At 36.0% G+C, this 72,089-nt stretch overlaps 1 pseudogene; it reads left to right on the top strand.

The window, feature by feature from the left end:
- The first annotated feature begins 25,036 nt into the window (after positions 1 to 25,036).
- Positions 25,037 to 68,390, top strand: LOC111544497 (annotated as a pseudogene).
- Positions 68,391 to 72,089: the final 3,699 nt, after the last annotated feature.

The following is a 72,089-nucleotide window of genomic DNA, read 5'->3' as shown; positions in this document are numbered from 1 at the left end:
AAATTTTGCCTCTAACACTTACTGTTTGTGAGACCATGGGTAAATCATTCACCTTGTCTGACTTTACAGTTTTTTCCCTTTGCGTCAGTGATATTAGAATATTAACTACTTCAGAAAGTGTTGGAAGTATTAATGAAGGATACTTTATCTTGATTAAACTAAGAACTTTCTTCTCTACCTTCTCTGTTGAAAATAACAACCCTAAATACTCTGTGTAACCCAGCTCATTCAATCACTCAACACTGTAAAATAAAGATGTACACAGTGTTAAAAAAGTGGCTATATAAAAACATATTCAATACATTTAGTTATAAAATTATGTAAATATAATCTTAATATTATGTATTCTATTATTTGTTTGTATTTTACAAGCAAAATGAAATGTTCAATTTAATATTAACTGTGAGGGTACAGTATTTCAAGCCTCCAACTACCATGACATTGTGTTTTCACAAATGAATTTTAAAGTCTATCCAAAGCAGCTAAACAAAGGTATTTGTATCGATACCCATTTCAACACAGTTGTTGACTGAGTATGGACTGTTTGATTTTATTGGGAAGTGGGATTGAGGTTGTAAGAAACAACCAGCTCATCAATACTACATAACATTGTTTTTAAGTGAACTGCAAATTGTGCTGAGCTCAAATACTATTTAGCCTAGTAAATGCTGTATAAAGTAAAGCTTTTTTATCATGCTTTCAAATATCTGGAAGAAACATGCTATAAATAATAAAAATATTTTAAATGGAAAACATTGCAAATGTCTACCTCAGGCCATACCTAAAGAGTGAGCACTAGAAATAAGAGTGTTTCAAATAGACTTTATTGTTTTGCTTTATGGATAGTACAGCGATTTTTTTTAAAGGTAAAACTATAGAAAATGGCAGTTAGTATTCTAGTGATCTCTTTTTGTTTTTGGAAGTACCAAAAGTTTTTATAGAACTACTGATGTCAGTATAGTTTTAGGCATAGGAAATGATTAGATTTGATTACAAAAACTTGAACCTTACTTTAGTTAAATAAAAAACTTCAGTAATATGTTGTAATGGGGATAAAAACATTTTCTGCTTGTTATTCCAAGTCTCTCTAATGAAACTTCTATTTCTAATTGATAACACATTTTTAAGCAGTCAGCAAAGTATCACAGAAAACCTTTTCTATATTAACAAGACACATTCCAGTTCTACAGAAATCATTTTTGAACATTTAAAACAAATATTCTAGTTTAAGCCGGCATCATTTGAGGGGGAATTAGCAGTGTTTGTTTAGATCAGCTGACATTAAAAATAGGGAGATCTGAAAATAAGTCATAAATATTTTACAATAAATGTAATTAACTTTTCCCAATTATTTTTAGTTATATTGATAATTTAGTAGGAAAGTGGTGCATGATAATTATAAATATGACCCAAGTGTTCATGAGATTTCTGGTAGCCATTACAAACCAAAGCTTTTTAAAACGTCAGTTTGATCACCAGTGTCCAAACATGTATCATGGCCAAATGTGGTGACTGGAATTCTTCAACTTAAAATTTTCCCACATCTCAAGAGAGACTGCTATGGTTTTACGTCTCTGTTCTCTTACATTATGTGTTTTATTAAAAGCGCCAAAAGCTTTCCCCTATAGTCCATCTCCCAAATTCTCTTACATTTTGGTTGCTTTAGGGACCTTAATCTGATACAGTTAGTCTATAAAGATGATGCATTTTAGTATAAAGAGTTGATATCCCTGTTCCTGATGGGACACTAAAGAGAGGACAATCCCTACCTTGAATGTTCACAGATATCTTCAGACTATCTGTGGCTTCCATAGTGTCATGATGGTTACCTTTCTCTAACTCTATCTAGATAGTTTTAAAGTCCTCTACCCTGAATTTTGACCTTTAGTGAAGAGCCTGGCTTTTAGTCCTGATCTCATTCTTTCTTCTCTCTCTAGAATGAAAGTAATTTTCTCTTTTGTCTTCCCATTAAGTGGGAACTTGTCTCTGCCGTGTTAGTTTTTCTCCCATCACTTTCTTTGAAACCCTCTCCTTTAAGCATCCTGGCTTGCTGTTAGTAAGAGAAAAAGTACTCATTTAATGTTTTCAAAATCTTATCCCCAAAACATTATAAATGTGTCTGATATTGGGATGGGTTCTAGAAAACCAAGAAGGAAGGGCACATCCCCTGACTTCAAAGAAGTCACTGCTTACCGACCAGACAAGATTGAGTGGGGGCACATGAGCAGGCTTATAGTAGAGAGCAGTGGCACAAAAGGCTTTTCAGGGGCAGCATTTTAATTGAGATCTGAGGAGTTTTCTCCTAAATTTGCATTCTAGGCAAAAGAAACCGAATTTCAAAAGTGCAGAAGGCATAAGAGAGCATGGGATATGTAGGAAATGAGTTCGGTACGTCTGGAGCTTAATGCATGAAGGGGAAATGATTAGAAATGAATTTGGATAGTTAAACAGGGCCTCTTCATAAGGTTTCTAGAATGTCATGGAGCCTGTTGTCATTAGAAGCCTCTGAAGCGTTTGAGGGAGATCAAATCTGCACACTAGGAAGAACTGCCTAATGGTAGAGTGAAAGGTAAGTTGAAGGTAAGGGTTGGAATTGGGTGGGGGAAAATTAGACTTTGAGAGACCGGGAAAGAAGTCTGATCTGAGTAACCCTGTTGTGTGCTGATAACTGTCGAGACAGGGTAGATGTGAACTTTTTGGCAAGGTGGAATTGATAGATTCAGGGATTAACTGTGAAAGTTAAGAATGAGGAAACATTAATGATAAGGTATTGTATATTTAAAAATTGCGAATAGATTTTAAATGTTTTGACTACAAAAATGATAAATATGTGAAGTGATGAACATGTTAATTGGCTTAATAGAATAATTTCACATTCTATTGAAATTTGTATACCTATTTCAAAACATCATATTGTACCCCATAAATATGTGCAACTATTATTATAAATTAAAAATAAAACAAAAATAAATGAATAAATAAGAAGTTTTTAAAAACACCGTTTTACTTTTCAACAAATAAAAAAAAACGAGAAATGAGACTGACTTCTGGGATTCTGGCTCAAATACTGAGTAGATATGTTTATTTCCTTTAAGATTCAGAATAAGTGAGGGGTTGTTGGGGCAGATGTGGTGGGGGAGGGGAGGGACTGAGATGAGTTTGGCACTGGACGTCTAGAATTCCATGTACATATAAAAGGACCCAGTGGCAGATAGAAGACTGATAGCTACCATGATACATATACTTATTTTTAATACCTATTGGCTCAGTTTTATAATTTAATGGTTAAGATAAAGCTAGGACAAAAATCTCATCCCTGATTAGAATTTGTTAGAGTTGTAATTTTATACAAGCTACATAATCTCTCTGAACCTTAGTTTGCTCTAATGGATGCAATTCTAACTTTGTAGAATTGCCACAGGCTTGTTATTGTATAAAGCCTAGCAGAAACTGTATACATAGTAGGTACATAAAATATTATAGCTATTACTATTAATAAAAAGGAAATTAGGGCAGGAAGAAAAAAGCACATCTTTGTTATTTCAATCTGATGATTTCAGTATTTAAGGGTTAAATTTTTTCCTATATGCTGGTTTATTGCAACAATACATTCCTAGGATATTATTCTGGAGTTTTCGTTTGTATGTGATAGAAACCAATGCAAAGTAGTTTTGGGAAAAATAAAATCCACTGGTTCATGTAACCAGTGAACTCAGCATGGGATTGCATTTGGCTTCTGCGGACCTAGAGACTCAAACAATGCTGTCAGGTTGCTCCAGCTCTCTTGCTCTGGCTCTAGCTCCCCCTCTCTCACTTGTTCTTCTCTGCTCCTTGTAAAGTGGTCTCCTTCCCTCCTGTGCAGACAGACATCCTCCCTATGGGTAAGAAACACACTCACCACTGGTTCCAGGTTTACATCATTCCAACCTGACACAGTGGAAAGAAAGTTGCTGTCTCCTGACATTTGTGATTAAATCTGCTGGGATTCCCCCCACTTCACCCCCAGTCACAGTCCAGCTGGCTTTCCTCAGGAGCACTAAACCCTAAAGCATCCATTGCATGTAATAAATGAACTCGTCTCTTTTGCTTCTAAAATGGTGCAGTTTTGTCACCTGAATTATTTTTTCTGAGTTCTGTGGCCCAGGTGAGGAACTCTGAGAAAGACTGGGCGCACATGTTGTGAAGGCACAGGCCAAGGTCAGAGAGATAATCAGAAATACGAGTTTGAGAAATCTTCTTGGATATCCAAAAAAACAATAAATACCACCTATGCTTAGATGACGACATTTTAGCGAACATTGCCTGTGTGCCTCGAAGAACATTGATGTGTTGGTTTCTCCTGTGAAGATTCCCTGCCACCCCCACCCCCCACCCCACCCCTAAGTGAAGCTGTTATCATCCCGACCTCCCCAGGCACGGAGGAAGCAGGGATATGCCAAGTATATTCTTCTGGCTGGCTTCCCAGGTCCTCTTCTTGAGCTCTTTATTGAAGTGCCTCAAAAAGTGGGGGGAGAATTTTGAGGTGAGAAAGTAGTAATATTCTGTTGGTTGCTAGAGTAACATTCATGCTCTGCCACAAAATGTCCCTTGGTGCCACTGTCAGAGCTGTAATAAGGCTCATTTGTCAGTTCCGATGTGACATTTCTTATGTTTCTATATAATGCTTCTTAGATTACGATCCTTAGACAATAATCATTGTCAGCGTGATCATTTTTGAAAACAAAGGAAAACATGAGCATCCAACGCCCCAAATCTGAACTGTTCCATTTGCTCTAAGCAGTGTGCGCCTGCTGAGGTGTGAGCCTGCTGTCTTCAGCGTCCGTTCAGTGAGTAACATGATTGACTATTCTGCAATGGAAGAGGCTCAGATTTTACTTCACTTCTAGCGCTGTTGGACTGGCCTTCCTTTTTTCTTCTGTGTATATGTGTGTGTGGCAGGTTTTTGCTAAGAAAGCTGTTACCCCTTTGAGTTTGTTCTAAAATTTACAAGGCCCATTAGGCAAGAACTGAAGATTTTGCCAGATCCTTGGTAAAAGGCAATCATTGCTGGTCAGTTTCCTTCATTGATATTTACATACATTTTAACAAAAGGGATGCTTTAGCCCAAATTATGTTGTCTTGTTTGCTCCTTCATCTTATGCTAAAAATCCCAATTTTAGATATAAAAAAATCCAAATCAAGGTAAGGTCCCAGAGGTCAGTTAGCATGTAGTTATTTCTAGTTTATTTTATTTTTAAATAGCCTCTTTTAAAGAAGGTAACTCACTTGTAGCCAGTCTGTGTCAGTCAACTGAGAAAAGCTGACAAAATGAATCCAATAATAGACTTTTCATATATAATAGAGCCTCTTTTTGTATAAAAGATCTGACTAATTTATACTAAAGCTTTTGTGTGGATATTTAATTATTCAGATAATTACCTTAATTTGACAATGGAAATTCAGCTACGCCTAAATGGTGTTAAGTTTGGGAATATAGGCCAGTGCTTTTGATTTTATTTTATTACCTTACTCAGAACATTGGTTTGTTCACTCTTCTATTGTTCTTTTTACACTTTTTATTCCAGGTTAATTTATTTTTACAGCTCCAAATTGCCCCTTTGTGTGAATAAAGTCTAAACTATGGATAATTTCAATTTTTTTTTTTTCTCAGACAACATCAATTCCCATCTTTCTGGATGTCTACTGGATATTTCCTTTTAAATAACTCATCACAATCTCAAGGTCCATGTGCCTAAAATCAAGCCAGTAATCTAAAAATCGCATTTCATTTTTTGACCCCAAACCAGCTAGCCTTGCTGTGGTACCAACCTTCACTTTTCCTTTAAGCTATAATCCCTCTCTCTTCCATTCCTTTAAGCAAAATTCCTCAGAGTTGTTCATCCTTTTCGTTTTCAAATTTTCTTCCCTCTTTCTCTCTTTAATCCAACCTAATGAGGCTTTTGCCTCCACTCCTCCAAGCAAACAGCCGTCACGTATGACCTCCATGTTGTTAATTCAGCGTTCAAATCCTGCCTCATTTTACTCTCATCCGAATCTTCATATGTTTTCTTTCTTTAGAATGTCCTGGTATCTTTCTGGCTGATCCTGTACAGTCACCTAAGCTGGCGTGTGTCACCTGACACCTATAGTTTGGAGGTAGGCTCAGTGTTTAGACTTCTCTTTGGTAATTTACACGTCATATGTGGATTTTTCTTTCAGTTTTATGGCTCCAATTACCATTTAAATGTTGAATACTCCAGACTTACATCTCCAACCTGACATGCTCCTTCAAACTCCGGACATCTCTATTTGGTGCTCTAGACATCCCACACTTTATAGATCCAAAATCAAATTCTGATTCTTCTTCTATAATTTTGTGTCTTCCATTCTTTTCCATCTTAGTAAACCTATTCTTCCAAGTGCTCAGGGCAAACATCTTGGAGCAATCATTGACTCTTTTCTTTTCTCTCACATCATCCCAACTCCAATATATCAGCAAATCCTGTCATATCTACATTCACAATCAAAACTGCCTGCATAATTTGTGGGGTCTCATGCAAAATAAAAATGTAGGATTATCTATTCAAAAATTACTAAGAATTTCAAGACTGTGACAGCAGAGCATTAAACTAAGTGCAGAGCCCTCTGCAACTGCCTAGGACACCTTTCTATAAAAGCCTGTATACAGTACACTCATTCCAACTACTTTTTACCTTTTCCAATCTCATGGGTCCCAAAGCCACCATCATTTCTCTTTGAACTATTTAAATAATATCCTACCAGGTATTCCTGGTCCCCCGTTGACTCTCTGCATTTATTCTCAACTGAGCAGTCAGAGTGATCTATTAAAAGAGAAGTCAGATCCTGTAACTTGTCTGCTCAAAATTCTCTGGTGACTCCTGTTTAACTCACAGTGAAGCCTCCATTTCTCTTTTGCATCCTAAGTCAGTACATCATAATTTCACATCTAGATAGCTGTAATATCTTCCAAGTCTACTTATTCTACGCTCTTCTGATTTTGATCTGCCTGGATGCCTTAATAAGGTCAATCTTTATAAAACACTGTTTACGTCACCTCATTTAATAATACACAATCCTTATCTCATAGTATTTCAAGCAAAAACTCCTCTGGCTCATAAGACTTCCACTGCCTACCCCAACTCTACACAAGAATACCATTGTCTGTTTTTTTCTCCAAAAGACATCAATCACAGGTTTTTGTTCTTGTACTTTCTACCTTGTAATAAGACAACAAGAAGGCATTTCTACCATGTCATGAGACAAGATTAAGATGCCAGCATCTTAATCTTGGACTTCACAGATTCAGAACTACATGCATTACTGTGCTGGGGTGAGCAAGTTGGGAGCTAAGGGAATATTGCTTTCAATGTATCTTATTATAGCAGCCCTTATTATAAGAAAAGGGGCTCAAGATGGCTGACTGGAGGGGAGGCATCTGATACTTAACTCCTCCCCAAAGAATAACCAGAATTGTAAGTAAGTAGATAATCACACTTAGAATAGATTATCTAAGAGAACACTGAAATCCAACACTTAAGTGACAGAAAACACCTAAAGTGTGGATGGAAGGGAAAGTGAGGCAGCCTGCTTGTCAGGGATTAGTTGAAACCTGGAAAGACTCCTCAATGTGGGGAGAGGATAAGTGAGAGGTCCTTTGTAGTGGTCCAAATTCCCACCATAAACTGCTGCAATCCTAGCCACAGGAGAGCCCCTAAACCTCACAGGTCTTGAGACTAACATGGGAATCTGCCGGAATAGTGTGTGAAGACACTGCTCCAGTGAGGAAGTTCACACCATGTCCCACACACCTCACAGCCCCCTGAGTCCTAATCAGCTACAGTAAGATACTACATTGAGATCCCAGTCCCTACCGGAACACATTCTTTCCAGAGACCTAACAGCACTTTCATCTCCACAACCCTGAAGCCTTATTGACATTTCCCCTGCCCATGGCCACCACTATGACTGACTGCTGATGCCAGGGCTGAAGTATGAGCCACTGGTAAGCACACTGCTCCCTTCAGCAGCAAAGCCACCATGCATTTTTATGTGCCCCAAGAACAAACTTCCCCACCCACAGCCATCATGCTGCTGGCTGCCACCACCAGGGCCAAAGCATGAGAGAAGCATGAGCTCCCCAGCCACCTAAATGTGTTGCTGCCGCTAAAAGCAACATCACCCTCCCTAGGAGCAGGGCTTCCGTGTAGCCTCTTCCACTCCCACTGGATTATTCTGCTGGTGGTGTGGAGATCACTGTGTCCCTGCCTTCCGTAGCCAGTACCTCCATGTACAACTAGGGGGCCTAAGGACAGGTCCATCTAATGTGACTTTGTCTCCCCAGTGCCCGAGCATGCCATCTGGGTACATGGGAACCACCTAGGCCACTCCACTATCACTAGTGCTTACGTACATCTCCTGGGGGCCTGAGGTTGGCCCCACTCAACCTACCTCTACTACCACAGCTGGCATCCATCTGCATTTGTGCCACCTGCAGGCCAGGGGATTAGCCCACTCAGCTCATTGCAGCCACCATCAACATCAGTGCAGACTGCTTGGGAACCAGAGAATTCACTCACCTGCCTGGCCCACTGTTGCTACTACTACCACCTAAGCTCAAGAATCAGGTCACCTAGTCCTGCTAACACTGGTTACAGCATATGCTATAGTAGGGCCCAAGGACAAGTATGCTTGGCCTGCCCCTGCCTTGACTGGGGCACAAGGACAAGTCCACCTGATATCCACATGCTCAGATAAACTTCACATAGCCTCACTAACAACCACACCCTACGCCACTGAGGACATCACTGACACTGTTTATGGCTGAAGAAATCATATGGACACTACGCTACTGCATGCGCTTAGAATCAAAGCAAATATACCCTGCTGAAACAACACCATAGATATATCTTCAGAGAAAACTTCTCTCTTACCAAAGCAAATTAAAAAAACTGGAAGAGACAACTGTTATACTGGATGCACAAATATTGATTTAAAGACACAAGAAACATTAAAGAGCAAGAAAATATGGCACCTTCAAAGGAACACAATAATTTAATAGCAGACTACAATCAAAAAGACATTTATAAAACCTGGGGAAAATAATTCAAAATAACACTAAAGAATCTCAGTCAGATACAAGAGAATAGAGAAAAAAATAAAATAAAAAATCAGAAAAACAATTCAGGATATGAATGAAAAATTTACCAAAGAGATGCCACACAAAAGAACCAAACAGAAATTCTGGAACTGAAGAATTCATTTTGTGAAACACAAAATACATTAGAAGGCTTCAATAATAGACTAGATCAAATGGAAGAAAGAATTTCATAACTTGAGAAAAGGCATTTTGAAATAAGCCAGTCAAACACAGATAAATAAAATAGAATTCAAAAGAATGAGCCAGGCCTACATAATTATGGAACACAAAAAAGTGACCCAATATTCAAATGTTCAGGTGTCCTAGAACATACAGAGAAAAGAAAAAAGATAGAAATCCTATTTAATAAAATGATAGCTAAAAATTCCCAAGTCTAGCAACAGATTTAGACATCCAGATACAGAAAGATCAAAGATACCTAGAAACATGCAATTCATGGCACATTATGGTAAAGCTGTCAAATGTCAAATAAAAGAAGAGAATTCTAAAAACAGCAAGAGAAAAGTATATAGTGACTTATAAGGGAATCCCCATTAGACTAGTAGCAACTTTCTCAGTAGAAACGTTACAGGCCAAGAGAGAATAGGGTGATATATTTAAAGTGTGGAAAGAAAAAAGTTGATAGCCAAAGATACTATACCCAGCAAAGTTGCCATTCATAAATGAGAGAGAAATAGTTTTTCCCAGACGAGCAAAAGCTGAGAGAATTCATTACCACTAGACCAACCCTATAGGAAATACTTAAGGGAGTACTACACCTGGAATCAAAATGTTGGCATCTACCATCATCAAAATTCATGAAAGTATAAAACCCACTAGTAGAGCAAACACACAAATAAGGATGAGAAAGGACTAAAGTGTTACCACTACAGAAAACCACCAAACCACAATGATAAAAATAAGATAGGAAGAAAAGAACAAAGGATATACGAAACAACCAGAAATTAATTAATAAAATAATAGGAGGAAGCCCTCATATATCAATAATAACCCTGAATGTAAATGGATTAAACTTTCCACTTAAAAGATATAGACTGGCTGAATGGATTAAAAAATAAAAACCATAACCCCACTGTATGTTGTCTGCAAGAAGCTCATCTTATCTGTACAGACACACACAGACTGAAAGTAAAGAGATGGAAAAAATTATTCAATGCAAGCAGAAAACAAAAGGGGGCAGGAGTAGCTATACTCAGATAAAACAGACTTGAAGTCAAAAACATTAGAAAAAAAGACAAAAAGTCATTGTATAATGATAAAGGAGGGAAGTGCCACACAATGATAAAGGAATAAATTCAATAAAGTGATATAACAATCTAAATATATATGCACCTAACACTGGAGCAGCCCAATATATAAGCAAATATTATTGACCTAAAGGGAGAGAGAGACTCCAATACAATAATATTTGGGGAATTTAACACTCCACTCTCAACATTAGACAGACCATCTAGACAGAAAATTAACAAGGAAACGTTGGATGTAAACTGCACTTTATAACAAATGGACTCACAGACATTTACAGAACATTTCACCCAATAGCTTCAAAATATACATTCTTCTCATTAGTACTGATATGGTTTGGCTCTGTGTCCCCACTTAAATCTCATATTGAATTGTAATTCACATTGTTGTGGGAGGAATCAGGTTATTGGATCATGAGGGATGACTTCCCCCATGCTGTTCTTATAATAGGGTTAGTTCTCATGAGATCTGTTGGTTTGAAAGTGTGTGGCACTTCCCTTCTTGGTGTCTCTCTTTCTCTCTCCTGCCAACATGTGAAGAAGGCGCTTGCTTCCCCTTCACCTCCTGCCACAATTGTAAGTTAACTGAGGCCTCCAGTCATGCTTCCTGTTAAGCCTGCAGAACTGTGAATCAATTAAACCTATTTTCTTCATAAATTAGCCAGTCTCAGGTACTTCTTTATAGAAGTAGGAAAATGAACTAATACAAGCACATTGAACATTATCACATATAGACCCACATGTTAGACATGAAACAAATCTTAAAATTTTTTAAAAAGTTGAAATCACATCAAGTGTCTTCTCAGACGACAGTAGAATAAAACAAGAAATCAATAACAAGAAGAATTTGAGAAACCGTACAAAATACATGGAAATTAAACAATATGCTCCTGAATGACCTTTGGGTCAAGGAGGGAATTAAGGAGGAAATTAGAACATTTCTTGAAACAAATAAGAATTGAAACACAACATTCTAAAGCCTATGAGATATAGCAAAAGTAGTGTTAAGAGGGAAGTTTACAGCAATAAATGCCTACATCAAAGAAGAAAGATTCCAAATAGACAACCTAACAATGTATCTCAAGGAATCAGAAGAGCAAAAATGAACCAAATTCAAAATTTGTAGAAGGAAAAAAAGAAAGATAGGAGCAGAACTAAATGAAATAGAGACTAAAACAAAAAATACAAAGGATCAATTAAATGAAAGGTTGGTTTCTTGAAAATATAAACAAAATCAGTAAACCGGTAGCTAGACTAATCAAGACATAAAGACAGATGATTAAAAGAAATAAAATCGAAAATGAAAAAGGTGACATTTCAACCAATACTACAAAAAGACAAAAGATCATCAGAGACTATTACATACTGGGAAACCTAGATAAAATGGATACATTGCTGGATACATACAGTCTACCAAGATTGGGTCAGGAAAAAATAGAAAACATGAACAGACCGTAACAAGCAATGAGATTGATTCACTAATAAAAAGTCTCTTAATAAAGAAAAGTCTAAGACTGATGGTTTCATTACTGTATTCTACCAAACATTTAAAGTAGAACTAACAACAATTCTAAAATCATTCTGAAAATTTGGAGGGAATGCCCTCTAGCTGGGTCTATGAGGCCAGCGTTACCCTGATACCATGATCAGACAAGGACACGACAACAAAAAAAGAGAACTATGGGTCAATATTCCTAATTAACAAAGATGCAAAAATTCTCAATAAAACATAAAACTGAATCCAACAGCAAATCAAACAGATAATACATCATGACCAAATGAAATTTATCCCAGGAATGCAAGAGTAGTTCCACACACTCAAATAAATAAATGTGATACATCATGTCAACAGAATGAGGGACAAAAGTCAGATAATCGTCTAAATAGACACAGGAAAAGCATTTGCTAAAATTTAATATTCTTTCACTTTAAAACTCCCTAGAAATTAAGTATAGTAGGTATGTACTTCAACACAATAAAGAACATATATAACAAACCCCAGCTAAAATTATATTAAATGGGGGAAAAGCTGAAAACCTACCTCTAAGAACTGGAATAAGGCAAGGATTGTGACTTTCATCAGTCCCATTGAACATAGTCCTGGAAGTCCTAGCCAGAGCAATTAGGAAAGAGAAAGAAATAAAAGGCATCCAAATTGGAAAGGAAGAAGTCAAATTGTTTCTCTTTGTACATGACATGTGTTTATATCTAGAAAAACCTGAAGACTCCAGCAAAAGTTTTTTTAGATCTGATAAGTAAATTCAGTAAAGTTGCAAGATAAAAAATTAGCATACAAAAACTAATAGCATTTTGATACACCAATAATGAACTAGCTGAAAAAGAACTCTAGAAGGCAATCCCATTTTCAATAGCTACAAAAAATTTAAAATACCTAGAAATAAATTTGACGAAGAAAGTGAGTGACTTCTATAAGAAAACTATAAAACACTGATGAAGGAAGTCAAAGGGGACATAAACAAATATAAAAATATCTCTTGCTCATGGATTGGAAAAATGAATATTGTTAAAATGACCACACTGCCCATAGCAATCTACAGACTCAATGCAATCTTTACCTAAACACCAATCCTAAAATTTGTGTAGAACAAAACTGAGCTTGAATATCTAAAGCAATCCTGAGCAAAAAGAAAAAAAGCTGGAGGCATCACACTATCTGACTTGAAAATATATTACAAAGCTATAGTAACCAAAACAGCATAGTACTGGTATAAAAACAGACACAAAAACCAGTGGAATATAATAGAGAACCCAGAAATAAATTCACGTATTTACAGCCAATTGATTTTAACAAAGGCACCAAGAACGTACATTGGGAAAATGACAATAAATAAATACTGGTTGGGAAAATTGGATATCCATATGCAGAATAAGGAAACTAGAGCCCTATTTCTCACCATACACAAAAATCAATGTAAGATGGATTAAAGACTTAAATGTCAGACCAGAAACTATAAAACTACTAGAATAAAACTTAGGGGAAACACTTCAGGACATTGGATTTTATGGTTATGATCTTGAAAGTACAGGCAAAAAAAACAAAAATAGATGAATAGTATAATATTAAAATAAAGAGGTTCTCCCAGCACAGAAAACAATCAACAGGGTAAAGAGACAACCTATTGAATGGGAGAAAATATTTGCAAACTGTTCATCTGACAGGGGACTAATATTTAAAATATACGAGGAATTCAAACAATGAAACAGTGAAAATTTCCCATTAGAAAGTGGACAAAGGACACGAATAGACATTTCTCCAAAGAAGACATACAAATGGCCCACAGGTATATGGCAAAACACTCAACGTCACTAATCGTTAGGGAAATGCAAATCAAAACCACAATGAGATATCATTTCACCTCAGTTGAAATGGCTACTATTAAAAAGAAAAAAAAACCAGATGATGGCAAGAATGTGGAAAACAGGTAACTCATGCACTGTCAGTGGGAAAGCAAACTAGTTTAGCCAATATAGAAAACAATATGAAAATTTCTCATAAAACTAAAAGAACTACCACATAGTGCCGCAATCTCACTGCTGGGTATTTATCCCAAGAAAATCAGTAAATCAAAGGAATATCTGCATTTGTGTGTTTATCACACCACTATTCACAATAAGAAAGATGTGAAATCCAACTGAACGTCTATCAGCAGACATCAGGATACAGAAAATGTGATTTACACACACACAAGAATACTATTCAAGTGTAAAGAAAAATGGGATTATGTCATTTGCAGCAACATGGATGGAAATGGACGTCATTATGTTCAGTGAAATAAGCCAGGCACAGAAAAACAAATATTGCATGTTCTCACTCATATGTGGGAGCTTAAAAAGTTAACCTCATAAATGAAGAGAGTAGAATGATAGATACCAGAGGCTGGGAAGAGTGTTTGTGTGTGTGTGTGTGTGTGTGTGTGATGGGGGTGGGAGGAGGATAAAGAGAGTTTACTTAATGAGTAAAAACACACAGTTAGATAGAAGAAATAAGCTCTAATGTTCCATAGCAAAATAGGGTGACTGTAGTTAACAACAATGTATTGTAAATATCAACATAGCTAGGTGAGTGGACTTGAAATGTTCCCAACACAGGAATGATAAATACTTGAGGTGATGGACACCCTAACACCCTGTCTTGATCATTACACAGCTTACGAATGTAACAGAATACCACACGTACCCAATAATTATGTATAAATATAATGTACCAATGAAAATATTTTTAAAACTCCATTCATGTTAGTCAAGTCAATCTCAAATATACTCCATATTCACCCATAATCCTGCTAACATCATTTCATTTAATAGAAAGTATGTCTCGTTGCTTGACATCTGTTTTAATCATACACATCCTCCAAGGTGTTCTTTATTTTCTACCTCCTCCCTTAAGCCTTCTCTGAATTATCTCATTCTCACTGATTTACCCTGCACTTTAATAGGTTTATTTTATTTTATTTTATTTTATTTTATTTTGAGACAGGATCTTACTCTGTCACACAGGTGCGATCTCGGCTTACTGCAACTTTCACCTCCCCTGTTCAAGTAATTCGCCTACCTCAGCCTCCTGAGTAGCTGGGACTAAAGGCGCCTGGCACCAGGCCTGGCTAATTTTTGTATTTTTAGTAGAGGCAGGGTTTCATCATGTTAGCCAGCCTGGTCTCAAACACTTGACCTCAGGTGATCCACCCACCTTGGCCTCTCAAAGTGCTAGGATTATAGGCGTAAGCCACCGCACAGGGCCTCTAATAGATTTTTGTACTACCTACTTTAACATAAAGTTTTACTCTCTGAAATTGGTCACAAATTAACTCACTTAAGCACTTTTTGGGTAGGGTTCACATCTTTTCTGTTCAATTTGCATTGCACTCTTAGCCCAAGGAAAGTATTCAACATATATTTATTTATTGACTGATTGTAGACATGATCTTAGCTTTTCTAATAGTTATTGATTTATTAAACACATTATATGTATTATTAACAAAGCACTAAATATTAAACAGACTGAAGTAGATCTTTCTGGAATAGTGCCAGAGAGGATATTCAATATACACAAAATAAGAAGAGCTATCGTTTACTGGTCACTTGGCAAGCACTTTACTAAGGATTTTACATAGGTGAGCTCATTTAATCTTTGCAATAATCCTGAGTTAGATATCATTATGGTTCTCATTTTATTTACGAGTAATCTGAAATTCAAAGGGACCCTCTCAAGGCACAAAGCTAGGAAGTGTCAGAATGGGTTTTAAATATAAGTGGTGTCACAGCTGAGCCCATACACTGAGCGGAATTTTCTCTCATAGCGTACATTTGTTTACCGTAAAATTTTTAGACCTAGGTCACTATCATAATTTCAATACAAAGTTCCCCTATATGCTTTGCTAAATGCAAATAATAAATTTCCCTTTTTGCTGTATCAGAGGAGTATCAAGGCTTTGTACTTTGTTTTTGTCAGATATCAGAGAGAACCAGTAGTCAAATATTCACCCATTTTTCAGTTAAGTCCACTTTATAAACAGCTCTTGGCAGCACAGAGGGCCAACATGGTGAGTGCATAGTGCAGTCTTTCAGTCATTCCACTACTGGGACAAGAATTTCAAGGATCTGCCAGTCTTACAAATTAGTTTCAGAAAGACTTGTTTTCAATAGTTGAGTTTAAAAACATTCTAAATTACATTTACTACAGTTTGTTTAAAGCTTTTTTTTCTGGCCTATCTTTCTGAGTTGCAGCTTAATTTTTCACTGTCTCATTATAATTTCTCTTTTTTCTGGATTTCATCCTCTCATTCATTATTCTTTGTCTCCTCTCTTGTTTCTGGCTTTTCTTCCTGCAGCTGGGCTTTGGTTAGAAGGGGTGGACGCAGCTGCCCAACCGTTTTCACATTCTTTACTGATATGATTTTCTTGAGGTAAAACATCATTTAAGAAGTATTACTCAACAATTAAATGTTTCTGTCCTCCTCAAATTCTGTGTCTGAAAGTCTGCCAAGAAGACCCTTTGCAGTTGTTTGTATTGGTTTGGATCCCTTCCTGTTACGCATTATTTCATTTGTTCTGTGCTTGTTTGCCTTTTATGTAATTTTTTGTCATAGTTCTAATTTCCTGTTTCTATTTAATCTTCACCACTGACTTGGTTCAACCGTTATCTTTCCTTTTTTTTCAGGGGGATGGGGTTGAATGGCTACTTTTCACTACAAGTATTGACACTTATTAAATTACATGTTTCTTCAATGTAATGGTGTAAATTTTTACAGAGTTCAGGGGCAATTGTGAAGCTAGGAGTTGCACTCCTGCTTAGTTTTGAAGACTCTAACTTGTCCACTGTGCTCTTGATTTGAAGCAGTAACAATTTTTGTTGATACTACTATGTAAGGGTACAAAATTGTTTCCATGAGAAAGTGATCTGCTGTGGAAACCTTACACTAGCTGGACTTGAGTGTTATTTCGAACTGCAAGTGTCTTAATCTTTCAAAAATTGCCGTAGGCTTTCTCAGTGTAGCATCTTAGATGACTTTTCAATGGAACACTGAATAATGAAATATCACGTTCTTCTTAGCTAAGTAATTGAACAAACCTTATTCATCATGCCTAGCTTATCTTTAGATAAATAGGGATGGATGTATCAGGGTACTTAAATCAAATGTTGCTCTTCAACATTTACAGAAGGGAAAGGGATGGAATGGGTCCAGGGATAATATTAACATATTTAACAATTATAAGCACTGACAATCAGAATGGAAGCCAGTCTCAGAGAAGGAGTTGGAAACCTTTGTCATACTTCCCACCTTGGTCGCTGAATTATTGGGAGACTGGGGTCTTAGCAGTGGGGAACAGAGGGTGCATATAAGGGCCTTGAGCTGGTGTGGAATTATCAATACTTTAATATGTGGCTACATGTTAGTCTTGAGTGAGAATGTGCTCATTGTTGATCTGTGTTCAATTCAAATGCAGTAATCCCTTCCAATTTATACACTGTGTTAGATTGGCCCACAGACACTATTGGGATGACATGTGATTTTCTACAGTGGTTCCTAGTGAAATCCTGTGTGCAGGTCAAGTTTAGAGTTTTGTTAATTGAGCTTCTCAACTCTATGGGAATCAGAGCCTACCATTGTCTATAGAAAGAACATAAAAATATATATATATTTCAAAATGCATTGAACTTGGGGTTGAGTTTTGGCCATACCAGTTATTTACTGTAATTTTGGGCAATTGCTTAATAACTTCGTTTGCACCCTCCTTTATCAGTAAGAGTGAAGGGATTGGATCAGATGAGTTCTAAGTTCCCTTCAAGATCTAGCATTCTCTAATTCTATTTAAATACCAATAAGAAGACTTATTTTGCCTGATATTTAATAGATAATTAAATAAAAGTCAACTTACATTTTAGGACATGCAGGAAAAGATACAGTATGACAAATTTCTGGGCATATAAACCATTCCTGACAACTACTTATTGATTTCTTTCCACAGGTTTCCAACAGTGTTTAAAGACTATCAGGGTAAACTCTTTGGTTTTATTTGTATACAAAGGCAAATAATAGCTATACAAAAAGATGACTTTTCTCTATATGCTTAGCATCCAATTATTTTCTGAAGCATAACTATAGTCTTTTGGCAATGAAGGTGTAGTTATCCTGAACTCTTCCCTCTGTCTTACATGGAAGGCAGAATTGTCAATGTTTATTTTATTTTAAGAATGGGTTGAACTCTTTGAAAGTGCATTGCTAAGATAACATTTGCCATTTTTGGAACAGTGGCAGAATTAGTTATTTTTCACATTCATAAATATCTATGTACTAAGTCAGAAATTTTTTTTTTTACTTTTTTTTTACTTTTATAAAATTTCATTTTTCTGTTAGTCATTAGACTACCAGTGACAGAACTATTAATATATAGTATACACCATCCTTACTCAAACTAAATAAATAAACAAATAAGAAAGAGTAATTTTTTCTTAAACCTTAAAAATTGCTCTGAAAATATCTGAATCACACACTAGATTTCTTTCAGCCTTTCGCATTTACACAGGTCTCTGATGTGCAACAGCTAAATTGTTTAGGTCATATGGTTCTACCTTCCTACTGACACCTGTTTTACAAGACAGTCGCGTTAGTGCCTAATTATCACATTTTGATAATGCCCTTATTCAAAAGATAAATCATGCTCTTTCACACAAAACAAAAAATATTCCCCTTAAGTTGAAGACCAATTTTACCTTTCCTAGTTAAAGTATTAGTTATCATGCTATAGGTCCTCTGTGACAAATATGCCTTCTATGAGGGAAACAGCTCAAAGACAATGAGTGTCTTGTTTATGGTTGCCATTCAATATATTTCTATTGACTTTAGGTGTAAGCTTTGTTGGTTTTAATTTAACTGGAGTGTATATGTTTATTAAAGACTGTCCAAACCAATCTGAGAGGGAAAATAGGCTAGAAGCTAGAAAGAAGAACTGGAGCTAAAAATGAGAAAGAAGAACCAGGCCAGGAAGTGATTCAGCCTGCTGGTTTGGTTAAAAACGTATTCGTTTTTCCAACTATTCATCCATACGGCATCAAAGAAATATTTATTCAGGGCTTAATATTTCCTAGGAAAACAAATGTTGGTCCCATGAAATCCATCTTCTGAGGATACATGAAAGATATAAATTATTATGTAATGTATACAATTTATGAAGATATAAATTAGATAGATTTGTGAAACTAGAATAATATAAAGTACAGTGGTGATAATAGTAACAAAGATTTGTATAGGTCTTATCTATGCTAGGCAATCTTCTAATCAGTTTACATTTCCTCTTTACAATAAGAAGCATGAGGCAAATAATTACAACTGTCATTCCCATTTTATGGATGGAAAACTGAAGCACAGGAGGGTACCTGTCCAATGTCAGCAGATTGTGGGTCTGTTGAGAGAAATCACTTTTCACAGAGTGGAGACAGAGTTATCTCAGAGAAGAGATTTCAGTTACAAAGGATCTTGTGTGTGGCAACCACTGAGCCAAGCACGTCTTTCCAAAATCATGCCTCATGGAAGGGCATTGTTATCGGGAAAGTCCAGAATATTACTTGTACTCCTGAGGAAGGCGGCCATGGAAACTAGTCCTACCATCGGATTTCTCTTCCCAGTTATTAGTATGCCCCAGTTAGTAATTTTTAAAGATTATTTCTTGAAAAGAGCTCAATTACTGACAAATTCCCTCTGTATCCCATCTGGATCAATCCTGATGCAAGAAGCATCTGATCAGAGCACCTTTTATCAGGGACCTAAAGAGGGAGAGGCCCAGAGCTGCCACCAGGCGTCCAGGTATTCGCCTGCCATGCCACAGCCATCTTTGGATGGTTCCCATTGCTTCCTGTTAGTTTCTGACTCTGATGCATTGCTAGAGAAACGTGTCCTGCCAGTCAGTCTAGAAAAAAACATCACGAAAAATTACTATTCAGGCCAGGCGCAGTGGCTCAAGCCTGGAAACCCAACACTCTTGGAGGCCGAGGCGGTGGATAACGTGAGGTCAAGTGTTTGAGACGAGCCTAGACAACATGGTGAAACCCTGTTTCTTCTAAAAATGCATAAAACTAGCCGAGTGCGGTGGTGGATGTCTGTAGTCCCAGCTACTTGGGAGACTGAGGCAGGAGAATCGCTTGAGCCCAGGAGGTGGAGGTTGCAGCAGTGAGCAAGACTCTGTCTCAAAAAAAAAAAAAAAAAACAAAAACAAAAACAAAAAACAACAACAGAAAAGACCAGTTCATATGCATGAAAGTTTACCTGGTATATATGAAAGCAAGACTTATTTTATGAAGTTTAAATTATTAGACAATCTATTTTTTCACCTAAAATAGAGAGAATGATTATGTCCAATTTTTTTGAGAATGCAGGGAAATGAATTCACTTGTCACAGTTATAAAGCTATAAATTGGCACAACCTTTTGGGGGAAAAATGGGGATATATTTTGATATAATAAGATATGATAGATGTGCACAAAGATCAACGAACAGTTGTTAATTATAGATGCTTTATTGTAAAGAAAAAATTGGCAAAATTTACCTAGTAATAAGGAACTGGTCAGTTAAACTACGTTATCTCCAAACAATGAGATACCATGTAGGCATTGAAATTCACATTGTGACAGATTATTGATGGGAAACAGTTAATTATGTATTTAGTATTGAGCTAAAAAATTGACTATCAAATAATATATGCAGTATATCATTTTTATAAAGAATGGTAAATATATATATAATGCAAATGCATAGGCCTATAAAATTGTACTTATAGATAAATATGTGTGTATGTGTAAATAGATAAAGTTCAGAAAATTATTGACTAGCATTTTACTAGTAATGGAATTATGAGAATTTTTAAAAATCTGCATTTAGCAATTAGAACAAAGTAATTACTATAAAAGATTGTTATTAGGTAAAGAGTAAGAAATTCAGATAAAATAAAATGCCTCACTCTCTTCATAACATCACTTATTATTATTTTTAAATAAACCTGGCCCTTCTCACTCACATTTGATCTACAATTTGTCCACATCAGTTACCCATCCTTTGGTTATACCCTTCCCTAAGGTCTTTATTAAGGGATATTATAGGTTTTTTAAATTGACTAGTGTACATTATTGCCATCCTGTTCACCTATGAGAAAACAGCTTAGATTTCACAATTAATGAAGGGTAGTGACTCAGTAATGGTATTTGTTTTACTTGAATATTATTCTAGATCAGAGGTCGTTATGTGGCAGTGCTTAGGCTGAGGCTGGGCCACAGGTGTTGGGCTTAGCTCCCGTAGTATTCTCCAATATTTAAAAGGCACAAGATTATTTCATATAAAAATCCAGATATGAGGATTCTTTTGAAAAACAGATGGGCCTTACAATGCAGAACTTAAATTCTCACCAGACAGTGATTAGCTGGAGACTAGTAGACATTTTCCTTTATAAATGGGCACACATGCTCCAGTTAGCCATGGCTGCGGCCACTCCTTACCTTACCTTACCTTATTTTTGGCTGAAATTCCTTGCCTAAGTTTATAGGCATTTTTGTTGCTGTCTCTTTTTTGGATCACCCCTATTTTCATCATATTTAAAGATTAAGATGAAATTAATGAATTGATAATTTGATGAGTATTTTCTCTATGATCTTAAGTAACATCATCTAGATGACAACTGACCCTCTAATTTCAGAGTATGTTTCTATTTTATTTCCCTAAAAATAATAAGAGTGAGAGATACAGAAAGCAGGGGGTAGATAGAGAGAGAACATAACAAAAGCATTTATCAGAGGAACACATGTAATGTCAAGAAAACTGGTAATTGAAAGATTTTGGTTGTCTGGTTTACAATTTTCTCAGCCATAAAAAATTATTAGTATTTGAACAACTCAACATTCAGTTTGTGTTTTAAAGTAAATTACTGAGCCTTTTTTTTTTCAACTGCCTCTGAGAATAGGAGAAGGAAATTAATGAAACATTAAAAAGAGACTAGCTTCACAAATTTATAGAAATTAAAAAAATAAAACAGAAAAACAGATTTGCTGGGAATATTACAAGGGTGCAATGATCCCCTAGCCTGTTAGGACATGAGGTATCAACTAATGTGCAATTAAAAAATAAAACCTGTGAGAAGGCAGTGCGGGAGAATAAAAGCCTATTAATGCACTCCTAAGAGTTGAGGTTCTTGCCAGCAGAGCCATCTGTCAAGAGATTACAGAGAAGGAAATTTCTGCAGGAATCTTCCCCTGGGACCAGATAAAGTGCCAAGAAAAGGTGTGTGGCATCAGGAGTGAGGACAAACTCTGAGAGTCCTCTGCAGTGCTTATCACAGACAGAGAGGCAACCATCCATCCACTGGTACTCAAGGAAGAGGAAGAGAAGAGAGGGAAGTCTCTGCATTGCTTTTGACCAGAGAAGTGAGGTCGGATTGAAAAGAGCTGACAAGAACAAATTCCTTATAAGGTAAGTTAAACTTTGTTGTACTAAACTCTTCAAATTTTCCATAATACAAAGGCAATAAAGTAATTTATTCAATGTCTTATACTAAGGGCACTAATGAGAAAATGAATGTTAATTTTATGAGTCATATTACAGAAGATCAGAAATAGCTGAGGAAAAGTAAAATGTCATTTTTCTTGAAATCTTGAATCTTTGAAGTTTGTGAAAATGCCCAAGATATTATTTAGATAAAATGTTGTACTAATATCCTATTTTCACTTATTTCTTCAAAATAAATGCTGTTTAAAAAGTAATCAAGATAAACTCATGATTATTTGCCTCTTGAGAATTAAGAACATGCCATGCTGTGAAATAATTAAAAACCATATGACCATGAAAGTTACAAGACTCAATAATAGAGAAACATATTTTTTTAAAGTTTCTAGAATCATGGCAGGAAATGATACTTTGATTTTAAGATTCTAAATAGATCTTAGTTCATTTCCTGATCTATGTTTCTATACGGTAGTATTCTGTATTTTTTAATAATTATTATTCCTATTTCCTTTAGTGATTGATTTTATTTTTTTTCTAAGATGAGAAAAAAATGTTGATTATAAAGGAGGAAAACTATATCACAAATTTATTATCTTGACAATTAGATAAGCATTATGAATTTTTTCTTTCAGAATTTTGTCAGAAAGACAGCTGTCTCTTTAAATGCAATAAATTAAACATGTTAGAAGGTATGTCTTGTGCTAATTTACAAATGTTTTTAAACTTATAATATTGGTAAGAAATTGTTACTCAGAAATTAGGACTAAACATACTTTAATTAAATTTTGTTTGTATTGATGGAAATGGGGATATTCTCCTTAAGTCACTGGTTACTTAAGGAAATGGAGATGTGCAGACATAAACATAAGTTCTAGACAGGGACAAGAAATAAACCTTATCTGTTGGGAAAGAACACAAAGTCAAATAACACAGTGCTAAGTCTGGCTGATCACAGCAATCCAGTGTTCATGCTGGCACTGTGCCCATAGCAGATTATTGCGTTTGTAATTGCAGAGAAATTAACCTGTGAATTTAAGTCAAGTTATTCTGTGAATTCAATTAGAGTGGACAATTAATTTTAATGACCCAGCCTTTTGAATCTTCCTTCTTCTCCTTCAAACGAACAATGTTTCCTGATTTATCAGAATATTATTTAAATTCTACTTTCTATTTAATTATTTTATTCATTCCTCCATTTACTTGTTCATTCAACCAATATTCGATGAATAACGTCCAGGTGAAGGGCACTATTTGGCTAGGCATGAAATAATGAACTGATGAGGTCCCTGCTCTCAAAGGGCTTATAGTCCAGTACACTGCACACAAAGTTTCCCTCTCTCTTCATAATAAGTTAACAAACAAAATTTAAATCTATTTTACCAACATGAATTTGAGGTTAACAGAAGGTAAGTGATAGTAATAAGAAGTATCTATGTTAACATTATAATTCAAGACTTTCAGTACATTGGTTTTATTTATTCTTTAGTTTCCTTTATTTGTTTAAAGTAGCAAGGACTGAGCATTATTTACTCTGCTCTTGGGTTCTCATTAAATTCTTTACTTTAATAAACATGAAACAGATTAGTTTTTACATTGAAGAGGACAAGGATTCTTGTGCAACAAAAAGTCCTTTTCTATGTAAAAATCAACCTCTAAATATTGTCTATTTAAAATTAGAAAATAGATGCTTACCTGCTATATTTATTGTTATTCCTACAATTAATTTTGGGTAATGTGCATTTCTATCATTTTTGGCAGTATTATGATGGTTTATCCTGAACAAAAGTGATATTTAAGTTTTTGAGTTATGAAGATCCTCTCTGGGATCCTTGCCAGAAATAACGAAGTTCTTGCTTGGACCAGTGGGTCTGGAAACTGTCACTTCAAATAAAATGTGTTTATAAAAGAGCACTGCCTTTGTATCTTTTCCAAATAATAAAGTACTAAACTCAATAGTCAATATTTTGATAATGCAACATATGTACAATAATATGAATATAATATTCTTGTCATAGAGAATGAGTTAGTCAAAATAAAACAAGTTGCAGTCGTGTAACTGTGCAACTATTAGGAACAGAATCTCTAACATTAAAATAATATAGTAGTTCAAAGACACATAATAAAAGAGAACAACTGATTACTTTTGACTCTTGTTATCAGATGAAATCTATATTAGGCTTTAGTTAGAGTTTGATATTTTTAGTCTTCAAAGAACATTATTGGTCACAGAACATTTTCTTATATGACGTATTTTTGAATATTAATAATTTTTGTCTCTTTATGTACATAGAGTTGGAGAATACATTATTTTTGAGGTTTCCAGATAATTAAAAGAAGTTCTCACGGTCTCCTCTCTGCCTAGTACCTAAATGCTTTTTATCTAGAAAGTGACAGATCCCCAACCAAAACAACCTCTCAACTACTGTTGAAGTACAGTCACATGAAAGGATGTGGACACACAGATGAACATAAAGCTGAGCATGAAATATCAGACCTCCTGGGTTTCAGTCTTAACTCTGCTGATTACCACTTTGTCAAAGGGGGAAGTCTCTTACTCACTTTCCCAGCTGTAAAATAGAGATAATAATAGCACTATTGTTATTATGTGGATCAAATGAGATAAAGTATTCATGGCTTTATCATATTGTGGTGGTAATGATGATGATGATGATGATGGTGGTGATGATGATGATGATTGTGGTGGGGATGATGATGAGATTCTGAAGGAATTCAGACCTTTCCATGGCCTGTGTGGATTTTTACATTAGCCCTTCACCGTGTCCAGTTTTGAGTTTCTTTATTGCATCCCATGCAAGCTACCAGAGACAGCTTTCCAAAGAGTAAATCTGGTTGTGTCACTTCCATAGATTGGCTCTCCATCACCTTTGGCTAAAGACCCACACTCTTTAGTGCGGCATATAAGGAAGGCTCTTCTCTCATGCCCCTTCAGTTTCTCACACCCTTGAGTCTTGGCACATATTCTGGTCTCCCTGCTTGGAACACCTACTCTTTGGCCCCACTTGTGGAATTTGAATGTATCCTTCAACACTGAGCTCAAGTTGCCATGAAGACTTTTCTGATTCCAGGTTCACCTCCCTCCCTCCACACCCAGGATGGTACATAGGTCTATCTTGGCTCAAATTTCAGTCTGTCAGCTTATCATTTCCTAAAAAACAAACAAACAAACAAACAAACAAACAAAAAAACAAAAACAAACAAAAAAACAAAAACAAAACAAAACAAAAAAACTGTGAATCATTTGAAAACGGGGTCTATATCTTTTTTTCATTAACTTGGAATTACAATTTCTACCACATAGAAGGTGCATAATAGATGTTAACAGATACATAGTGAGCAGGTCGGAAGCCTCTCCTTTTGCAACTCTGTGTTCATTTTCTGGGTACTGATGTCATGCAGTACATGTTGATATAAAGACATGGATTCATGAAAGATAAGGCAAGAACATCCGTAAGCAGAACTTGTGCATGTGGCTTTTGATCTTTTAAATAAAATTTTAAAGTCTGTTATTTTATCTTTTTATGCTACTTAGCTGGAATAAGAGAATCCATTACAGTGCTTTTAAATTTTAAACATGATTTTTAAAGTAGTACATTGCCAATAAAGAATGAATTATTTTTGTTGAAATTTTGATTTGACTAGGTGGCCCATTATGTCACCAAAGTGGTAGTAAGAAAGTTCTGGGTCTTTGCTGTTCACTCTTCTCTGAGGCGGTGTTATGCTGAATCTTGTACTTGGATGTCATGATTGTAACGGTGCTTAGAATGACTGTATCAGTCTGGGGGTAAAGATGTGGTCTTAGGAAATGAGATTAATATCCCCAAAACACTATATCAGATTATTAGTGTTGTTATGAATAATTTCAATATGTTTATGGAAATATTGAACTGTGTTATGAGCCTCTTTTAAAAATTTCCATGCCATACTCAGAGAGGTAAAGCAAGACACAAATTTTAAAGGAAAAAATGAGGAGGATTAATGTAATAGTTTTGAGATCTTGGTTACAAAAGTCAATAACAAGGGTGCCAGCAGGCTGAACTTGGACTGGCAGTTGTCGGGCAGGTGCCCTGGCAGAAGTACTTTTTGTGTGGGGTTGTGACAGCCTTTGTACAAGGTTGTGCACTTTGCAGATTCTTTTGTGATAGTTTAAAAAGAAAATTCCCATGCTACACTGACATTTTGAATATGAATTAGAATTTTAATGTGGTTTGTATTTTTTGAATAAGCAAATATAGAGAACTCAGATAAGATCTCTATCCCCTCCCTATTAATAGCGAGCTGCTTTCAGGAGCTTCAATCTTAACTTTCTTACACTCTGAAAGAAAAAATGTTTTGAAACAGCAAGAAGAGCCTATGTTTCCGAGTTCTTTCCTGCTCTCTCCTCTAGCACCTGTGTTGTTCGGGGTCTTTTCTGCTGCTATAACTAAAATAGCAGAAGACGGAAAATATCTTATTACAGGCAGGTACTCACCACTTCATTGCTTTTTCTCCTTCCAGATTCAGCTCATCTGGCTCTATCTTCTCTTGCTGCCCATATAGATAAGACCCTTCTTGGAGTCTCCCTTTTGAGGTTCTGTATCCTCCTTACAGTGTAATAAACCAAAACTCAGCACCAATTAGTTGCACAGGTCTTGTTCTAACATTAAACTTGTTAAACAGCTGTGCTATCCCCATGGATTTTCTTAGTTGGTCTTTTACTTAACATGTAAGGCAATTGAGGCACAAAGTGATTTGGGATGAAAATAGAAGCACAACCCTAAATGTAACTGCTATGTCAGTAAGTAATACTACAGTAATAGTGAGTTAGAATAAAATTACACTACTTTCTAGATAGATGTTTAGTTTTCGTCTATTCTTTATGCTCTGTTCAGGTGTCAAGGATTCTTTCTTATTTGTATTATTTTATTTCGACAATATTTATTGAAGATCTACTGTGTAGATGTTTTTTGAATTCAAATTGTACTTACTGAATAAATGAATCTACATCGTAAATTTCTGAAATGCTTCTTTGTGATTCTAGGACCTGGCATAAGTCTTGGCGCAAGTAGATACTTAATCTTTGTCAATACCTGAATACACTAAACAAAGTTGGGTTACATGCCATGAGTAGGCAACCTGGAGAAAGTGAGTAGCACCTATTTAGTTTTTAGGAAGAAAGATGAACAACTTCATAAAATAAGTGACACAACATCCCTCAAACCTCTGAATTTCTCTGAGACATTTTCAGGGGAGGATAATCACAGGAGGAAGCCTTTAAGCCTCATTCTGGGATCTCTGAAGCTGTCAGTTTTCAAGCCTGCCTCTAAGGTTACCCAGGAACACAACTGTAAGGGAGAATCACAAAATTCCATTTAATTCCATGGAATGCAATTCAACAATGCCTAGGAAAATCTAGATAAAATAAAATGCTATGATAAAATAAAAAATCTACATACAGTAAAATACTGTTCTATGAAATTGAAAAGTCTAGATTAAGAGAATGACAATTAATTAAGGTGAAAAACTGGGAAATCAAATGACAAATTTCAACTATGCAAATTCCTATTTCTTTCTTTCTGTTTGTTTGTTTCAATAGCAGTTTCCTTGTTTCTCTTCGTCAAAAAATTGCTGAGGTAAATTCCTTACCATTATACAGTATATTTTGTGGAGCACGTTGGCATAGAATTACTTTATTATTACTACTAATGAAGAACACTATAGAATATTACATTTATATAACAGTTTATGTTTTCTTAATCATAAATGTTTGCAATGTAAGGGACCTTAGCAACATTCTAAATAAATTCCCTTCTTTTTACAGATGAGGGAACTGAATGATACAGTGATTTACTTATTGTTTTTACTTTAGGGAAAAGTGAACGAAAATTGTCATACAGAATTATGTTTTCAGTTACACGAAAAGTGGTTGTCAATGAGACACTCAAGGTCGAGTTGATATCTGGCTTTATCTTCTTTTAAAAATGAATTTAATAACTTCATTAAAATCTAAGAATATATAAAGGCAGCAATACCATTACTCAGTTAACAGAGATTTACTTATCATAATTTCAAACAAGGAATTCATCAAGTTGCAAATTCTTTCTAAGGAACTGTCCAGTATTCAAAGAACATGAGGGCCATATCACCCGTCATGCCCTTGATGAAAATTCCAACAACTTATTCTATATGTGGCTAAAAGAGGGCTGCTTTATGTCTCAGCTAGCTCAAGGTATAGCTGAACAAGAGACAGAGTTAAGGACTTCTTTCTTTTTAGAGAATCAAGATGTGCACAGTGTTCTGGGGTGTCTATTCTGAATCAGGTTTCCATACTCTCAAGTGAATGTGTCTAGACATCCTTAAGGCTGTTTTTGTAGGTGTCCTTAAGGTTGAGAACTGGTCTTTAGAGAAGAGTCAGTTCCCACAGTGGCTCAAGACCCCAAGGCCATTTGAGAGAAAAATCAGAATCAAGCACAGGAAGACAGTGCCTAAAACATTAACAGACAGCCACGGAAGGAAAAGAAACACACATACAGACACACAGACACACACACATACACACAAACATATATACACACACACACATATAATTTATGGAGAGAAGGAGATATACTATGGCAGTGATATCTTTATCTTTAATAAGGTACTAACTTCTTTAAAAACATGTAGCATGATTAGAATAAAACTATCTTGACTCAAAGAATAAATATTTGAAAATATTTTCTTCTCTTGCAACTAGCTTAAGATAGCATTTCTGAATATCTGTACTGTGGGAGCACCAGCTTTGTGGAATGTCCTCCTACAATACTCCCTCAACCCCCACATTCTAAGAATATGGTGATGACATAACTTTGGGAAATATTGGTTTCAACAAAGATAAATAGCAATCTTTGGTTTGGGGCTTAAAAATCATTGTAAATCTATAAAGGAAGTATTTAAGATGCAGAATTTTCTGTATCAACTACAGAAACTTCTGTGGTTTGAAGCAACTCATAGTACCAGTGTTCCATGAAACACACTTAGGAAGTAGTGACTTCCACCATTTAGCAATGCAGTAGGAATTGAGGTTAACCAAGACATCTTTTCATCTTGTGTGGAGCTTACATTTTAATACCATGAAGAGGAGTCTTAATTTGATAATTGTTATGACTGTATAAGTAGTATGACATCACTAATGACTACTATGTTTATTCAGTATAGACCCCCAGAAGTCTAATGAGTTGTTCAGAACTTAGACAACCTAGGTTACCAGTATTTCAACTTTCGTAAGCAACAGCAGACCTTTTATTTAAGCACATTTTTTTATAGACATTCAATATGTAAAAGAGATAAAAGGCAGGCTGGTTTGATTGATTTGGGGGTAGAGTGATAGACTTTGGTCTTCTGACTTCTATAGTGGTCTGTGATTTGTATATTTGAAGATCAGCAATTACAAGAAATTTGTATGAAGTTCTCCTCAATAAAAAAACTAATGCTGTAATATTCTGTATATTTTAACAATTTTTGTTAATAAAGCACCAAAAAGCAAGGGTTATCTTTATAAAATATTTGATTGAGTTTGATTCTATTTTTGCAGTAAACAGTTTCTATGTTGTAGCAAGTGTTCAGGAATTATAGAGTGAGGTTGTACTTGTCAGCCTTCTTGAAGTGAATTTTTGAAGACTCCAGCAAAGCAAGATTTTTCTTATAAGTTGTTCCCTTATTTTTTTTTTTAATAAAGGATGCATAAATAAGAAGAGAATGACAACTTCTAAAAAAACTTGTGTTGGTTTTCTATTGCTATTGTAACAAATTACAATTTAAAACAATGCAAATATATTATTTTTAATTCTATAGGCCAGAAATCTCACATGGGTCTTACTTCCCTAATGATCAAAACTTTGGCAAGGCTGTTTTCCTTCCAGGAGCTCTAGGGAAGAATTTGTCTCCTTGTTTTTCTTCTGGTTTCTAGAGGTTTCCTGCATTCTTTCACCCATGTACTCCTTCCTTCATGTTCAAGACCAGTAAATTTGCCTCTCTTTGACCCTGACTGCCTCATCACATCTTTCTCTGATGACAGCCAGGCAAAGGACCCCACTTTGAAGAACTCATGTGATTACATTGGGTCACCTGGATAACCCAGGATGTCAAGGTCTACACTCATAAACACATCTGCAAAGGCCCTTTTGCCATGCAAGGTAATATTCACAGAATCTTGGGATTAAGATGTGAACATTTGAAAGAATCCATTGTTCTGTCTATCAGAGTATTTTAAGTTCCTTCCAAAAATGCTAAATGTATAATTACTAAATGTATATTATAGTTTCATAAAATTAAATAAAGTATGAGTCTTTTGTTTCCTCTTTGCATGTGAGCACTTTCTAAGTGACCAGCAAGATACTACTCATTCTTCAAGGTCCTGGGTCAGTGAGCCCTACTCTGGGACCTGTCTCTCTACTGCATCTAGTTGCTTCCCCTTCTGAATTTCTTCTCTATTTATAGGTGGTGGCTTCTGTGTCCATCTCCAATGTGTCTTCTGGGCTCCTGTCAATAACAAGAGTTCCTAAAAACAGGGACTTAATCCAATTCAGCTTTTTAAAAATAGCAGACATTGTAGGTGATATTCCTAGAGACATTTCCTAGGTGACCCTCCCACATTTTAGACTATCATCTATATGCCCGTAACTCTCAAAATCATTATCTCCAGTTTTTATTCCCCCTAGAATTCTCAATTCCCTTAGCCAACAGTCTATAAACTATCTCCTTTTTGATACCCATCCGTGTTGTGGGTCTCCAAAGCTACTCTCAGATTCAATGATTTTCCAGAAGGACTCAGAGAACTCAGAAAAGCTATTTTACTCATGGTGACAGTTTGGAAGGTGAAGGGTTTGAACACCACAAGCCTGGGTTAACCCTTTACTGAACAGCCTCTCCAATTTAACATGGCTAAATCCAGAACACTTCATTTTCCCCCAAACCTGCTCTTACATGAGTCTTTCCCACTTAGGTAAAAAGTATTAGTATCCTTTCAGTGGCTCAAATAAACAAAACACAAACAAAAAATCTAAAAATTATTCTTATTAATTTATTCTCCTCATCCTTTATGTCAGTCTCATCAGCAAGTGCTAGCAATTCTCCTTTTAAAACATTTCTAAAAAGATCCCAAATTTTCCCTCTTATTTCTCTCTCTACTGTGATCATAGTCCAAGCCACTTTGGCTATAGTCTCCTAAATGATTTCCTCTTTTAACCTCCAATCTTTTCTACACAGAGCATCCAGAATGATATTTTAGACTAATGGAGATCATGCCATTACCATGCTTAAATCCTCCAGTGGCTTTCCATCATCAGACCCGAAGCCTTCTCTGAATAAAAAAGCTTTATTCTAACCCCTGCTTGCCTCTTTAACCACACCTTGATTACTCTTTATATCTCCAACTATGATCCTATCAAAATGGTCTTCTTTTTGTTGCTTGAACTTGGCAAACTTGTTTTGCCTCTACTGTTCTGCTGCTTGAAATACTTTATTTTCACATGGCTGATTTCTTTCACCATTTGTAATATTCCACTTAAATATCAACCTCCTCAGAGAGGCTTTTTCTGCCCATCCTAAAACAGGCAGTTGATTACTTACCTGACATCATCCAATTTTAATTATTTGTATTGCATTATAGCCATTGATATCTAACCGTTTGTATTGTTTACCTTTAAAAAAATTTATGTTTTAACTTTTCTTTTCTTGTGCGTGATATAAAATCCCATGAAGGCTTGGTCTCGCTTGTTCCTTTTGTATTTCTTGGTTGACACATAACAGACACCCAATGAATATATTTACTCAGTGGATAAATTTTTTAGTATCATCACCATATTTTAAAAAATTGCTTGGGATTATAACTAGTGTTTAATGAAAAGTAGTTTAACTGAATTTTTGGTCTAATAAGAATCAGAAGAATTCCAATAAAGTTATCTGCCTTTAACTCTCACATGTTTTTTATTTTGGGGTGGGGGGAGCATTTTCTTTCCATTTGCTCATTTGTACTCAGCAGCCTTGATTTTTCGTCTTAGCTATTTAAAAACACCAAGATGATTCTTGCATCTTGGTAAGTTTTAGCAACACGTTAAAAATTTGATTTTAAGGCTGAGATAGTTTCTACATAATTTATAGTTGATTAAACAATCAACCAGAACTACATTGAAGAGTCAGGTTTATAAAAATTCCTTACTTTTTATTTAATACGTCTAGGCTTTTAGACTAGGAATATCACCTTTGTACTAAAACTGTCATGCCATTATTTGTACATTGTTGTGTTGCATATTGCCTTTCTTTTAATTTTATTACTCATGTTGTTTACTTCTACCGAATGACAATGACAGAGGAATGTCACTAAAGCTTAATTCAGAGTTTAGTTATCATGGATTTGTTATGATAAGCAGAATCAGTGACAAGTGAGCTAACTTATTTTCATACTAAACTGAATTATAATTGCCAAACATTTATTTATTCTTGGCAAATCTAGTAACCTACTAAAATAACCTCACTTTGATAACCTTCTATTGCCATTATAAGCACGTTGTGACATCTGATTCCAAAAGGTATTGAGTAATTTACTTTAATATGCTGACAACAAATGTGCACCAATAGCTGAAAACACTGGAAGCAGATGAAAGCTTAAGAAATGAAGAGAGGATATGTGGCTAACTATAACACACTTCCTTATCAAACCTGAGATTGGCACATACTAAAAACTGTAGCTAACTCAATCTTCCATGCCAGTATGTTTGAAAATACTGCATAACCAATCACTATCTTAGGAAAAACTTTCTAGGTCCAATCTCTTTCTGCCTATTAACACATGTGCCTGTGAGTTGATCCTGATGCTGCTTTTCTTGCAAGAGTATGACAAAACACAAACACAAACACAAAAACCCAAGTGAGGTGCTCTGTCCTCCACTGCACCCTGGCTCCTGATGTCCTGCCAGATTTTGCTGACATTAAACTAAGTCTTTAGAGTTCAGAAGGCTGGGCAGGTGCACCAGACACATCAGAGGCAAATGTGTAGCAGCATGGAGCATTTCTGCTGGGCCTGTTGGGTTTGACATGCCAAAATAGCCCAGAAGGAATAGCAGTGCCTTTTGAAGAAGCTGAGATGCTTCCCTGATGTCACTTCTCTGAGTTTTAGATCAATGGCTGGAAGATGAATCGGAACATGTGAGGAGAGTCACTGAGGGGAAAGGTGGTGGAAAGGTTGCAGGAGCGAAGCACCCAAGCCCAGAGAAAAGGTGCGGTGAGATGTGCAAGCAGGAAAAACAAAGGACTGAGTCATTGGAGGACTAATTGACAATGGCACAGCTGTGACAACAATTTGCCGGCGGCCTGGCCTATTTGATGAAAGGGTCTCTGCTTTCCTTGGAACCCCAGAGTTGCAGTGGCTCACAGGAACACGCCACTCATGTTTCCAGCTGGCTCAGCCTCATAAATACCTAAACTCACAGATGACATTTTTAATGCTCTGCAATTGCTATTCTGCATTTATATTTATTGCAATTCAACATTTCCATTAGTGAATCTATCATTGATAAATTTGTCACTGCTTCAGGAATACAGTCCATCATGCTGCATCAATTTCACTTTACAAGCTATTAATGTACTATAATGCAGCTTAAAATATCATGTGGATATATTTGATTAGAGAGGTGCCAGAGTCAGTCAGATTGAACTGAGAATTGCAAGAGAACCCAAATTCTCAACTTACTTATTGTAAAGATTTAGCCTTGGTGCTCAGTGAATGTGTTAATATAACAGGTGCATCTCTTTCACTTTTTCAAACAGGCACTGGAAAGAACAAATTTTAGGAACCTATTTTGACTTAGTTAGTTCGAAGCACAGCAGACTTACAGTATTTTGTTGACACTTGACATGTTTATTCTTTTAGCAGACTCATAATCATATTTTAATATTTTCTGCATTCAATTAGCAGCTTGATTCAAGAGACAATGATGGCATATGAATCCAGGAGACGGGACCAACTATAGTCTTCTGAAATAGGGTAAATAAAAATGTTAAACCTTTCTAAATGAAACACAGATTTTCAGTACAAGACGAGATATTTCTGGATACTGCAACAATTTCTCCTAAAAATAAACAAAAACAAAAGGCATCTGTGCAATGAAACTTTGGACAGAAATTAAAAATGCTCAGGAATATGGACTACATTAGTTCGTTAGCAGTTAGAATCTGGCAAATCACTGTGTCCATAGGCCCCAAAAGGTGAAGTAGAGCAGGTCAATCTGAGCAATTTTAATATGTCTGTCAATTGTCAAATGCTCAAATCATTTTCTAAATCTCATTGTTCCAATTGTAAAATATAACGGAATACATTTATGTACTTACAAAAATCTGCTTGTGAAGTGCTATGAAATTCACTAGTGAAAATTATTTTTCTAGACAGGTGATTAATAGCACAAGTATGTAGAATGATATGCATTTCAAACCTTACTGAGTTACTTTTCAAATGAGCGGCAGCAGGCAAGGTAATATTTTTTTAAAACCTCAGTTTTCCACATGTTTAATGAAGATAATAAGATGCAATCTATGGAGTTTATCTTAAATTATATGAGATGCAAGTTGTGCTATGTCCACACAATGACATGCAGGCAGATGGCTCTATGTGTGATGTACAAAATGATTACCAAGAATTAGATTAAAACAAATAAGACTAGAGTACTACACATATAATATATAAACAAGATATACAATATATATGCACAGAAATTTTGGTAAGATACAGGAAACACAGAAATCTGCAGTTTCTGTGGGGATGGGAAGGTGAGACGTATTTTCATATTATGTCCTTTTAGGCTATTTGATGCATTGCTATTTGTTCATATTACTTTTATAATAAAATTGATAGTTTAATGTTTTACAGGGTACAATGTCTTAAAAAGATTAACACATTGCCTAGCACATAACTAGAGCTCAATCATTGTTGGCTCTTTGTGTAATGCCAATAATAATTGCTCCTTTCTCCATGAATGTAATAGATGCCTTTGCAGCTGCTCAATAAGTATGTTAAGTTTGATTCTGAAGTTAAAGAAGAACGCTGCATGGAGACACATGGATTTGCAAAGTCCATTTGATAAATGTCTCCAAGTGCGGTTACATTATAAACTCAGGAAGCCACCAGTAGTATGAAAGTCTGCTTAAAAGTGTGGCTAGCAATTTGAGGGTGTGTTCATAAACACAGAATGCATGGAGTGAGGGTAGCAGTAGTTCCTGTCTGCTTTCTATCAGTCATAGCACTCAGGAACTTTGTGTTGTGGGTGGGTTTTCTATGTTGTGAGAGATCTGAGGAGTTAGAGCCTGGGCAGAGGAAAATGACCAGGACAGTGCAAGGGAGCAGACTCCACATCAACATGAATAGCTAAAGGAACTGAGGGGGCACTGAAGAACTCAAGGGAGCCCTTATAATGACAGTTCAAGGGCTGCCACACAAGAGGGATTCAACTTAATCTGTGTTAGTTCCTGAGGGCAGAACTGGGACCACTGGGTAGAAGTTAAAAGGAGACTTATTTCCGCTTAGAGTCACAGCTAAAACCCAGCATGTCATGATTCATAGCAACAAATGCCACCCTAGGCAAGGATAGACTTTTCTGTTAAATTCTGAAGATAAAATGTACCAAAGCATCTGGATTCTCACAAGGATAATGTCCCAAATCTAAACTAAATAAATAATCCCTGCATGTACAGCTTTACAAAGGTTAGATACATGTAGTGGATGAACTTTGTGTCTGCTGCAATTAAACAGGCTGCAGAACTCGTTGCTAACCTTGGCTCCATCTCGTCACTGCCCCACCTGTATGCAACAAAACACATCATCCTTTTGATTTTGCCTCTTCAGTGCTTTTAGCCCCCATAGCTTCATTCTAGTATCACAAACCTACAGAGTTTAGATATTAGGCACCACTCTGCTCTGATACTGGACTTGTTTCTTTGCCTTCAATTTTCTCCCTTTTTTCATCGTCAGTGCCCTCATGGCTGTGTGTTTTTGCTTCTGCTGTTATATTTAGCTTCTGCCTTGCATCAACATTAGTTGGGTAATATGGGTTTCCTCTCACTGAAATATAAGCTCCTTGAGGTTTGAAGAGTGATATATTATTGTATCCTAGAATAGAGGAATCCTCAATAGATTAAATCACACCCCTTTAGGAAGAGTAACGAGAGGAAATGCAAGTAGATTTAAATGTTTATTAGTCAACTATTCACCACCAGCTTCCAGCCCTTAGTTTTTCCACACATCATCTATCTCTAATGGTTGCAAACAACAACAAAATACAAAATATAATACATAGTTGGAAGACAATCTTTAGATAATAATGCATGTATCAAACTTGTGTCATTAAGGAAACCTACAATCCACATGCTTGTTATTTTCCCAATTTCTGAAATTGCCATTATGGGTAATTTTAGATTTATCCAAGGGTGATATTCCAAATTTTTTGCAGCCATAGCTGCATAGGAACTAACAAATACAGTCTTTAATGCTTGAGCAGAGTTTGTTTGGGGGTTCCCTACTGTGCTAGACATTAACCCTTTGACTTAGGAAACTCATTATCAGCACTGGAAGTACCAATTGAGTCAAATCTCAAGAAAACATAGTGATATGTGCTCAGCTTACAATGGGTATTCAAACTGCTTTCCTAAGAGTTACTGAGCCCTTCAGATGTGTCATTTATCCTTGTAGGCCAAGTGGAATCCTATGGGATGTCAGGGCTTTTCAATAGGTGGTTTCAGTTTTCTCTCTGGCTTCTGGTACCCTGTTTAAAAGTATATTTGATAGTCTTAAACAATAAATGCAGGTTTCATAAGCACATCGCCTAAAATGAGAGAAGCAGTATAGGATTGCAGCCTCCGTATCAAAGAGTGGGACCTCAGAATTAGGATCACTGTTACAGTGAACTATATCAAATGTTTACCCAGATTTCCAAAAGTATAGCTCCAATCCGAAAATCTAGCACACTAAAAATCGTCTGTTTTACCAAGAAATATTCATTTTTCTAAACTTTCAATACTACTGAAAAAATGAAAAACAAATATATTGATGGGAGGAAAAAGGCAGTATTACAGAAATTTCACAAATCAAATTATTCTTCAAATTGTTTTAACAATCTTACAGTAAATTGTTCTTACACTCATTAGCTCAATTTAAGAAACTATTGTTTATTAGGCATCTGCTCTGTGCCAGACGTAGTCCTGATTGTCACTGGATATACATAGATGGGATGAGTCAGTCTAGACAAAGACTACAGTCTAGGAAACTGGCATTTCTTCATAACACTTATCAGAATTATAATTTCCACAGTAATTTAGTTAATTTTTGAAATGTCTATCATTCTGAACTGTGACTCCATGAAGGCAGGAATCTTTTCTGTCTTGTCACCAGTAGGTAACACCTAGTACAGTGACTGGCATATGATAAAAGTTCAAAAAATGTTCATAGAATGAATCAATTAGTAGATCAACAAATTACTATATTTCAAAAAAGAGTAACAGACATTTTATTAGTAAAATACTCACGAGGTACTGGGATCCAAAGATAAGCATCTTACCTATTACAGTGAGAATTTGTGAGTGTGTCATTTGAGATATCCACTAATTATATGTGTTGCATACATATAGACTTAATTATACTGAGATTATACCCACCCCAACCCTTCATCCAAGAACATTCTAAAACTAAGGTTTCATGCTTCAGTCCCCAAAATATTTCATGAAGTGAAGGCAGGGAATGCTTAAAATAAAGTGCTTAATTATTGCCCCAACTTGCACCTACCTGCAAAGCCTGTGAAGTCGTTGTCACTGTCCTTCCTAACCACAGGGAAAGGGAGCGATCTTGGCTTGTATTTACAGATAACAGAGCTGAAGGAATTTCAAGCCATGTGTATGAGTGCAGACCACAAGATCAATGGAGCCCTGCAGAGAGTTCCACAGGCACAGCATGAGTGACTTAGTCCTTTCCTAGCCTAGGAGCTGCTGGTGGGGAATCTTTTTGCTGTTAGCAATCCTACTGTGTGTTCATTCTTGGGCAGTGTGACATTATTTCTGTAGTGTGAGTCACCCCATTTCTGATTGCTACATGCCAGCACGCACTCCTGTTGCTACCCAGAAAATGACAGCTTTTCCTTGTTGCCTCTGGTGGTGTCTCACAGCATCCCTATCGCTTGTGATCAACAGCTTTAGCTCCCCTTCCTACTGTTTCTTTAACATCTGTCTCTGTCAGTCCTCCTCACACTCTTAGCTCAGCGGTCCTTGGTGGCAATGGGCTTGGCTTTGATGCCAGTTGGCTTGCAGAGTAGGAACTCAGTACTGCTGACCCCTTCTTGTCATTTGAGGTTATACACAGTTGTTACTGACAAAATGAACACAAGATATCCTGAATTGGAATGTGACTCTGGAAGTGCTATTCACTGCAAGGCTGGATCCAGTCAAGAATCTGGGGGTAATTCCATTTTCCAGGAGTTAGGAGTTTGGATCTTGTGCATCAGTGCATCCTTTGAAAGGATCTAATTAGCTCTGAATTGCCTTTTGGTATTCTGAATATATACTACTCCTCTGATGAATGCATATAATATATATTTCCTTTAGATTTTTGAAGAACAACACCTTGTAAAACTCACCAACAATCCATAGTCATGGATTGACTCTTCTCTTTCTGGAGATTAATCAATATGTATTGATGGTCATTGAGCTTTAGAAACTCTCACCCTAATGATATGGAAGATCACTTGATGAATTTTCAAGTGGTATTTCCATGCTCTTCATCATATCTTATAGCACAGTCAACAAAAACTGCACTTCACTTTCTAGTGCCATTTTGATAGGAAAGTAAGGGCCATACTAAATTTAACTCAGAAACATAATACCACGGATAGCCATAGTCTCTACTAATACTGGCTTCAGTTATATATATATATTTTTTTTAATTAAAAATCTCATTTTGTAATTCCTTTTTCTTTTTTTTTTCCAAGATAGAATTTTAGAATTTTGCTTTGTTGCCCAGGCTGGAGTGCAATGGCATGATCTTGGCTCACTGTAACCTCTGCCTCCCTGGGTTCAAGTAATTCTCCTGCCTTAGCCTTCCGAGTAGCTGGGATTACAGGCACCTGCCACCATGACTGGCTAACTTTTGTATTTTTAGTAGAGACGGCGTTTCACCATTTTGGCCAGGCTGGACTTGAACTCCTGACCTCGTGATCTACCTGCCTTGGCGACCCAAAGTGCTGGGATCATTTTGTAATTTCTAATGACCATTTACTAATTAAAGCTATTTTCAGTCATGATAATTAATCGGTGTTGGGAAGTGCCATCATTGATTATGAAATTCGGAACTATGTGTTTTTCCAGAGAATTTACTACGTTTCACAAAGTTCTTTTTCCTGTCTGAGTCAGTGAAGTGGTTGAAGTATGTCATTGTTTGGTGGTTGACAAACGTAATTGTTCTGTCAGTAAAGATGTGTTCAGCTTGGATAATTCTAAAGTGTTAAATCCAAACGTGAGCTTTTGATTTATTTCAGTGAGCAGTGCTATCTCTTTAGTATCAAACTATTAGCATATTTGAAATTGTGAAAAAGGCTAAATATGCAATATTTTAATCTACTTAATATTCTTCTTTTGACCTGGTGTTGAATATCCTACTTATATTAATTAGGCCTCTTTTGATTAAGTCCAATGGATACTCATTTAATCTGCCTCCACGTAACCAAATCTCTAGATTGAGAGGTACCCTCTATTTCCCTTATAAAATGCACGAATGCCATCAACATGCTAAATGCAAGAATGAGGTTGTTATTCTCTAATATGCTGATGCACTGTTTCTCCTACCAGTGAGCTGAATGCTTGAGAATGAGTAATTATGTAATTTAATTTAATATATAGTTCCTTATGAATTATCATTGTGAAAAAGAGTTGTTGTGGGTATTAAAACTAAATGAGTACTTGGGAAAATTTGGTAATGGCAAATCATTGAAAAATGCTCAGGAATCGGGGTGTGGGTAAAATAATTATAAATCTGGAAAGAATCCTTAAAATTTGGAAGGGTTCTTTACCCACATTGCTTTACAGTGAGCTTAAAATTCCCATTATACTTTGAAGAAATTTAAACTGGAAATCACAATTATTGTATTTTTGACTGTAGTTTACACAAGAATAACTAAGGAAACTTTAATTAGAATATATAAAGTTAATTTGGAACTATGTATACATTTTTATATTTCAAATAACAATGAAAGGCTTGAAGTGTTCATCACTTGTATGGTTTCCCACTTGAAATTAATGAGTTTTAGATTAATCAGTCATCTACTGATCTAGATAATTTTGGAAAATAGTTTTGTATGGCAGCAAGAACTGACTCCGACTAGAGGATTTACTGGAATAATACTAAGAATCTTACTGTATCCAAGCATGAGCTGAATCAAGGCCCTGCAAGGGAAGGAAGCTCTAGGGAGTTCAGAAGCAGGAGTTTGTGACTACTCTTATTGCATCTCTGCTCATGGTGAGCCCTGGCAAATCTCGGTCTGTATCTCTAGATTATAAGTTTCAAGTTCCTGAGCAAAAGAAGCTGATTCCACCAGCTTGAATTTGCTACTCTTGAATCAATCAGCCATCCTGGACCAATCATCTATATCCCAGAGAAAAGGCCTGATTTGACAGTTATGAATCAAATAGCCACTTCTGGAAAGAAGGATGTGCTACACCCTTAAAATGAACGACTTGAGGATTGTAAAGAAAAATTGGAAAGAAGTTTTAGTGGTAAATATATGATGACAATGGGGAATTTTATCCACTAGAATTCTGGACAGCTGCTTCCAAAGCTAAGGGAGGTCAGAGTAGAATATTCGAGTGTAATTCTTGAAGACAGGAGAAGCAGAGGGGGTCACACAGAGGTGAAGTAGGATTTTTGGAGGAGTAGAATATGAGCAGCAATTGTCTAGAAGGAGGAAATAAAGAAGACAGCAAAAAACGAAGGAGAAAGAGACAGAGGAAGAGCAAGTGAGATATCTTGACATCTGCCCTGTATATGGGACACTTGAGACAGAGAAGAATTATGAGTTTTCATAACTTTTTCAGGATGAAGCACTACATATATATTGCCCCTTCTACTTCAAGAAAGCCAAAATAAATGTCTACACTTTTTAAAAGGATTTAGTTGTTAGATTGGACAAATACAAGCCCATCTCAATAAGGCAGTCTATAATTTTCATGTTTAAATATCTATACAGTAATACACATTTTAAAAAATATTTTAGATTTAACATTGCTTTTGGAATCATTTCTGTTCTTCTCTACTTATGCTTATATGAAGAAAAAAAGTAAAAACAAACACATTTATACCATTCAAGGAAAACTAGACAATTAGAAACTCAGGTTCTAGTCTTTGCTTCTCCAATTAATAGGTCTATCGAGTAGTAGTTGTAAGCCTCATTTTTCTGACTCTTAAAATGTGGTGCACTAATATAAATATTAAATAAATTGACATATACAAATATGTACAGTACAAAAGCAAAATATTATTCTAGTGTGAAGTTACAAATGGCTTCTTATCCATATATCCTTAATCATTACAAAACCTGAAATTCTAGAGAGGTGGAATAAAACAAATATTAATAAGTATTATTAATAAAGTAATATTATTTCATTTTGAACCTTTTACTTACCCCCCTTTATTATTCCTTCTGGAAGATCACAATGATCACTCATCCTGTTTTTTTCTTCTCCAGTGTGCCCAAAACATTTAGATCTTCTAGAGTTCCTCCCCACACACCTCCAAAATATGACAAAAATATGGTTCTCTCTTTCTACATGACCCCAAAATAAATGTGTAGGGACCTTTTGTTTTGGGCTTTTACTGCTAAGTACTACCTGGAAATAAACACTAAAAGCAAATATAACCCATATTGAAGTTACCAATCCTTAAGACACCTCAACATATTTTTAGGACATTTGGGCCTGGACTGTAGGGAAGTGTACATGTGGCTAGCCCTTCACCATTTCCCATGATCTCTTCCCTAACTTTAGAAGGTCTTGGGGATGTTATTCAAACCATCTGTGTAATCAGACAATCACAGAGACAATAGCATTATGAACTACAAGAAGTGCTTTGAGTGTAGTAGGTGAAGCCATTTTAGTATTTTATTTCCTTATTTTTGGCCTTGGTTCTCCCAAAGATCTCAATGAAAGATTTCCAGTTCTTGAAGAGAAGAACCTCGTTTGAGGCACCTCCTACTTGCTGTCCTTTGTCCTTTCCCTCCTTGCCCCAGTACCCTTTCTGTCTCTGGTGTAGAACCCTCTTATTCCAGAAGATGATCAGAAAAACCTACTAGGACAAAACTAAGACATCTCAGTGCGTCCAGAGTCAAGCAGATCATTTATAAATTAAGCAAACTCTTGGCAAATACCTGCAATTTTAATATTTCCTTGTTCCTCTCAGAAAAAAGAAATTGCCTTAGGTCATTTCTGACATATAATTTGGGCCTCCTGTATATACCCAAGATAAAAAGAAACATGCATGAGTTAGTTTATATTACACTCTGTATTGCAGAAAGATTATAGCTTTCCATAAACTCAACTCATAAAATGACATTCAATGTAAGTTATTTCTTTCTAGAGAGATTCCCATGGAATGCCTGTAGTTTTAAAATAGTACTCGTTGTTTATTGAACCACTTAAAGAAATCAAAAGTGATTCTGCTTATGTTTTCTTAAAGAAGAAAAGAAGTTAATTTTGCATCTATCCATGTTTCCTCCATGAGAGTATGTTCCAGGTGAGAAATGGGACCAAACGGGAAAACTTTATAGTTTCTAAAGTGAAAGGAGGACTATAGCCATCACTTCTGTTTAGCTTTCAATTTTTCAAGTTTTACCAGCCTTTCATCTCCTCCTGATGAGACATTTCTTAACATTCCTCATACATAGCTATACAAATGGATATTAATAAGAAAAAAAATACATGAATTATTTACACAATACAAATGCTTTAAACATTACTGTGAACAATAATATTTCAACATTATCCTTAACATCTTTTGTGTGTGAAAAGCCAACATTTACTTACTCTGGGAGAAATAATATATGTTCTTATGGCAAAGTCATTGAAAAAATTGTAGATGTATTATTTGCTATGTGTATATATATGTATTTTTAATAAACTGAATTTTTAAATGAAATATTATGTCTCTGTATATTGTATGTGTGAGTGGTATTTAAACTTATTTAATTCCTCCATAGTAATTCCTTTCATATAATATAAATTATTTGAACTACAATTGTTCAAGTGCTTTTAAACAGTAAATGTCTATATAAGCAGTCAGTATTACCATTACTTCTATGGGTTATTTACACCCCTATGGACTGCTTTCTGCATTTGATATAATTTTTTATTTTTAAAAATTATTGATGACACAGCGAAATTTTCAAATACCACCAACTATGATGTTTGCAAGCACTGAGAGAATCATTTAGAATTTTTGAATCATAAGAAATGAAATCAACCTCCACTTGTGCAGATTCCTAGTATGTTACGAATGCAATGTGCTCTTGGTATTTGCTTATCAAAGGAATGTACTAAAATATTGCAGAAAAGGCCATGGGCCATGACGGACTTCATTTTATTACTTCACTTTCTTTTGCCTATTAATTCCACATTCCTCTCTCTTCTATTGGTCTTATTAATGGACTTTAACAATGAGATAAAAGTCTTCAGTCCAGTGTTTAGCAAAAAATTGCAGAATTTCAACATGAATGAGACTTCATTTTATAGAAGATATTGCGGTTAATGAATTGTCTGCATTTTGATGTTTTCAGATCTTATTAGGCAAGTCTAACTCAATGAATAGTTTCCTTATTTGACGATTACTTTATTTTCTTATGTAGTCCTCGAATTCAAAATTAATTCAACAGATATTGATTGAATTTGTAGATATGCTTCTGAGGTGGTCCTTTAAAATGACTGCTTTTAGTCTTTTCTTCTGTGCTTGTTCTTGTATTCTGTTCTTATGTTGTCCTGCTCAAGATTTAAAGCCCCAGTAAAGAGGCTTCAATTAGCCAAGCTCATGTGAAGAGCTGTAAAGCAAGGAGAGAGGAAAGTTTTGGAAAAGAAAGAGATGCAGGAACCCCTGATTTTCTTACAGGTAAGACAGAAACCTGGTTTTTTCCCATGAGAACTGCACTTATTCGGGAAAAGACAATCTGCAAAAGTAAGATGGAGTGTGTTAAACAAAGGTGGATAAAGAATGGGTTCTATAATCAGGAAGTGTACATGGAGCGGGTGAATATATACCATAGCCTTGATGAAAGCGGGGGTTTCAGATTGGTATAGAAAGAGAGCCAAAAGTATGTCAAGGATGAATTAATTTGGATTACTAACATTCAATTGTTCATTTTCTTACAGTCTATTGAAACAGGCAAGAATCAAACAAAATCACAGACACAATAGCATTATGCACTACAAGAAGTGCTTTGAGTGTAGTAAGTGAAGCCACTTTGTAACAAGAGTCTTGGTAAAAGTCCTAGTTCACTCTGTGTTTATCTGAATTTCACTTGTTCATTACTAGCCTTATTGTGAAATACTAACATATGTACAATTTTTCACCTTCCTTACAAGGGAATTGAGATTACTGTGAGTTTATTAATGACTCTGATGCCCTCAGAGGGAGGTTCAAAGTATTGCAAACAAGGGATATGAGAAAATTATTTTCTCCAATTGTTTTTCAATTCAAGCTTCAGTTGTGTCCTTTATTTGATATGTGACCTTGAGCAAATGTCTTAAATTCTCTGAGTCTTCAATTCATATATGAATATATAATATTCATTTTGATTGTTTAATGTTGATATTGAATATAATAGTTTTTAAAAATTATTTGTAGGACTAAGTATATTGCTAGTTACATTCCTTACATTAAACTTCAGGGGAGAAATAAATGTATTCCAGAAGAAAAATATCCCAATTTTGAAAATTCTATGGCATTTTACAGGAAAAACAAACAATTCAACATAAAATATACATGCACAGTATAACAATGAAGTTGAGGCTTTAATGTTCAAAAATAATGTTTAATATTTATCTTTTAATACTAAAACTGTATTTGTCAAAATTTATATAAATGCCATCTCTACTTGCTGTAGTGTTTTGTCGTCCAGTAAAATGACAACTCATTTTCAATTATTAATAATATCAGATTTCCTGGTTTAAAAAACTAGTGAGAGCAAATAAATACATAGTTTTTTTCTCAATTATCTTCACCAAGGAAACAATAATATGAACACTCTAAAATAGCAGATAACACAAGCAATGCTGTTATCACTGGCTTGGCAAGCCTTGCTGCAATCACATTTTCAGTCAGGTATTTCTGAATTTGGAGAATTATTAGTCAGAACCAGACTTCCACAAGTTGGGTCAGCAGTTGATAGCTTGGTTATGTGATGTAATCTGAGGGGGCAAATCCCGAAGTATCTCCCTAGTGTACATAGTACCTGAAAATCTCGCAAAACTCATTGAAATACCTACCTGGTTGATACAGTTTGACTCTGTTGCACCCAGATCTCATCTCAAATTGTAATCCCCACACGTCCATAGAAAGAAGCGATTGTATTATGGGGGAACTTTCCCCTATGCTGTTCTCATGATAGTGAGTGAATTCTCACGAGATCTGATGGTTTTATAAGTAGTAGTTTTTCCTGCATGTTATCTCTCTCTCTCTTTCTCTCTCTCTCTCTCTCTCTCTCTCTGTCTCACCTGCCACCATGTAAGACGTACTTGCTTCCCTTCCAGAGTGATTGTAAGTTTCTTGAGGCCTCCTCAGCCATATGGAACTGTGAGTCAATGAAACCTCTTTTCTTTTTTAAATTAGCCAGTCTCAGGTATATGTCTTTATAGCAGTGTAAGAACAGACTAACACATTGGTTATGAATTATAACTTTATCAGAGAAGAGCAGAAAATTAAGTCACTAATGGCCAGCAAATGTTTTTCTCCCTCTCTTGCTGGGCCTTCCCTTTACTCCTTTCCAGAAAAAAAGCTTCTTCCATTCTTCCTCAAATATTCCTGTAACTATCCAACTTCCATTTCTTCTTATCCTGGAATTGGCTCTTCCTTTTCTTCAACTTGTTACCATTCTACATCAGCCTTTAAAGTTCAGTTTAAAGCCCAGCTTCCATAAAACCTTTATTACCAACTCAAGTTGAAAGGCTTTGTTCTGTCGCTGAACACTTACAAGCTTTGTGGTCTGTGTGATTCATTCGGTGTTTAATCATTTGGTTTTGCCTTGTGACATCTATTCAATTACATGTTTGGATTTTTAAAAATTACTGTTTTTTTCTTTTCATTTTCTTTATTTTCTCCCCATTTTTCTGGTTCAATTCATTCTTTACACAGCTTCCAGAAGGATCCTTCTAAATGGCACTCTTCTGCTTAAAACACATTGCATACCAATTAAGTCCACATTTCTTACCTTGACTTGTGAAGACACATGAGTCTTCCTTCAAATCACATAATACAACAAGCTACTTCTTGCCATTCGGACATTGCCAATATTCTTCTTTAAGCTTAGAATTTTCTCTGCTTGGTTGGCTCTGTTCTTCAATGTTCCACCTATGTGTTATCTCCTCTATACTTTTTCTCCTAGTTTATTATAAAAATGAGATCCTTTCTGGGCTCTTTATCTTATGGCCTTATTCCTTTTTTTTTTTCATGTATATCCTAGCATTTTCCATTTATGTCTCAGAATCTGCTCTTCACCATTCTGCATCCTGCTTTCTGCTCTGGAGATCCCTGGGAACTGTATCCATGGTCTCCTGCCTTCCAGACTGGGGTTGGATTTGTCCATTGTGAGATGAGATACAGAAAGTGGAGAGTGAGCACTGGGCATTTATTCTCCTGGCTCCCTTCCCTCTCCATAATCCAGTGTTGGTTGTTTCCTATAAAGTAGTTACTATTTATTTTTATTTTACAGATGAAAAAAGTGAACTCACAATGGTTGGCTGAATGCGGTGGCTCATGCCTGTAATCCTAGCACTTTGAGAGGCTGAGATGGGCAGATTGCATGAGGTCAGGATTTCAAGACCAGCCTGACAAACATGGTGAAACCCATCTCTACTAAAAATACAAAATTTAGCTGAGTGTGGTGGTGCACACCTGTAGTCCCAGCTATTCAGGAGGCTGAGGCACAAGAGAATTGCTTGAACCCAGGAGGCAGAGGTTGCAGTGAGCTGAGATCATGCCACTGCACTCCTGCCTGGGTGACAGAGGGAGACTCTATCTCAAAGCTACCAGAAAATGGTTAAGTGATTTATACAATTAACAGTGACTGAGAGCACTGTCAGGATTTATATTTCAGCATTTTAAAAAAATCGCTCTGCCTTATTTAACAATTGGATAATCACAAGTGATCCAATTTTTATTTCTCAGACTAGTTAGAAACATTAGTCTGAAATTAATTTCTACCACTAAATTCATTGTTCTTTTTAAACTTATGCTCACAACAAAGGATGAGGAACAAGCTACCATAGCATTTATTCCATGCATGTTGAGCTGTAGAATCCTACAGAATTTGTTATCCAATGTGTCAAAAATCATCTAGTTTTATAACAAAGAAAAACAAGAGTTGACCACATTTTCAAAAAAGCGTGATAACTATCTTGAAATATGTCCTGAATACAAGTATAATAAGATGTCTTAATTATAACTTGTTTTTAAGAATTATTTGAACTTAATTTTTAGGTTAAGTAACAAAAATTTGTTAAAGATCTTAACAATATTGAATTACATATATTGTCTAACTCAATAATGTTGACCAAACTCTCAATGAGAGAGTTCTAAAAATCATCATGTGGCAAACCCGTTAGCAGAAGTGTTTCTGTAGTATATTTGTAAGTATAAAAAAATGCTACTTGCGCTTTATTAATTTAGAGAACAAATGCAAAAGGTAGAAAGCAAATTTAGGAAGAATGCAAAATGTTGAGAGGTTTTAAATCTTAGGAATAGTCTTGTAGGATATAATTGTTTAGGTCTTGAAAGTTTAAACCTTCTACACGTTTTGCTAAAACATGATATGCCCAATATCTCTACTCTTCCCTCAAACATGAATAGCTGCATAAAAAGGCATTCACTCACTTAAGGACATCCATGAGTTTCCTTAAATATGGAAAAGGCAAAATACATGAAAGATGAGAATGAACTCCAGTGAAAATACAGATAAATATGGCGACAGCTGTTGCTGAATAGTTACAGAATTAGCTTGAGAAATGAAACCTCTGTAGTTCACACACATACACACACATGCACACACATACACAGACACACACTTTGGATTTATTTATGAAACAGCATCTTCTAAACACAGAACCTTGCATTGCCGAAAAGGCAATTAAATAGAACAGCATGAGGTTGTCAATCACTTCAACAACTAACAAAAGCATTGACTATCAAAGCAAATAATGTAAATGTGCAAAAAGGTACCTTGCTATCAAAGCAAATAATGTAAACATGCAAAGGCAAAGAATTCTCTGTATCAAATGTCACCATTTTAATGTTCACCATTTTTGTGAATGTTTTTGCATATGCATGATACTATATCAGTAATTCTGAAATTTGATATAGAATTTGCCATTATCATTTCTTAGAGGATTTGGTCACCCTGTGATTCTTTTGTAAGAGGTGGGGACTCTCCTTTTCCTTCTTTTCTTTCTTTTTTGTGTTGTTGCTAGTGTTGTACAAATAAATGGACAGTCACAGCTTATCATCATTTAAAGATGCATGTGCATGCTGCAGTTTACTGAAACATGATTGGCTGCTACATAAATCAATCTGATAGAGATCGGTTCCATGAAGAAGAGATAAATCATTAGCCAGAGCTTTTAGAATGTAATTCATTTTAGATAGTGATTATTGATGATTTAATTTTAGCAGTACATGTACAAGTCTAGACCATGATTTTATATAAAATGTTAACACAGAAGAATGTATTCATCTTAAAAGTGAGTATAAAGAAACCAATTAGAAGTTTACATGCAAAACATGTTAATGAAGTGACAGAGTTGTGAAGTCCACAAAGTTCTATTTATTAAATAAGTTAGAATGTTAGCATATTTCTTGGGAAAATTTTTAAAAATATTTCCTTAAGACTCAGGGGTACAAAGAAGTGTCCTCAAATTTCATGTGACTTATCACACTCAGATGACTGAAGCTCAGGAGTATTTTAGATATACATCTTCTGCATCTTGGCCTCTAAAAAACAATAGCTCTTTGTGCCCTTAGACCTACCACTTCTATTCATTTCAATTGAACAGTGTTTAGTAGGAGTCCACCTGAGCCAAGATCCTGTGCTTCGAGATGCACTTTTTGCTTTCTGTCACGTAGATAAGCAGGGAAGAAGGTATATGTGTTCAATGGTACTAACATCAATAACTCCAGGAGGCACTGGTATGAGACTGGCCAAGTCATATTGAGAGGTGAACCAGCTGGGCAGTGCCCAGGGTTGCTGTCTTCAAGGGATACTAGGACATTATTAAAAAATTAACAAGATGGAAGAATTATATTTATCAGAAAAATTCCAAAGAACATAATATATATACCCTTTTGGGCGAAATACTTTGAAAGGCCACTCGGAGTAAGGATGAACCGGTCAAATAACAATAGTTGGTCAACAACATATTTTCCCAGAAATGTCTTTAGTTTCCTGAGTGGGGTGTTTGAGTTCTAGGTCAGAGGTGAAAGCTGCTTCCAATGGGACTCTTCCTTCTTAATCTTTCCCTCATGAAGTCCTGCTCTCAATAAACGGGAACAAATATTTTAACTATACTGGTTTGCAGAGACACCAAATTATTGCCCTGCCCAAATGCCTACATGTTTAAGTCCCTGCAGATGAGGGCAGGTAAAAGCACAATGGCAGACTTCAGAGAAATGTTTTATGTCATGTCTCTCGTCTTTACCGCAGGCTAACTCAGAGTTAACCTTCCCGGGTTTCTCTAATCAATCCCTAGTCTTTACAAAGAAAATTCCATTTCACCAAGGAGATATAATATGTTAAAAATCTGAGTTTCTGATCACTTTTGCAGTTTTCTTTTCCATCTCATGTCTCTCCACACACAGTCGCTCGCTTTTCCCCCAAAAGTGTTGCTATCCTCAGTCTACACTGGCTAAGACTAGAACTAGGGGACTCATCAGCCTCCAGGCTCCAGTTCTTGCGTTATCCCTTTATACTTGCGACTTTGATATTCGCGTATTGCCTTTGATTCTGAATGATCTCAAGATGCCAGGACATCTCCTTAAATCACACTGGGTGCTTCATTTTAGACACAAACTTACCAGTGAAACAGGGTACCCAGGTGGTCACCAAAATTTATTTGAAAGTTAATGACTGGAAGAAAGGAACATCCTGTCCTTTAAACTGCACCGCTTTTCCTCCCATCTTGATCAAAATAAGAGAAAGCAAATATTTTATTTTGAATGAGAAATTTTGATATATTGGTGAGATAAGCTGCCATATACGATAATACAAATAATCATATTCTTTGCAGATCACGTCATGTTTTCTTTCAAGAAAATAAAGTTTCCCCCTATGGAGGTCACAAAGAATTTGAGGGTCTTAATTCTAGATGAGACAGAAGCAGGCTAGCCAGTATAACATGAAGTAAGAAGGGTATGTGTGTGTGTGTGTGTGTTTGTGTGTGTGTGTGTATAAAGGAGAGAGACGTTTAGTAGGAAGCTTCTGGAGGTGTGCACACTGGGGAAGTCATATAAATCTAGTCTTTTATTCTATATTTATTTTCTTTCTTTTTTTTTTTCTTATTATTTCTTTCTTATTGTTATCCCTAAGCCTTCAGCAAATTATTGTTAGATATTTGAGCTTGCTATTGACTGTGCTGAGGGGAATAACGAGACAGACTCAGGTCCACACTTAGCACAAAATGGCATGAAGGGAGCAGAAATGGCTTGAGGGAAGTCAGACTCGGGCAGCTAGAGGATGCCAGCAGAGGGTGTGACTATCGACAAAGACAGATGGCTGGGAGGGGTGAAAAAGACCACCAGCACAGGTTCTGAGACATATAAGCAGTCTCTGGAGTTCTCAGAGTTACTAGGGCATGAGAAATTGCTAAAAGACTAAAGTCCCTGAGGGTGGGGGTCTCACACTATTGTTGTATAGTCATTAAAGGGAAGGGTGACCCCTGGAGGCGAGAGCAGCCTACAACGCAAGCTGTCTTCAGTCACAAATTTCTTCAAGATGCATTCCTTAGTAAATAATAAAAATGCCCACCCCCGCCTCAAATGCCAGCTAAGCATTTTGAAAATGCATTATTTTATTAGACCATCTTATTGAATTAATGCACAGATACAGCTAAAGGAATAAATACAGACTTAGCAGTGTTTAGCCTCCCAGGCACCACCTGCTCCTTGATTCTCCTGAGCTAGGGATTCAAGAGCCCTTACTCTTCCTGAAGACACCACAAAACATTTGCAATAGCATACTTATCCTGTAGCCCCTCTCCAGTCCTGTCTACCACCGGAGAGTCATCGGTTTGTTAACGCAGTACATTTTCTGGAGTTAAATTTTTTTTCCCTCATAGTCTAGTGAATAAGCTTCTTAACAAGATTGGAACATATTACGTACTTTGGCTTCCCCATCAAGCCTATTGGAGAGAATTCTGGATACAGTGGTGAGACTTTCCGAACTGAAACTGCACAGCTAGGAAGTTTTATTTTCAGCTTGATGTCAAAGTTTGTAAACTGGTCTGTTCACAGGGATGCAGAGGCATCCACAGTAGCTCTAGTGAATGTAGAGCTGTATCCAGGCCTGGCAGAGTATCTTTGAACCTTTCAAAATGCATTAGTCTTTCTCTAATAACATTCTCAATTTCACCAGCTCAGAAACAGATTTTGTATCTTTGTAAGTATAAGTTATGATCCCCAACTGTCTCACAACTTAAGTTCTGATCAAAAGTGGATTTGTTCTATAGCCTGGCTACTGAAAAGTCCTGCTTCCTCTGTATCCTCATTCAAAACTTAAAATAAATAGTATAATGTATGGGTATGCAATTTCTAATGGAAATATTTTCTGAAAGGCTAAACTCAAGAATTATTTGTTTAGTTTTGATTACAGTTATTAAAGGCATTCTACTGAAATAAATTATATTTATATAATATTGATTGTTTTAATCTAATAATTTTATTTTTAAAATGTTGCTCAGTGCAGCTGTTTAGGCACCAAGTGATCGGGTAGTGATGCTTGTCTGAAACTTCAAAAATCAGAGCAAGAAATTGTCATTTATTGTGTTCTGACTTTATGGAAGTCTCAATGAATGCTACAAACTTTTCCAAGTGATGTTTTACAGAATTGCTTTTAAAAACCCCAGAGGGTAAATAGTATTCTCAGAATAAACAGAAAAATGCTGACCTTGTCAGATTTAGCTGCTGAAAGCCAAGCTGTTTTAAGACTTGGAAGATCAAGGGTCACAGTTATAAACAACACAGATAAAAAAAGAAGAAAAAAAGAGGAAGAAACTAAGAAAGCTGGAAGGAAAAATAAAGTATAGTGAGTTACACTGTGAATATAAGTAATAAATACATTGACCTTGACAAAAAGGGAATGAGATACTTATGTGGTAATATAAAATAAAAATAAGGCAAATTAAAAAAAAAAATCGCAGCCCAAAACTACTTGAAAAAGATGTTTCTTAGAGTATATTTAGAACCGGAAATGAGTCACTTTAACGTCATCTGTTTTTGGTTTCAGAAGGGGAGAAAGGTCAAAGCTTCTTTGTTTTAAGTGAGCTGGTCACTCCTTCTGAAGTGTAACATGATAGGGGTCAGGAGTCCTAATGAAACAGGCATTTCCCAGACACCCAGAGCTGCAGAAGAGGTCTCCATAGTGTCAGGCCAAGAACAGGGCTTCAAAAAGGTGTTTTAAACAAAGGCAAGGCGGAGCTTGACCCTTTCTTGACTTTCACCATATGGACAACAGGATGTAGAAATCGGCCATTCCTTTCTATATTTTCATAAATTATCACACATTATAGCCCCACAAACAAACCATTATAGTGCCATTCACACCTAGGCCTTAGACACATGTTGCCCTGATACACGTGATGTTTTCTGTTAAGCCTAGATGAACTGAAACAGTGTTAGGGAGAAATTCTCATTGCTGAGAACAAAAGTACACACTTATAAAAACATTGACTGTTCTTAAACCTACTGGATTCAACATCCTTTGAATGGGAATGTTGAAGTATAATACGTCCAAAACAGTGTTGGGCTCAAGTTGACTGAGGAGATGGATTTTAAGAAGTGAGCCCTGTCTTTACTCTGAGCCTGGAAAGCCAAAACAAACTGTCTTCTTCAGCAAGAAAGTAAGAATAAATTTCTTTCTATGTCTTCACCAGATTTGTCAAGGTATGGAGGTCTGGACTGTGGAGAAGATGGAGTTTGGAAGGAAATGCAGCTTATAAATGCAGTTAGACCAGAGGATTTCCATTGCTTCTCCAGTTTGTTGGTGGCTGGCTCCTCCTTTGCTGGTCTCTTTTATTCCATCTGGAAGATTCTGTTCATGTACACCTCTGAACTCTAAACTACTTGTTCCTAACTTTGACTCTGCAACATTTTTTCAGGCCTGTTGTATTCCTGACCTTGCTTCCTCTGTGCAATATATTTACTCCAGGTCATCTCTACCATGCCTGTCACCATTTTGCTTAATGGTTGGGGTTTGATGTTTTTGACCTTGGGTTGAACCCAGGAATGAATAACTTCTCTATACTGGCTCAGTGGCTGAATTATCAGTGTCTTTCCCTGACAATGTGCATGTTTTCGATGATTAGAAATGCAGCCTCCAAATAAGGAAAAAGGAAAATGCGTGCATAGGCTGTGCTTAGTTGCAGGTTTTGGAGCCGGAGATGTTCCAGCATAGATGTCTGTTCATAGAAGTGCTCCAGAATTGTATTTAGTGTAATGACATATCCTCTTTAAAACTCTTCATAACTTTCTTCCAGCCTGGCCCCTTAAGAGGATAGAGAAATGTTTCTCAGCCATTACATGGGACTCTACAGGTTATCATGATTTTTTATATTCATTATGTCATTAGATTTACTACGATCCTGAGAATTTAATAGAGAAATTATTGTCTCCAAAAGTTGTACTATTAACAGGTGGCAGGTCTGGAACAAACATCCATGCCCTATTGATTACAATACCAGTACTCTTAGTACCACGCTGTGCCTCTCTCCCGTGTTATTGTAAGAATAATAAACCTATAGTTGCAGAGTTGTAGAGCTGCATGAAGCCTTAAATATCATCTAACTTAGTCACATTATTGTTACAAAAAAGAAAATTTGGCTCTGAAAGAAATGGTTTACACAGAATTATTGGCAGAAAACATATCGTCTGACTTCAAATCACACACACACACACACACACGGGAGAAGACAAAAGGAAAAGAGATTGAATCAGAAACTAATAAAGCTTAGGAAACACTAATGCAGCCAGGTGCAGTGGTTCACGCTTGTAATCCCAGCACTTTTGGGAGGCTGATGCAGGAGGATTGCATGAGGCTAGGAGTTCAAGGAAACAAAAATGAGAAAAATTTTCAATATAGTCATTGGTTTCATGGTAGTAAAGTTTAGTAAAGGCTAAATCTTGCATAAAAAACTTCAAAATAATTAGTTTTCTTAACTACAGAGACTATGAAAAAAGGCTAAGTTTCTAATTTTTTTTCAAAGCTAATGCCTTATAGGTCTTTTAAAAATATTTGTTGAATATTTTCTGATCTATAAGATGTTGTTGATGATATAACTGTGACCAACACATAGTGTTCACTCTCAAGGGATTCTTTGTGTCATAGAGGATTGTGGCAGTTTTAAGCCATGGCTACAATTCTTTGACACTCCTTCCATCAAAAGATGGGCTCTATGTGCCCTCCCATGCACCTCAGTGGACCTGCGATTACTCTCCCTCTGAGGCTGATTAATATAAGGTCATGCACTTGGGAGCTTGAGCTGGTAAGAAGCCCAACTACCATGATATCACCATGCTGGAGAGACAAGATGCATACTCTGTATGTAGACAATGGCACTCTTACTGACACTCCCACCCATGCCCAGTATTCCCACTAGTGCTGCCAAGGCACGGAATATGTGAATAAAGTCATTGACTTTCCATGTCCATCTACCAGGTGAATGCCACCAAGTAACTCTGTCACTTGTCAGTGACCTGAATAGACGAATCCCTCAGCTATGTTCTCTCCAAATTTTTGACCCACAGAAATTATGAGACTTAATAAGATGGTTGTCATTTAAGTTACTAAGTTTTGGGATTGTTTATTATATAGCAATAAACAACCATAACAATGAGATAATAAATATATTTTAAGGAATTCAGAAATTATAGAAGTAATAGAAGATATGATCCCTGACCTCTATGAATTTACAATTCACATGGGGGAAGGAGTAAGAATTACTAATGAAGCAATTAAAGAGATTAATAAGAGCCAGAAAAATCAAGGAAGTATAGGAACAAGTCAAAATTGAAATGGATCTTGGAGAGGCAACATGCCCTAGTGATGGAGCAATTTGGGAGAAAACAATGATATTTAGTAAACTTTAAAACTGGTGTTGTTAACAGTAACAATGATAGCAACCACTCATTTAGTGCTTATTATGAGGAAATAACTCTCCAAAGTTCTTTATATATTATTTCATTTGTCTTTTAATGAACTTTCAAAATACGAATTATCATTCCTTTTGTACCTAGGAGGAAACAGAGCAGCTTCCCAGGTAACACAGGTAGTGTGGCAAGACCATGACTCAAACGGACTCTATGTGACTCATGATTTTAACAGGACTTCTATGCTACTTCTGTGAAATCACTTTTCACCAAAGTAAGAAATATAACTGTATTATACCCATAGAATACATAGAACTTCATATTAACAAAATTCAAAATAAATCCTTTAATTTTTAGATAATAAGTAAATAAAAGGGCATATATTTCACCTTGTCTCGAGTCCGCAATATAAATCTGGTTATTAAAATTTTTTTATCAACATTTCTGAAAAGTCATATAAATGTGTGATTTACTTGATAGAACTTTCAGTAAGTTCCATTTTTTCAATTGCCACATTTTAGCTTTCTTCCTTCAAAAAATAATCTTTTATTTTAATTGAGACATACTAACATTTCTAAAAGGCACTCTTTTGGGAATTTTCCTTACAAATCCTAAGAAAATACCCTCTGCTACGTAGTAGAATAAGTGTAAGATTGGTTATTTCATTGAAAGTATTTTAACCTCTATAAGCAATTAAACCAGTGTGAAATAAGTTGAAGGAGCTCAAGTTTTAACAGACCAAAATAAATGAATAATCAAAAACGTATTTTTTTGTTTTAACTTAAAGAAAACACATGTGAAAATGTGCAAAGATCTGCAGAAAAATAACATTTAAGTGGCCACCCGATATAGATAGGATATTAGTGGCTTGGGCAGTATTGTTCTCTGTGATTTAAAGTATCAGTAAAAACAGTTTCAATTCTGAAGCGATAATCACAAACTTTATATCACTTTCTCTGAAACCGCCTCTCTTGGGAGGAGAAGGAAAAGCAGTACAATGTGCTCATTGAAGAAGACAGCTCTGTACATGCAGAAGAAGAAGCGGAGTCCTGTGCAGCTTCATTGTAATGTAGGCTAAAGTGCATGGCATTGTTGGTGAGAAAACTTCTACAAATAGAGATAATGCTTTATGCAGGAGAAATGAAAAGAAATCACAACATAGTCAGAATAGGAGTGTTTCAAAAGTAGACATCTGTGATGCGTGCACGCGCACACACACACACACACAAATGTCAATGGTCTATTTTTCATTAAATAATTGAATTAAGAATATTTGAAAATAGATTCAATGTTTGTTGAAAGAAATAAAATAGTTGTAGTTGTGCTATTGTTTGACACATTATCAGCATTTATTCTTTCATTAATTATTCTGTTATATGGAAATATCAAAATTTATTAATTTAACCCTCTACTAGTTGGGCATAGATTATTTTTCTTTCTTTCACTAGTACACATAACTCAATTGAATAAAAAGTTTTGTGCACATTCATAATACTTTCTTTAAATATATTTTTATAAATTAACTGACTGGGTCAAAGGCACATTTTTTCGGGCATTTCTTGCATATGCCAATTTGCCTTAGAGGAAAGTTGTGCCAGTTTATAATCCTATAGCCTAAGAGAGCACTTGTATTTTTTTCCAGTGAGAATAACAATGTAAGTTTTTTTCTAATGTGCAAAATATCTTATTTTAAAAATGTGTAAATTTACTAACCCTCATTCTTCCATATATTGTCTTTTAATTTTCTAAATCCATTTTTTTCTGATACATTATTTTTTAACCAATTATTTTACTATGTTCCCTAAAGTTTCTCACTTTGTTGTTATGGTAAGTCAGCTATAATTTCTTCTATATTTTTATGGTTTAATTACAAAAATACATTTTTAGTTCACCTAGATTTCATTTTGATGTACAGTGTTTGAAAAAAAAAAAGTGTTTTTTCTCCTTTTAAAAAATAGTACATTAAAAGCTATACAGCCAAATGAATTTTTTCTTCAGTCATTATCTTAGGTAGTTAATAACATATTTTAATGATACTCAGAACATATTTGTAAGTTTTCTCTAAAATTGTCTTTAATGCCAGTAGAAACTTATAAAGCCACAGAAACACATCATTCTGGGATTTATAACCATGCTTTGATTTTGATCAGAAGTGAAAAGACTCAGCTTGATCACTTATCTCATTCAGCAGACTTGGCTTTGATTGGCTTTCTGCTCTCTCTAAAAATAAAATCTGACCTCAATTGATGAAGATGCACCATCACTAAGAATATTTCAAAGGGTCTATACGAAAGACACCTAAGAATTCCTGGAAGAGGACTTCCAAAAATATTTGGAACAGTGTAATAAGAGTCTGCCGTCTTATAGTGACTAACTTGAAATTGGCAATACTCATTTTATTTTATCAATTCTGGTCTGGTTGTTTAAACTTTGTTTTCATTATTTAATAATTTTACTCTTTATATTTCCTCTAAGAATCAACTTGCTAAGTGAGCAATCTTGTGTATAAACATCTCTTGTGTGATTTTAAGATGTCAATATACTTTAAAAAAATAAAACAATCCAAAACATATTTATACCAGTATGTGTGTGTGTTTTAACCAGTAGATCTTGGACGTATATAGCACAGTATCTCACACATAGGAATACAATTATAAACGACATTCCTATTAAACATACATTCTTCTTCTAGTACATTTAGTAATGAGAACCAGCAGTAAACATAGGACACAAATAATACGTAAAGCTAGTTAATAATACATATATTCTAACAATCTTTTTGGGAGCAGAAACTTCATTTCCAGAAACATAAATAAAGCATAGGATATATTCTAGGATTTCAGGAAAGGAAAGAGAAGTTTTATTCAAAGATGACACACTAGTGGACCTGAATTCTTCTTGTGTACTTAACATTTATTTTTCTTTAATGTAAATGCTATTGAGTGTACCTGAAGCCACAGTACCCTGAAACCACAACTGGACCCTTACCTAGGTCCCAAGGTATTTGAGTTTGCAATTTCCAAAATGGAATTTTCCAAAAACATTAAGCACAAATTAAACAAGTAAAACCTCATAAATTTGAGAATTCTTTTCATTCTTTTGAGAAAGGGGCTATGATTAAAAAAAGAAGGGGAGTACAGGATTTATCCTTTGGGTATGAAATGAAGGATTTATTGATTCTTGATTTTTGGAGTACACTAACCTTATGAACTATAACGGCTTAATCCCTGCATGGAAGTTCGAGCACACCTCAGGCTTGGGGGTCAAATTTCTCTTTGGTCAGGGAAGTTTCAGGAGCACCAGGCCAAGAGCACAAATGGAATTTCCCGGCCAGCCCTGCTTCTCTTCCCACTCCAAGCATCATTCTTCACCTTGAAGGGTCTTGTGTGTCCATGGATGGGTATTATAGTCACATATCCAAATTCAAGCACTGTCCATCTTTCCCCTTTCTTCGACAGCTGCCTCACAGCTACAGTTCAGGACTAGTGGTGCCCACACAGGTGGTACTGTCAGTTTCCTTAGGATAAACCAAGAAATTGCTATTCAGGCCCCAGAAGTGGGCTCAACGTCATTTGAGCAGAGTCTAGAAGGATGAGTGCAGGTTCTAAATGGACATGTCTTCTTAGCACGGTCTGGAAGGCTAGATACAGGCCCCAGATGACTTGTCTTAGCAGAACGTACCCCTTACTCCATGGGAAGCAGCATGGCTGGAGGAACACCCAGAGGAGTTCTCTAAAGCACAGGATTCAGAGCACAGGCCCTTCTTGCTTCAGAACATGTTATGTTCATTTTATTTTATTCATTTCATTTTTTTTGAGATGGAGTCTCACTCTGTTATCCAGGCTGGAGTGCAGTGGTGCAATCTTGGCTCACTGTAACCTCCACTTCCTGGGTTCAAGCTATTCTCCTGCCTCAGCCTCCCAAGTAGCTGGGATTACAGGTGCCCACCACCATGCCCAGCTATTTTTTTTTTTTTGTAGTTTGTTTTTTTTTGTTTTGTTTTGTTTAGCAGAGACAGGGTTTCACCACGTTGGCCAGGCTGATTTCAAACTCCTGACCTCAAGTGATCTGCCCGCCTTGGCCCCACGAAGTGCAAGGATTATAGATGTAAGCCACTGCACCCAGACAGTACAAGTCTTCTTGTTTCCAAGAATTAGAATCCTAGTCTTGGTTCTCAAACCAGTACTTTCATACTGCTGTGTTCTCCCCAGAGACCAAGTTTTCCCTGGGACCCTCATTGTAAAGATTATGTCTCCACTTCTTTCTTCTGATGACCAGGATTTAACAGGGTCTCAGTGCCTTCTGAACTTATTCTCCCTAAGTCATTAAAAGGCAATTTCAAAAAGAGGTGGTTTCTTCTATGTAGTTTTCTGCTCATGTCATTATTTGCTTTAGGACTTTGGGTTGAAGGAAGTGTTTTGCAACAGTAAAGGGATGACTAGATAAGCATCATTATTATCTATGTTTTGACTGTTTCTGTTATAACATGTTTTCAGATGATATGACTCTTCAGCAGGTGGAATAAAAATAAGTGGTACTAAGCTATCCTGTAACATGACTAGCAATAAATGAAGGCAGCAAGAAACTGAATATGGTCTCCTTACAGGAAACCAAGCAGAACCACTTACTTGAAATGCCTAATTTGGATCATGCAAAAAAGTTTAATTTAAACCTACTTTTCTCAGAATCTTTGCAAGATTTTTTTCTTCATGAGTAAATAAGCTAGAAGGCTCTGATTAGAAATAGGCTAGACTCCTGATAGAACTTTTGGGGGAAGTAATATTTTTGTCACAACAGCCTCATTCCTGGAACTTCAGCTAATACTACAGTTATTGTGGGCATTAAAGGGTTATTGAAATTAGTCATTAATTTATTAATTACTTTGCTTATTAATTACACAAACATTTATTGAACATCGACGAACTTGATGATGTAAAATGCACTATGCTTTGATCTATGGAAGATACAAATATTGGCCATATAAAGGCTAAGTTTTCCTGGTTGTATCAAGAGAAACCAGCTGAAGCTTACATTGATTTAATGGTGGTTCATTATAAGGATAAATGGAAGCCTGAGAAAGAAAGTAAACAAAAGCTGAAGAAAGGATATTCCAATAGTCCATGGAACTTTTCCTTTTATTATTGCAGTCATGAATAACAACCTAGTGCCTTGGCACTTTGTCTAGAGTTGCAGAATAAATTAAGGGCTGAACCAGGCACAGAAAAGTCTGCAGCAGGAAACCCAGAAAGTGGCTAATTTCCAGGTTTCATCTCTTCACCTTTGCATTTATAATCTCTCTACTCACTTGACAGAGAATGTGACTGCTCTACTGTGCCTGGAGCTTGGATGTTACAATCCACCTGTCCTTCTTAACTGCATGTAATTCTAATAGACTCAAAGAGGATGCCCAGTCATAAGAGTTGGCTTACCATTAGTGGCCAGGTGTGAGAAGATGTGGAAAAAATAGGGCTGCTGGAGGCTTACCTTAGTGAGAAGGAAGCAGTTCTGAGGGTGATTTTATTGTAGACTTGGCAGATAACTTAGAAAGTGTTAATTCCAAACTAAAAGTGGACACTGCCGTAGCAGAGCCTTTAGATATGTACATAAATATATACGGTTTCTCAGTGTTGTACATTTGAAACATTTCACTGTACTCATTCTCCCTGCAAACATGCTGCTCACACCCATGTTTTTAATAACCTCTTATAAACTGGTAATTTTTAAATCTATATTTTCAGCATAAACTTCTTTCCTGAGCTTCAGGTCCAATATTATACTTCTTAACAATTTCCTATGCATGTCTCTAAGATATCTCAAATTTCATATGTTCAAAACTGAAACCATCTTTCCTCCAAAATGTGTACCTACTTCAGTATTCTCTCTCTTTAGCATGTAAAAATAAGTATTTTTTAACCCGCAGCAAAGACCATGGCAAATATTGGGAAATCACCCTCATTAGAGGCAAAAATCTGAGGGTACAAAAAGGGTATTTTGAAAATTGGAACAGAAAACAAGAATCTGAAAACTGCCAGTAATACCACACATTAATAAAGTGTGTGTCCATACATACTCTGAAAACAATATGTAATTGGGAGTCCAAATAAATTAATTTGGCCATTGGAGTAAAACTTAGTAGTAGGTTGACTATACATCCTAGTCTTCCTGAAATAGCTCCAATTTATTTTATGTTGGCCCAGCATTCTGTCTGGTTTCGTATTTGTTTCCAATGTTTTATCTATAATGAAGTATTGTTAGCAGTTTAATTAAAGTAGTCTTGGGTGGGCTTAGCAGAACTTCACTTTTTTCTCCAAGCTTCGGCCATAGGCTTGCCCACTGAACAGAGTTCTCACTCTAATATGTGGTAAAATAAGATACGTCTAGTGTTTGCCTATTTCTCTTTGCTAAACTTTTTCCAGACGCAATATGGCTAAACTCCCCTTTCATCTCAGAGCAGATAACTCCATGTGGTATCAAGTGGTAATGGGAGCAGGTATTCTACCCTAATGCCCCGATGACACTTGCTATATTAATCAGTTGTGCTAGGGCCCATAGAGTGGGTGATGAGATGTAAAAAGACATTAGTCAGTGGAGTCAATGGGAAACATGGAAATTATAAGCTGGGTATACATGAAACATAGGTAGGTAATAAAGGCTGAGTAACCCAGACATGGAGGACATGAAAAGTAATTTAAATACTGTTTCTAGAATCAGTTTGGCATTTATGTGTGGTGCAAATCTAACTATTCAATTGTTTTATTTTTAGTAATATCTTTAAATGTTGCAATATATTCTCTTTTAAGCAAGAAATTAAATCAAAAAAATAAAAGTACATATTTATTGAACGAGTAAGTACTGGTTTTCCATATCTTAAGATATTTTGATGTTGAATATATAACTTGCACAAAATGTTGACATTTGCCATCAACCATCATCAGGAGACATAATTGAACATATGTAAATAGAAGATGACAAATTTGCTAAGGCAGCATCATTGTGTACTGCAAAAGTTAATACATCTCTTTCAGAGACTGTGTCCAAAGAAAACTCTTTAACATTAGCACATGTAGTCAAGTGTGTTTTTGTATCACTCTTTGAAAAGTGACATTTCATTTAGATTAGATGACTGCTCATCTTAATTAATTTCACTTATTTTGATCCCAACATTCCTTTTGCATATAAAATAAAGTGATAGCTATTATCTTTGACCCATTAGTAGAAGAAATATTGCACAGTTAAATGATGTCAATTTTATGTCATGTCATCAGATACTTCAAATAGAAAATTAATTCCAAAAGTGGTTTAATTGTTTTTTCATTCAATTCATGGAATCTAAGTGAAGCTTTTGGAAGTACATTTTGTCATAGATGAAACACATGACATTATTGGAAATGCAATTGTAAATATTTTATAAGGAACAACAATATTTTACAAACAGTAAAGATAAAATTATTTGTTTTGCAGTGATTATAAGTCAACAAAACTTACAAAACTTGGAGAAGTGCAGCATCATAGTAAAAACCATGTTCTGAACAAACTAAGAAAGTTATAGGGAAGAAATATATTTCAAATTGATCATGGATACATTCATGGTTATGTATAAATAGGCTTACATATTCTACAAATCAAAATGTAAGTGGTAATTTTTAGAAATAATTTTATTTTTGAAGTTCATTTTTGAAGAGAACTATTTTATGGTTTCACCAATAAAATAAAAACAATTAATTCATTGATGTGAAATAATTTTAAAATTCTAGACTTTTCATTATTTTTAGCATTCTATTCAGCTGCCAGATCTGTCTTGGTTTGGATAATCAGTTATATGGTTATTCTACCTATTTTAAATAGAAAGCACATGTATTGTCCATTCATTGAACCAAGACATAAACCTGAAAGTCATTTGAGACTCCTTCCCCTCACTGAAAGAAACATCCAGTTACTAAGTAATCTTGATGAACTAAGTTCCAACTTCTCTGTTACTATCTGAGTTTAATGCTTTAGCATTTATCTCCAAAATTACTTCAAAAGCCCTCTGCCTAGTTTCACCATCTCCAATCTTTCATCCTTTCAACCAATCCTTCATACTTCTGTCAAAGTGATAGTTCCTTAAAATCCTTTGAAAACTCTCAATTCCCTATGGAATAAAGTTCAAACTTCCTGTCAGAGAAGGTTTCTGCCTACCCTCCACAGCTTATTTCTTCCCTCTTCCCTCCGTGTACCCTTTACTCCTGTTTTATCTATGCATCAAATACATTATCCTCCTTTAGGACATGCGGCAGATGAAATGTGCTTAGCCTATACATATATTTTTTCTTCTTCTTTGCTTGGCTCTCTTACGGTAAGGTACCTTCCTCTACCATAGCAGTCAATATGTACTGTACTTAACTCCACTAGAGTCGTGAATTTGTTATCTTCCTCCCTAAACTGTGAGTTTTATGAGAACACAAAGTCTGTCATTCCTTCCATATTCCCAGTACTAAAAGTATTCCCTTACACATCAGAGACATGAAATAAATATGTCTGGAATACGAGGTAATTCAAGATTGATTCAAGTCCTGAGGCACAGGTAAAGTTTATATTTGAAGAAGCAAAGGGATAAATTATTTCCAGTTAGGAGGAAAGAGGGTGAGAAATACTTGAAAGATCTAGATCAAGATTCCTGAATGACAGCTATCCTAAAGTTTAGAATTATTTTCTTAATAATGATAAATATTCTGAGTTTTTGAATAGGAATCCTGTGTCAACACATGGTATGAAAACTATAGGTAAGATGGTTTGCACAGAAGAAAAAAAGGAACCTAGTTAGAAAATTATTGGACAAGCGAGGTGAATGATAAGCAGGGCTATCTTGGAACCAGCTTGTACTGGTTTGTGAGAGCCAATTGCTAAGTTTTTGGAAGCATTGTGAACCAGTTTTTACATATCATTATTATTAAAAGCTGAATTATATACACTTATAATTAAATAATTTACATAAAAATAAAGGTAATAAATACCCCTGAACTACTCACTTTATAATTATTTTACTATATTTTACTGTTATCTGTCTACTCAAGATAACATGTATCTGTATGGTAGAAGTAATATAAAATGGGGTACTAATGTACATTTCTTTCCAACTGCGTGTTTCGTAGCATTATGATGGTAGCTTGAAATTGGTCACGATGAGAGTGTTTATACTATAGCGATTGGCAACTGCTACAAATATGACTTGAGCTATTGTTTTGTTGATTGTCTAGATTTAAGGGAAAAAAGACGATTACAAAAATATAGATTAAATTTATAACTGTGTCATGTTTATAGCCATTCCTTTCTGAGTAGCACAAAAATTTATGCAAGTCTTCTATTATAATATCAAAAATTATTATCCAGATGTTGATAATGAACAAAATTTTAACACATATCTTTAAATTTGCACAACATTTATGTTAGGATTGCATTTATTCATCAATTGCAACCATAGGTTGGTTGCTATAGGTACAAGGGCTTGGCGAAAATTAACAAAAACACTGTATGAGAATCAATTGCATTTATAAAATTTACATTAAACGGTATTGTGTATTTAATCATAATTTTTAAATTGTGAACTACACAACCTTTACACCAATAAAACAATATATATAGCTGTCATTTTTTTGAGATGGAGTTTTGCTTTTGTTGCCCAGTCTGGAGTGCAATGGCACTGTCTCGGCTCACTGCAAACTCTGCCTCCTGGGTTCAAACGATTCTCTTGCCTCAGTCTCCCGAGTAGCTGGGATTACAGGCATGCATCACTATGCCCGGCTAATTTTTGCATTTTTAGTAGAGCCGGGGTTTACCGTGTTGGTCATGCTGGTCTTGAACTCCCGACCTCAAGTGATCCACCCGCCTTGGCCTTCCAAAGTGCTGGGATTGCAGACATGAGCCACTGTGCCCAGCCATTGAGAAATCTTGATTTAGATAATTAAACAATAATGATCATATGTATGTTTTTACATACATATGCAGGAATGCTGACAGTTAAACATTTAGCATCACACTGCTGGTAACATGACTTTCGTAGTAGAAATGGGGGGAAAGGATACTTTTGAAAATATTTGGAGGTGTAAAAACTGATTAAATGTGATTCAGAGGTAAATACAGTTTTGAGGCCTATTGACATACGTAGTTTGGAGAAATATAAAGAACAAGAAGAAAAGACTTATGAGAAATAATGTTCAATTATTGATTGTTGCGGCTTCCAGTGGAATGTGCTCAGTAGATCGGGTGAAATATTCATATTGAGAGATGTACAGATTTGAGAGTTACCTGTGTTCCCTCAAAGTCATTGTAAAAATGACAAAAGAAAGAAATTGGTCTAGAAAAATTTTTGAGAGAAAACTGAATATTAGAGGAAAGAAGAAAAAGGATATACAGAGAAGGAATCAAGAGTAGCCAGAAAAATAGGAAGAGAGCTGGAAAACCAGAGAAGTCTGGTGAAGAAAGAATGTCAAAAAGGACCTTATTGATGGAGATAATAACATGCAGAATTCATCATCAAACTCTTGTTGGTGTTTTGTTTAAAAATGTAACCTAGAGGGAAAAATAAAAGGATTTAGATTGGAACAGGTCAGCACAGTGGACGGTAAAAGAGCGTATGATGTAAATATTCTCTTAAAAGAATCGAGAGCACCCAGGTAATTTCTCTTTCGGAATATCTGTAGGTTTGGCCTTGGGAGCTATGAGTCTGCTCTTTCAACATTAGAACTACTAATCCCCAATAAAACTCTAGAAGGTTACATTTAGATTATCTTGGCAGAATCATGAAGGTAGTCCATAGATTCGGAGACCGGAAGAGTCCTTGAGATAATTTGCATGCCAAATACCTCAAAATTGATTCATAGCAGTTGGCAACTTCTGGTATGATCTCAAATATTCACATGATAGCAAAATCCAGTAGTTAATCCAATTGCTTACAAGATAAAAGACATGTGGATTGCACCTAACACAGACACATACTCAAAACTGCAGTGAAAACTTTATTTGATATGTGCTGTAACAAAAAGTGCATGTGGGTGCAGGGCACTGTGGGTTGCTGGGTAGCCAGGACACAGTGAAGAGAGGAGGAGCAGTTGGCCACTGAATAAGCTTCTCAAATGATGCCCACAGCAGTTATCCTGTTGGAGGAAGGGACTGATAGTTCCCAAGGCATCAGTTCCCAAGGAGGAAGGGACTGATAGTCCCCCAGCTTGTGAGTAACATCAGTGCCTGACATGTGATTGCTGAGAGTGGAAGAACCACCCTGGGTCTTATGGTGCAGATAAGCTTATTATGGATGGCAGAGGCAAGTAACAATTTTCCTGAAGCTTCTTGAAGTTGTCCATCCTGCAACAAAGACTTCACTGGGCATTGCCAAATATCAAGATGCTGAGGTGAGTGATGGCACCACCTCAGTGACCTTGCTGGCTGCAGAGTTTCTGAAGCAGGTGAAACCTTATATGGAAGAAGGTTTGCACCCAAAGATCATCATTCAAGCTTTCTGAACAGCCATCCAATGGGCAATTAATGATAGCAAAGAGATCACTGTGACCATGAAGAAGAGAGAAAAAGCGGAGCAGAAGAAGCTTTTTGGAGAAATGTGCCATCCTGCTCTGAGCTCCAAGCTCATCTCCCAGCAGAAAGCCTTCTTTGCAAAGATGGTGGTTGATGCAGTGATGATGCTCAATGGTTTGCTGCCGCTTAAAATGATTGGAATCAAGAAGATACAGGGTGGAGCCCTAGAGGATTCCCATCTGGTAGCTGGTGTTGCATTCAAGAATTTCTTTTATGCTGGGTTGGAAATGCAACCACAAAAGTGCCATAATCCCAAGATTACACTTTTAAATGTTGAGCTTGAGTTGAAAGTTGAGAAAGATAATGCTGAGATCAGAGTCCTCACAATGGGGAATTACCAGGCAATTGTTGATGCTGAGTGGAACATCCTCTATGAAAAGTTAGTGAGGATCCATCATTCTGGAGCCAAAGTTGTCTTGTCCAAACTCTCCAATGGGGATGTGGTCACTCAGTACTTTGCTCACAGAGGCAGGTTCTTTGCTGGCCAAGTACCTGAGAAGGTTCTGAAGAGGACAACAATGGCCCACAGAGGGTCAATCCAGACCATTGTGAATGCTCTGTCAGCAGACATGCTGGGCAGCTGCCAGGTGTTTGAGGAGACCCTGACTGGAGGTGAGAGGTATAATTTCTTTACTGGCCTCCCAAGGCCAAGACATACACCTTTATCCTACACAGTGATGCCACAGCTTATGGAGAAGACAGAACACTTCATGCTTAATGCCATCATGATTGTCAGGAGGACCATCAAAAATGATTTGGTGGTGGCTGGTGGTGGGGCCATTGAGATAAAGCTCTCCAAGTACCTGTGAGATTAACAAGGAGTATTCCAGGAATGCAGCAGCTGGATTGGGGTGTATGCTAAGGTCTTGGAGATATCCTATGGCAGCTATGCGACAATACTGGCTTTGATACCACAAGCATTCTTAACAAGCTGTGGGCATAGCATGCCCAGAGGGGCACATGGTATGGCATGGACATCAACAATGAGGATATTGCTGACAACTCTGAGACCTTCGTATGGGAGCCAGCTATGTGCCAGGAAGAGCACCGTCATCAGAGAAATGAATTGTCTTGCACCTTGATTTTGGACTTCCCAACCTCCAGAACTGTAAGAGATAAATTCCCATTGTTTAAGCCATCCAGTCTATAGTATTTTGTTATGACAGTTCAAGCTAACTAATACGATAGAATATTTGCTAACTGAGATAGCTCTGATAGTTTTCAGGGCACACATAGGGCTGCCACAAAAAATATGACAAACTGGGTGGGTTATAACAACAAACATTTATTCTTTCACAACTTGGGAGGTTAGATGTTCAAAAATCAAGGTGTTGACAGAGCCATGCTCCATCTAAATGCTCTAGAAAAGAATTTTTTCTTACCATTCTCTGAGTTTCTGATGTTCCTTGGCTTGTAGCTTCATCACTCTGATCTCTGCCTCCATCTTCAGATGACCTTCTTTTCTGTGCATGCCTCTGTGTGTCTGTCTTATAAGGATACTAGTCACTGGACTTAGGGTTCACCCTAATCCAGTATGTCCTCCTTTTAACTTAATTATATCTATAAAACCCTATTTCCAAATAAGGTCACACTCTGAGGTTCTGGGTGGATATAAATTTTGGGAGGATACTGTTCAATCCCCTACAGCTGATAGTGAAGTACAAATTTTCAGTAAAAATTAAAATACTTCTAAAAATTACAGATGTGAATTTTCTAAGTAATACAAATTATATTCTGATTTATTTTGTGTCACATTCTAACTCATTTTTTTTCCGTTTCATTTAATTTCTCTTTCCCTCATTGCTCCTGTGTCAGAAGGCCATGGCTTACCCATGAGAAACGATAAACTCTCTCTTGTGGTTGATATTTATGGGAATGCAAGCTGACAGGTAAGCTGATGCACTCTTTCTTAAATATTTGACCCACAAATGTAGCCAGACAATTGAAAAAAATCTGTGTTTCCTAGCTGGTGTGGTTGTATTAATATCAGACAAAGTAAACCTCCAGACAAGGAAAATTGCCAGAAATAAAGAAGACACTTCCTAATGATAAAAGGGTCAATTCATCAGAAAGACATATCTTAAATGTGTATGTGCCTAATAAATAAGTTTCAAAATCTGTGAAGCGAAACAAGATATTCTCAAATCAATAATCACAGTTGGGCATTTTTAACACTCCACTATTAGTAATTGATATACTATCTAGACAAAGAATATTGATAAAGGGATAGAAAATTTAAACAGTACTGTCAACATATCTGGCCTAAATAACATTTATAGAACATTTCACCCAACACTGCAAAATACACGTCCTTTTCAAGTATATGTGAGAAATTCACCAATATAGGCAACTGGATAGACGAAAAGAAGTCTCAACAAATTAAAAAAAAAAAAAGGAAATCTTAATGAGTATTCTCTAACTTCAATAGCATTATATTAGAAATCAATACAATATATAAAAATCTCCGAATATTATAAAATGGAAAAAAAAATGTTTTATCACCTTAACTTTAAAAATGAATGTCAGTGAAAGCTCTTATTCAACTCTATGAATCCCAAGTGGGGAATGAAAAATCTCCAATAAATTGTTCAAGAAAATTAACTCTCAAAGCCAAGTAATCTTTTTAGAATTTATTGTTTATGGAGCTCTTTACAGTTGTCTTATGTATTTCCATTGACCACTTGCTTGCTACATCAAGAAAAATGTATTCAGCATTATAAATAATGCTTTCATATGGCCCAAGATTATTTACTTGAATATTCTATATTACTTTTCATGGTCGCATTTATTTAAAACCTCTAGGATCTCAAAGTCTTCCTGGAACCAGAGAGGGGACTGCTAATTGTCTTGGAAATGTAAAATAAACAATTTTTCTACATATGTTAGTGCCACTGTTTATTGACTATTTGCTCAGCTCTGATGTAATTGGGGTCATTAGGGAAGCAAAAACAGCTCCCATCCTGTCAGTACCTGACCTTTAAACTAGTCGTACATTCTGTGTTACTGGATGTTAAACAAGCTAGCCCTTTCATGGCATGGTAGCTGTTGTTGCAATGCAAGCAGGAGTAGAGAGGTGCCATTCCTTGTTGAAAACTTTTTTGGAAAAAAAAAAAATAAGTCTTCTGCTGCAGACATGGTGTTCCAAAAATCAGACAAAATATATTTCATGGAAAATCTATTTTGAGTTCGACATTCGTTTGAAAAGCTAAAACTAGCATCCGGATAAAAAAAGGAAGGGATGAAACATCAAACTGAAAATATCTTCCTATATTGTGACATTTTAGCAAATGTAAATGAAACCACCTTTAAGGCTGTCACAAGCAAAGAAATCCAACTGGGGTCTTGATGACTGAAGGAATGTTAAAGAATCTCTCATCAGCAGACCATAAAGAATAAAGCAAAAGCTATCAGTAATGTGCAGATGTTATCAGGATGTGACTACAGCACAACCCCGCATCCCGATGAAGAGACAAAACTGCAGATGTTTAACATATTACAGGAACTAACCGCAAATTCTGTTTTGCTTCTCCTACTTTATAGTGTTTAATTTTTTTTTTTAAAGACACATGAATTGCACTTTGGAAGAACTTCCTCCAACCTCAATCACTTTGTAAGTCTAAATGCTTCCTACTAGAATGGAGGGAGTTCTGGGTAAAGTGGCATATAAATTACTACATGAGTGTGGGCAGTGGGAAGTATGCAGGGAAGGGATGTGTTTAAGCTTTTATATGGAGGTGGTGGGAAGAGAGTGCTCATCATTGTGTGATAATGGAAGCCTAGGTGTGAGATAGAGACCCATACACTGATTTGACAACAAACCTACTTTAAATCTGCTTCAATCCTGGCAAACCAAAAGAACTCATTGAAACTTCAATTTGTTAAACAAAGTAGAACACATTTGAAGATGTGAAGCCAATAATTCTGCCCAGATGACTTTTATCTTTTAAAGTTATAGATAGAGTAACAGTTTGATAGATAATTTATTTAGTTTTCAAAGGAATTATCTTTTACTAACTGCCCCTCCTTAGTGAGAATTATTTTAGTGGGACAGCTGGGGTTTCATGATGTTCTTGAAAACGGCCAATTATCAAATCATGAAAAGGTATACTAAGACATATATTTCTTTCATTTTGATTAGTTAGTTTAGGCATACTCATGTTGCAGGAAAATTTTGTTTTTCAAAAAGAACCCAGCCTATCTATTGTGCTCAGCTGCTGGCTTGATCCCAGGTTAGAGTGGGGGTCAGCAGCTGGGGTGAGTAGGTCAGTTTGCTGGTGCCCTCTTCTGTCAGACACAGGTCTCTGCTGGCCTCTGTCCCCTCTGCTCTCCATCCGCAGTTCTGTTCTCTCCCAAGGAGCCAGCATGACCTTGCCCTTCGGGGCCTTTATTCAGGACCAGTCAACAGTCAGCTGGGTCACGTGAACTGAAGACTACAGAACAAAAACAAAAAAGGAAGAAGGGAGGTACTTTTTGAAAAAGAACAAGATGACCTCTTTGAGATTAAAAAC

Source organism: Piliocolobus tephrosceles, chromosome 4 (assembly GCF_002776525.5).
Source record: "Piliocolobus tephrosceles isolate RC106 chromosome 4, ASM277652v3, whole genome shotgun sequence".
NCBI classification, from domain to species: Eukaryota; Metazoa; Chordata; class Mammalia; order Primates; family Cercopithecidae; genus Piliocolobus; species Piliocolobus tephrosceles.
The sequence above is the reverse complement of the archived record's forward strand: the minus strand, read 5'-3'. Positions and strand labels throughout refer to the sequence as shown.